Source organism: Camponotus floridanus, unplaced genomic scaffold (genome assembly GCF_003227725.1).
Source record: "Camponotus floridanus strain SB8 unplaced genomic scaffold, Cflo_v7.5 scaffold162, whole genome shotgun sequence".
Taxonomy (NCBI): Eukaryota; Metazoa; Arthropoda; class Insecta; order Hymenoptera; family Formicidae; genus Camponotus; species Camponotus floridanus.
In genome coordinates this window covers 269,599-341,687 of record NW_020229284.1, presented here as the reverse complement: position 1 = coordinate 341,687, position 72,089 = coordinate 269,599, and the positions used below count along the sequence as shown (strand labels likewise).

At 37.4% G+C, this 72,089-nt stretch overlaps 2 protein-coding genes and 2 long non-coding RNA genes across 4 annotated transcripts; 1 reads left to right on the top strand and 3 right to left on the bottom strand.

Annotated features, from left to right (window-relative positions):
- Positions 1–19,212: 19,212 nt before the first annotated feature.
- Positions 19,213–19,747, bottom strand: LOC112637418. The gene is made up of 3 exons (XM_025407145.1): positions 19,715–19,747; positions 19,404–19,629; positions 19,213–19,322 (listed from the first exon to the last, which is right to left on the bottom strand). Exons 1-3 carry the CDS (start codon positions 19,745–19,747, stop codon positions 19,213–19,215), a joined length of 369 nt encoding a protein of 122 aa, XP_025262930.1.
- A 17,662-nt stretch (positions 19,748–37,409) lies between these two features.
- Positions 37,410–51,063, bottom strand: LOC112637417. The gene is made up of 3 exons (XM_025407144.1): positions 50,624–51,063; positions 49,329–49,538; positions 37,410–37,473 (listed from the first exon to the last, which is right to left on the bottom strand). Exons 1-3 carry the CDS (start codon positions 51,061–51,063, stop codon positions 37,410–37,412), a joined length of 714 nt encoding a protein of 237 aa, XP_025262929.1.
- Positions 51,064–57,799: 6,736 nt separating this feature from the next.
- On the top strand, positions 57,800–59,453 carry LOC105253329. The gene is made up of 3 exons (XR_003122539.1): positions 57,800–57,880; positions 58,061–58,374; positions 58,461–59,453. It is a non-coding gene; the product is annotated as an uncharacterized LOC105253329 (long non-coding RNA).
- Positions 59,454–62,849: 3,396 nt separating this feature from the next.
- On the bottom strand, positions 62,850–63,440 carry LOC112637411. Its single transcript, XR_003122541.1, has 3 exons — positions 63,246–63,440; positions 63,009–63,168; positions 62,850–62,893 (listed from the first exon to the last, which is right to left on the bottom strand). It is a non-coding gene; the product is annotated as an uncharacterized LOC112637411 (long non-coding RNA).
- Positions 63,441–72,089: the final 8,649 nt, after the last annotated feature.

Below are 72,089 nucleotides of genomic sequence, written 5' to 3'. Positions count from 1 at the left end.
TTGACGACGTCAGTATCAGCTTCCGGTTGCGCTACGCGTTGAATCTTGCGCGATCTTGCGTCAAAGCCGGTAGTAGTTTGGCAGAGAGCGTTATCGCGAACGTAATTTCTCAATAATCCATTCCATTCATAGTACAAATTGTTCGACGTTCCCAGCGATAATCCGAATTTATTAATCGACATTTCGGTACCGAGAACATTGACCGAATGACACGTATCGCCGACGCATAGTTTAATTTATAATAATGCCGGCCTCGCGAAGTTCTTCGATAATCGACAAGATTTCATTGTCGTGAGCATTGTTGCCGGCTCGACGCGAGGCGTCCAGCAATCGCAAACGATCCACCAATTCATTGGGATCGTTCCAATGCACGTAATCGATCATGTTGTCGCTTAACGTCATGGTGCGCGGCGCGTCAATACCTCTTCCCATCTTTCTATCGGGGAATAATGGTGCAATTATATATTTGTACTTGTACCCTTTATTAGTTTTAATAGGATTATTAACTTTGTTGTCGCGCTTATGCGCATTTGTTATATTTAATATACTTTGATATTTATGCAAATCGTCTCGAGTATATTTTTTATGATTGGGAAATTTTTTAAAAATCAAACCGTAGATTCCTTCAGTTCCCTTATATTTTATTCCATCGATAATTATATTATCTTCCTTGTCCACATCGAAACATTTATCACCGAGCATCATTCCTTCGTTGGTAAATTTAACACCGTAGACGTAATCCATGCTCTTATTTTTATCAACACTCATAATATCTCCTATATATTTTTGCGCCAGTGGACCTAAATGCTCTCGGAACGTTTTCTGACCTTCGGACGTTTCTAATTCGTGTCGGACCGATGTTACAAAAGAATCGGGTGTGGTCTCGTAAATTTCTTCGACGGATGTGGATGGTATTGTTTGACGCGGTTGTACTTTTATCGGAGTAGAAACAGTAGCCATATTAGAAAATTGCTTCCGTCGCTTTGATCGATTCGGTGTCGAATATCGGTGAATCGTTCCTCGGCATATTTATCCGTGCTCGCTTTAGTCCTTGCTTGGACTGTTTTATTTTTTCCTCGTGCTTCTGTTCAAACGTCAAACTCAACGGTTCGATTTTCGACGCATCAGATTCCACAGTATTTTCGACAAGCTGTTTTAAAGGCTCGATATTCGGTTTAAATTGCCTTTCCAATATGATATCTTCCTCCATTTTACCAGTTTTCAAAGCGCGATATTTTTTGCGAATCGATTCGCTCGTTTTTGCAATCTCTGTCGCAATCTTTTCACGATCGCCGTTCATGATACTCGATCGATGTGTCGATGATGACTGATCGCTTTACGGTATCGCGAAATCATTAAATCCCCTTCTATATCGTCCATTGATCAACGTACTATCTTTATCAATGACTACGAAACCATATTTACGCTGCCAACATTTCTGACACAATGCACGGAAATCGTCGTAAGACATATCGGTATTCACGTGATCGTTGTACACATGTTTCAAATTTGTGCCGTCTTGTTTAAACAGGATCAGCAGGTTCGCGTTGTCGTGTATAAGATGCTTAGGTATCTTGGCGTACGTCTGACAAAGATAGAAACAGTCAACGCTCGAGTGTCGACCCATTGCAAAGTACTCTCTTATCGTATCCTGCTTGTCGCATGCCACGTCATCAAAGATAAAGATGGAATTCGGAAGCGCCTCGCTCGGTGGAATGACATCGCTGTTATTAGAGAATGTAAAGTAGCCGATTTCATCTATAGGTGCTAGTAAATTTTCCAAGTATTTGTATTTCGGCTGTTGAAGCGATTTCGAGTATACGTACACGTTCTCGAAACGTACACCGTGCGGACTTTCTATCAAACTAATCAACACGTTTGTCTTACCGTAGTTTGAAGGGCCGCAAACGATACCGCGTATAGTAGTCGGCAGCATGTTTCCATGCTTGCGTACTTTTTTCTCCGATATTAGTCTATCGTCGAAATTTGATACTTTGATTACCCGCGCTTGTCGCACGAACCGCATGTTTTCTCTTTCGAATCAATTTTGCGAATGATCGCGAGGGGGAGATCTATTTATAGAAGTGTCTCGACTCGAAACCGCTCAGTATCAAAAATGTTTCTCCTTCTGTCGGATGAGAAAGACTTTCTCGGGCTTACCGCCAAACAACTGCAGTATATCCCAAAGATTTTATTACTTCAAAATTTTGGTGATTACGTGGAACAATTGTGGGACAAGCTTCCAGAATATATGAAGGCTGATTCGGAGGTTCGACAATATCGTTCGTGCATGCGACATTACAACCAGCCGTGGCAACGAACACACATTGACGGTCCGTCTCCATTGATAAAAGATTGCGACGTATGTCAGCGAGAATTGTAAAAGGCAGCGGCCTCTTAAATCGTGCGATAAACGCGCTTCCCATCGAATTACATATTCCCGGTTATCAGTTTTGCGGGCCGGGAACTTGATTAGAGAAACGATTGGCTAGAGGCGATCGAGGTATTAATCCATTGGACGCGGCGTGTCGCGAACACGACATTGCTTACGCGCGAAGCAAAGACCTCGACCAACGTCACATCGCTGATCGCGTACTAGCTGCAAGAGCGCGAGAACGCATTACCGCGAGGGATTCGACTTTCGGTGAAAGAGCAGCCGCTACGACTGTTTGGGCGGCAATGAAGGCAAAGACAAAACTCGGCATGGGGATGAAAAAGCCATCGACGACAAAAAGGAGGAAGAAACGAATACTTCCAGTAGTGAAACGTGGTGGTATTTTACCACTTTTACCGTTGTTGGGAGTTGTCGGTTCTTTGGCTGGCGGTGCAGCGGGAATCGCAAAGGCGGTAAACGATAGCAAGGCTGCGCAACGTCAGCTGGAAGAGATGCAGCGTCACAATCGCGCTATGGAAGGTCGCGGACTTTATCTCGCTCCGTACAAGCGCGGACAGGAATTCTCAACAAAGTCTAAGAGAAAAAAAAAACGTCGAAAAAACATTAAAAATGCCTACGGGTGCGACAACTAACGTGCAATTGGAACAATTTGCGAAACGTATGCGTATATCTTTCTTTAGAGGTGTTTTCATGCGCAATAATTTACCGATAAGCGATGTACGACGAAACGAGAGCGGTATCGTCAATATGGATGACGTTGATGGTCCCGGTACTCATTGGGTAGCGTACGCAAAGAGGGGTGATCGTGTCGTATATTTCGACAGTTTTGGAAATCTTCGACCGCCCAAGGAACTTGTGCGATATTTCGGACGAGTGAAAATTGAATACAATTACACATCGTATCAAAGTTATAATCAGAGTATCTGTGGACAGTTGTGTTTAAAATTTCTTCAAACGATCAATTTAAAGCCTGACAATCCATCGTCATGACTCAGTATTCGATCGACATGTCACTGACACTTACGTTGACTGGCAGAAGCAGCGTTCTCGCTGTAAGCTATTTCCCTGCTATAGATTTGACCGATGCCGATTACGAGCTCGGATTAACGGATTTTGAAACTTATCACACGATTCCGAACGTAAATTTTTCGAATAATAAACTTTATTTTGACAACGACGACAAGGAAATTACGATTCCCGAAGGATCATACGAATTGCACGCCATAAATGACTATCTCAAACGCGCAATTTTGCGAGATGAACACCTTTCCAGAGATGTTGAAAACGATTATGATGAAGAATATCCAATAGTGCTCCGCGCCAATCACAGTACGCTAAAGAGCGAAATCAAATGCGCCTACAGAATAAACTTTACCAAACCCGACAATGTAGGATCCTTGGATTCTCGTCGAATCGTATATTGCAACCTCGCAAGTGGTATGAATCGGACGAACGTGTTAATATTATAAACATAAATATTATTCGTATAGAATGCAACGTGACTACTGGTGCGTACAGCAACGGCATGCGCGTACACACGATACATGAATTTCACCGAGCGTACCGCCAGGATATAAGATATCAGAAACGCCGGCACAGATCATTCATCTACCGTTCGTCGTACGGAGCATTACGGATTTAACAATACGTATTGTGGATCAAAGAGGTCGATTGCTCGATTTTCGAGGAGAGGAAATTACCGTAAGATTGCATATACGGCGGCGACAAACATAGTATGCTTGTACTGAACGAAACGGGGCACGCGAGAGACAATACTTTTACGCGGGACAATACTATTGCAGTAAGGCGAGCGGTATCGGGTGACAATAATAAGATTACCGTTAAAAGAAGCTAAGCGCGTTGAATCGTGAATTTTTGAAATCATTGGGATTCATCGTACGAAAAGAATGATTGATGTTTCGAATATCGGAGGTGAGCCAGTCTTTGATGATCGCATCGTCAAGATTGAGACTCATACGTACAATCCGTACGCCAATACGACGCTTGATACAGCGACGAGATACGAATACCTATACAACATCAGGATTTATACACGTTACCGTGCGAAAGCTTTCTTTACATCGAGGGAAGATTTAATGTGCGTAAAGCGAATGATGAAATGAAGGTTGTATTGGGGAAACAATTGCGTCGCATTCATGTTTGATGAGCTTCGATACGAACTCGACGGAGTAGAGATTGATCGCAACAGAAATGTTGGAATACATCGACGCTCAAAAATTATGTCTCTCTAACGCACCAGAAAAGTATAAATTTGAAGAACGCTGCGTGGGATTTGACGTATAACGTGACAAAAATTATTTCAACTTTTGCGTGCCGCTCAACATGTTGCTGGGATTTTGCGAAGATTATAAACGCGTTGTGATTAACGCTCGTCACGAATTGATTTTTGATACGTTCGCGCAACGATAATAATTGTCTATTCGGACATCCGTCGTCGGAAGCTGAGATGAATTTACTCAAGATACAGTGGCGTATGCCTCATGTAATATTGAACGAGATTAATAAATTATCAATGTTGCGAATGTTGGAAAGCGGACGATATTTGAACATGAGTTTCCGATCTTGGGATCTATACGAATTTCCTCTGTTACACAGCACGACCAAACATTCGTGGACCGTGAAAGCCGCCTCCCAGCTAGAAACCGCGATACGTGATCTTTGGCACTGTAACTGATAAAAAGAATTCGGTGTCACAAGATGTTACATTGTTCGATAACTGCAAATTTGACCAACATTAAACTCTGTTTAAACTCGGAATTTTATCCCTACGATGATTTAAATTTAGATTTTGAAAAAAATAGATTCGCCGTCCTATTCGACATGTACTTTCGTTTTCGCAAATCTTATTACGGATGCGATAATAGCGCGCGCTATTAACCATTCCAAAATTTCTACATTGCGGTCCTCAGCGGTCATTGATTGCTCGCGACAAAACGAGTCTGTCAAAACTGCTACGTGGACGTGAGAATAGATTTGAGTGCAGGAAATATACCGCGAATACTACCGCCTATTTNTCCTTCCTTCCCCCTTTTGGTGCTTCCGTGCCGCTGTGGGCCCCGTTTTCCCGCCTCTCTCCCGGCTGCTCCGGCGGTTCGCCCCTCTCGTTCGTTGCTGCGCCCTCCCGCCGTGGCCGCGCCCGTCCCCTCGCCGGTCCGCCTCCCCTGCTCCCCGCTTGCGCCGTCTGTCCGCGGCGCCTTGTCCCCGGCCGCGGCTCTTCCTCGTGCGCTCCCCGCCGCTTCCCCTCGCCCTTCCCTCTTCCGTTCCTCCCGTTTGCGGGCCTGGGCACTTCGCTTCGAGCCCAGCTTGGCTCGCGGTGCCGCGGCCTCCTCCCTTGGCCGCGGCGTGTCCGCGCCCCGCCCCTTGGCTTCCGCGCGCCGCCAGCCTCGCCCCCCCGTCCCCCTCGATGCTCGCACTCTCTCGCTGCCCGCGCGCGCGCACGCCTTCCCCCCGCGCGGGCTTCGCCTCTCGGGTGCCCGCGCCGCCGCTGTTTGCGCCGGCCCTGCCCGCCCCGCCCTCGGCCTGGGGCTGCCGCCCTCGCCGCCCCCGCGGCGGCCGCCCCGCCATCCTTCCCGTCCGCGCCCCGTGGTGGTCTTTTCCCCCTTCTTCCCCGTTGGTTGGGCGTTGGCGGTCCTTGGCCGGCGGTTGGCGGCGGGAGCCTCGCCCCGGCGGTCCGACGCTGCCCGGCTGCGCCCGTCGCTGGCCGCGCCTGCCGCGTCCCCCCTACGCGCTCTGGACGGTCGCCGGCCTTTCTCTCCCTCCGGTCTCCCGGCGCGCGGCCGGGCTTCTCACCCGTCTCCGCCGCCCCCCGTCGCCCCCTTCCCCTGCCTCCGGGGTGGCCCCTCACGTGCCCCTTGCCCCCCTTTGCGCCCCGTTGCGTCTCCCTTTCTTTCGCGGTGTTTTTCCCTGCGCCCTCCTTTCCCGCTCCGGCGGTCGTCCCTCGCCGCCCCGCGCCGCGTACTCGTCCCTTCGGCTGCCGTTGCTGGTCCCGGTCCTCCTTGGGTCGCGTACGCCCCGCGCGCCGGCTCGTGTCGTCTCTTTCGCCCTTTTTGGCCATCTTCGACCCCCCGCGGCCCTTGTGCGCTCTTTCGGCACGCGTGGACCTTGCTTCCCCTTCCCCCTCTTCTCCCCGTTCTCCTCCGCGTCTCTGTGGCCGTTGTGTTTCCCTTTCTTCCCCCGCTCCCTTTCCCGCCTGCCCTCCCCTCGTCCTGCCCCGTTCTTCCGTTCGCCCTGTCCCTGCCCCTTTCGTTGCCTGGCCGCCCGCAGCGTTCTCGCTGTAAGCTATTTCCCCCGCTTAGATTTGACCGCTGCGATTCCGAGCTCGAGTTAACGGATCTTTGACCCTTACTCACACCGACCGACCGTAACTTTTTCGAACTACAGTATTTTAACTTTTGACACCCGTGCGTACCTTACCGATCTTCCCGCGGACGTCGAATGCACGCCTAACCTGACCTATCTCAACCGCGCTTTTGCGAGTGACACCCTTTCCGAGACTGTTGAAACCCGATTTTGTGACGGACCCTTCCATACGTGCTCCGCGCCATCACCGTTACGCTACCGGTGAACCCTCAAACCTGCGCCTCACCGAATACCCTTTCCAACCCACAATGTGGACTCCTTGACTTGGCTTTCGTCGAACATTACTCCTCTTGCACCGCCAGTGGTATTGAATCGGACAAACCCTGTTATACTTACTAACGTAAATTATTCGTACTAGAATGCCCGTGACTCCTGGTGCACTCACGTCCGGCCCTGCGCGTACACCCGAACATCTGAATCTTTCACCGGCGCGTACCCGCCCGACTCTCCTACTCGGGGACCCGCCGGACTCTTTATCTGCCGCTGGTTGTACGCGGCGCACTTACGGCTTTCCGCTACGTATTGTGGATCAAGCGCTCGCTTGCTCGTCTTTTCGGGAGACCGGACCTTTCTGTACGACTTGCACTATCCGGCGGCGCAACCCTCGTATGCTTGTACTGTCTGAAACCCGGACGCCACCGCGACGCATCTTTTACGCGGTCTCCTACTTGCAGTAGGCGCGGTACTCGGGTGAGCCATCCTACGATTGCCATTAAACCCGACGCTTGGCGCGTTGTCCTCGTACTTTTTGTCTCCTTGGGATTCATCGTACGAAACCCATGCTTGATATTTTGCTACTCGGCGGTGGCCGTCTTTGCCGACTCGCATCGTCACCGACTTGCGACCTCACTACCGTACTCCGTCCGCCACTCGACGCTTGGCTCACGCGCCGACGCTCGACTACCTTACAACACTCACGGCTTTACTCACCCGTCCTCTGCGACGCTTTTCTTTCACTCGATGGAGACTTTATGTGCGTACCCGCGAACCTGGACTGAACGCCTTTGACTGCATGCGAAGTTGTATTGGGACCCTTGGCGTCGCTCTTCTCTGTTTGTTGGCTCGATACGACTCGACCGGACGTACGCGCTTGTCGCCACGAACCTGTTGGAACCTACACTCGCGCGTTCAACATTACTGTCTTCTCACGCCTCGACGTTACTCTGAAACCGCCGCTCGTGGAATTTGACGTACACCGGTGCCCAAAAATTATTTCACCTTTTGCGTGCCGCTCAAACCTGTTGCTTGGATTTTGCGACCGCTATTACCGCGTTGTGCTTCCGCTCTGTCACACCTTGATTTTGATACGTTTCGCAGCCGACTACTATTGTCTCTTTCGGCCTCCGTCGTCGACCGCTCGTTGCTTACCAGCTACGTGGCGTACTGCCTCACTGTAACTTATGACCGCGCTTATACCTTTATGTTGCGAACCTGTTTGGACCGCGGCCGATCCTTTGCATGACGTTTCCGACTTTTGGGCTATCCCGACTTTCCTCTGTTCCTTCGCCGCCAACCTTCGTGGCCGCTGCCGCCTCCCACGCTAGACGCGCCCCGGCGTCCGTGATCTTTGCACTGCCAAACTGGGTAAACGAATTCGGTTGTCCCAATATGTGTTACCTTGGTCGATACCTGCAACTGCCCGTTACCTCTTTTAACCCTCGGAATTTTTCCCTACGACTGATAATTTAATCCTTTTGAAACACATACGCTTCGCTCGTCCTATTCGCAATGTACTTCTCGTTTTTCCCATCTTACTTCGGACTGCGCTAACTAACACCCGCGCTTTACCACTTCCAAACTTTCTCTTGCGGTTCTCTCGCGTCACTTGATTGCTCGCGCAACCCGGAGTTGTCAACCTGCTCCGGTGGACTGTGAACGCTAGGTTTGACGTGCAGGGAAGCTTACGCTGCGAATACTCCGCTCTTGTTCTCTCGTGCCCGCTCGGGTAGTCGACTATAATCCTTGGACTAACTGTCGTCCGCAACTTCCTACGTGTACCGCAACACTCCCCCTCCACTTGCAACTGAGACACCTATAAACGACTTGAGATGTTTGACGATTGACATCCGTCTGCGCCGGATCTTATCTCCATGGACTGCGCCACCGTTTTACTGGACTCTGCAGGCTTTTCGTTGGGAAACCTTTTGTCGTGACAGGACACGCTGACGGTTTTGGAGATCCGGACTCCGTACTTTCTCTCACTTACCATTTTTCACCTGCCCGGTACCACTGGTCCTGCCTCACAACTCTGAGAGATGTCAGGTTTTTTGGTTGACTAAACCCCTCTGGTTACTCGTGGGAACCGATGGACCACCGTTTCATATTGAACCTTCGAAACCGTTTACTCCGCGGCGGTGACTGGGTGCAACCGGACGGAGGTGACTGCGTCACCCTCTAGTGTCCGTTACGGCCCAAAGCCGCGCAACTGTTAGTGCCGACATACTCTGGACCGATGTGCGGAAACGCTGTGTTTCGAAACCTTTGGTATGCACGCCTACTGACGGCTGTGCTTCTTTAATACGTTACGATGTGAACCTACCTATGCGTTGTGAATTCATTGTAAAAACTTGCGCTTTCTTTTCCGAAACTTTTATTAACATATTACTTGTGGTTGACATCCCTCTGACTGTGTTCTTCGAACTCCCTTTTATCCTAAATTGACTACTGCGCATATACTTTTTCTAACGTTCGTTTCTTCTATTCTCTCCTTTTTTTCTCATCCTCTATCTTGGCAGTGCGCCTATCGTGTTTCCTTAACCGTGACACGCTGCCCACTACTCTTGTATTTCGATTCTCATTGTAACTACACCTTGACTATTTCGAACTCCTGAAATCTACTTTTCGTGATGTTTCCGTTCACGGGTGTTCGTTTCCGTTCGTGGCTGATTCCTCAACGTTTTCCTGTTCTCGTTCGCGGCTTCGACCCCCGGCGCCGTTCGCTGCACCGTTCGTTCCCGTTTCGACTGACCGTTATCGCATTCCGTTCGGAGACCCGTTCGAACTTCGAGCGTTCTTTCCGTTCGATGACCGTTCGAACGCGTTCGGGCGCGCGTTCACTCCGTCTTTCCCGTTTGCTGCCGTTCTTACCCGTTCTTTCCGTTTGACTCCGTTGCGCATTACATTTATCGTGCTATTTGCTTGGGCCATGCACTACCTTTTGTCTTCGATGCGTTTTTGGGTAAAGCGATGATGTACGTCTCTATTCTACGTTTCGTCCGAGAAGTTGTTCTTCTCCACGTCATGATTGGATTTGATTGATTTGATCTTATTTATACCGCGCTGAGTTGCATGGGACCGGATGTTCTTTTGTCTTACGACGCGTTTTTGGCATGGTGATAATGCGGCACTCTCTTCTCCCGTGCCGGGCCCCGTTGCCGCTTCATAAGTTCTAACCAGGTGTGTGAGCATATAGTTAAACACTGGTTATATTGTATTATTTATCCAAGAATGGACAGCTTCTTGGCGTATTAACAATAATGTTGCATTAAACATATTTTTTACTGGAATATAGTATCATTTTCATGAAAATTTGTTAAAAAATTGTGAAAAAAAAGTGTGTATAATAATATTTTTTATAGTCCCAGGATGAAATTGAAATCCCGGGCTTTATGTCCGGTTGCCGGCAGTGGGTGCGACGATACGCCGGGCAAGGAGGAGCCACCTTCTCTTACATGTGGGCGACACCCCGGAGAGTCGCCAGGTTGAAGATATTTTTGACCTGCGGTGGCTCTTCGGGAGGAAGGGGGAGCTGGGGAACGTGAAGAGAAAATTGGGAAATGGCCGAGAGGAAAGATTGGGAAATGGCTGAGGGAGGAAATTGGGATGGCGTGAGTGGGTTGGGAGGAGGGGAATGGCAGGTGCCTTCTTCGAGGTTTTTGGTATGTATCCCTGTTTTTATTTTTTTTATTATAATTTTGTTAACTTGTGTGTTCTTTTTTTCTGTTTTCGAAGCGGCCTCTTTTTAGCCTGGCATCCCCCCCCAATTTTTATTTTATTTTTTTTTTATTAATTTGTTTTTTTTTTTATTTTTTATTATTTTTTTTTTTTTTTATTTTTATTTTTATTTTATTTTTTTATCTTATTTTAGTACATACACACACACACACACACACAATTGTAAATACACACATACACATTTTTAATAAATTTTATATATTTTATATCCGTAAAAAAAATCTAATTATTTACACACCTCTTCATGCGTTCCCATCCCTATGTCTCTTTTGCGCTAGTTTTAAGTATTGTTATCTCTCATGCGTTAATCTCAACATTATCGTTCTCTCTTGCATGCGTCGTCTTCGCGCTATCGTTCTCTCTCGCACGCGCTAGTTGTAAGTCCTTCGCGCTATCGTTCTCTCTTTCGCGCGCGCTAATTGTAAGTCTTGCAGTATTATCGTTCTCTCTCGCACGCGTTGTTATTCTCGATATTATCGTTCTCTCTCTTTCGCTTAGAATATACTCGTTGTTCACTTACCTTTGCGTCGTCCTTCTCCCACCTATACATCGTCCTTGCCCCCGTTAATGCCATCCTTGTCGCACTCGTAGCACTGTCCTCTTCACACTTTGCACTGTCCTTTTCCCATACGTAGCGCTGTCTTTCTCACACCACCGTCCATCGGTCGCGCCGCGGATCCCCCTTCACCGCGCGGACCCCCTCGTCCATCGTTCGCGCTGCGGATCCCCCTTCACTGCGCGGACCCCCTCGTCAATCGCTCGCGCCGCGGATCCCCCTTCACCTCGCGGACCCCCTCGCCCATCGCTCGCGCCGCGGATCCCTTCACTGCGCGGACCCCTCGCCCATCGCTCGCGCCGCGGATCCCCCTTCACTGCGCGGACCCCTTCGCCCATCGCTCGCGCCACGGATCTCCCTTCACTGCGCGGACCCCCTCGTCCATCGCTCGCGCCGCGGATCCCCCTTCACTTCGCGGACCCCCTCGTCCATCGATCGCGCCGCGGATCCCCCTTCCCCGCGGGTGACGTTACTCATCGCGCGCCGCGGTTCCTCCTTTCCCGCGCGTGACGTCACTCCCCCCGCACCGCGGTTCCCCTCGCGCCTCACCCCCCTGAGAGGACCTGAGTTAAAACCCGCCTAGTCTCACTACTATAAAGTATTTTTTCATTGAGTACTTTTCGAGTTATGAGGCTTGAAATAATTTTTCAATTTTACATAAACCATAAAATATCTAGTAAAATATTCATTTTTTTATTATTTTACCTTAATACTTTCATGTACAAAATAATGAGAGTATCCCCTTTTACGTATCCCCACAAAAAAAATTTAGTGGCGTACAACCAACAACTATTGATAACATGAAAATTCGTATCAGAAACGCATTCTCCTGATGAATTACTGAGAAATTACTCCTAATGTATTGCTAAAAGTCCAAGAAAGTTTTCGATTACGTTTAATGAAGTGTGCCGCTGTGAATGGAAATTTGTTTGAGCATTTGCGCTAAGTAGATGTTATAGGAGAGTTCTAACCCAGGTTCTCTCAGGGGAGGTGAGGCGCCAGGGGAACCGCGGTCCGTGAGGAGTGACGTCACGCACGGGGAAGGAGGAATTGCGGCGATGGGTGACGTCACCCGCGGCGAAGGGGGATCCGCGGCGCGAGCGATGGACGAGGGGGTCCGCGCAGTGAAGGGGGATCCGCGGCGCGACCAATGGACGAGGAGGTCCGCGCGGTGAAGGAGGATCCGCGGAAAGAAGAAGGTGATGTGAGAAGGATAACGCTACGTATGGGAAAAGGATAGCGCTAAGTATGTGTATGTGTGTGAAGAGGACAGTGCGACAAGGATGTCATCAACGTGCGACAAGGATGGCGTTAACGTGGGACAAGGACGACGCCTAGATGAGAGAAGAACGACGCAAAGGTAAGTGAGCAACGAGTATATGAAAGAGAGAGAACGATAATATTGTGAACAACACGTGCGAGAGAAAACGATAGCGTGAAGACAACGCGTGCGAGAGAGAACGATAATATGGAGAATAACGCATGCAAAAGAGAGAACGATAACGTACGAAAGAAACTTACAATTAGCGCAATGAAGACATCGCGATACTTATAACTAGCGCAAGAGAGACGCAAGGATGGGAGCGCTTCGCGCGCGGAAAAGCGCGCAAATAATCACTTTTTTTTTTAAATTGACTAGAACACAACATTGCGAGCGCTTCGCGCGCGCCATTTATTTCCTTCTACTCTATCATATAATTAAAAAATGTATATATAATTATATATATTTATATATACAATAATTTATATATATATGTATATATATATATATATATATATATATATATATATTATATATTGTGACGTTGCCGTCCTTTAGAGCGTCCATCCGCCCCGAGATTTTACGGGACGCAGGCCGAGCGGCCGCGCCAGAATCAACCTCGAGAGAGCGTTATCTAAAAAATCCCCGGAGAGACGAGCGATATCGTATTTTGTAAGAATTTTTATTAATTATATCGATATGTTTCTTTGTTTGTAATAAACAACAACGGGCACCTCGCCAGAGAAGATCCGGAAGACCGGAAGTGCATCCAGGAAGATTGCCGCAAGACGCTTGTCGACAGCTAACGGAGGAGTTAATAGCGCTAGATAGGACGATACCGGGGGAATTCGCCCGCGTCCCAGGGTGGAAGGACGGAAGTCCGATCAACGCTACCCTCCGAGGAGGACAACGACAGCGAAGCCTCCAACGGGCCCTTGTACGGGGGCCGCGGCAGCCACTACATAATTCAAATCGAATTAATTACGCGCGAAGCGCTAAAAGCGCCGCGGATCTCGCGAGGCGCTAGGACCTCTCGCGTGCCGTATCCTGATTGGCGCGCGGGGCTGCGCACCCACTAAGCGGTCATTGACGCCGCTATCGACCCCGGGCCGCGAGATCCCAGGATCATTCTGGTGCGGACGCTCGTGACTGATAGTCAAAGTCGTATTTTGTTGTGCCAAATTTCTTTGTGTTCATCGCCGCAGTAGAGAGACCGAGAGGACGAGGCCGAGGACCATCCCCGCGGGAGAAAAGCGTTATCGGTGAGGTTGCCCATCATTTGTGTAAGCCACGTACGCGATTTCGTCCGCGTGCGACCGTTCTGCCGCCGTCGCCATCTTTTTCAGTTTTCCGACCGGCCGCTGCCGAGACGCTCGTTGTTTTCGCTGAGACGTGTGTTGATTAACGCGTGATTCGGTTGGGCGCGAACGGGAGCAAGCGACCGTAGGAAGCGACGCTGAAAGTGCCGTAGCGTAGGCGTTAAAGTTGTATACAGAACGTTCGTCTCTCTCTTGAGTTTGGGTTGTTCTTTACGCGAAGATCGACCGGTGAATCACGTGCGCACGCGTGCAAGCGAAGATGTGAAGCATGACGCCGCCGGGTTGGTCACGCTGTGTCGCCGCGTAGAATATCCCGTATCTCAGGGCGATTTTTGGATGTCTGATTGCGTGTATGTCGTCGTTAATTGTAAGAGTGCGTGTGAGTGTATTTGATATTTCATTGTAGAGTGAGCGTGAACGTATTTGCGTCATTGTCGTGCTTATTACGCCGCCGAAAAGAGCATAACAAAGGGTAACAGAATATTGTCGTCTTTGTCGCGCTTATTACGCTGTCGAATGGCGCGTAATAAATGAGATGTAGCGTCTGCCGAATTCATCGGGTGTGGTGCGAGATAATCGCCAGAGGATTGAGAGTAAAATTGAGCGATTTGGGCGTAAGAAAGAGGCGAGATATCGGCGGAGAAAATTCTCCGTCTGCCGTCGGCTATAGAAGTTTGAGAATATCGTTCGCCTATCGCATACATTATCTGTCTTCGCAAAATTATTCAGTATTTTCGGTTACTTATGTTGTCGAAGTAGTAAGCTGTCGATTTGTTTCGCGAACTAGGAAATTGCGGGGAAAATTCCGTTGCGATAAGTTGGAGATCTGGCTACCGAAATTACGCTATCGTTTGAATAATCTCCGCGAATATTTTCGTGCCGAAAATCTTTGATATTCCGTGAAGTCTTGCTCTGTCCCGCAAACTCCGGCCATAAAAACGGGCTCGGATGAATAATCGAATTGTCTTAACGCTCTCGTTTTCGTTGTCGAATGTGAGCAGGTACTTGTTCAGAATACCGTCGCGACTTTCGTGCCAGGATTAATTGTATTGTATTTTTCGCTCCCGTATTTCGTATGAATTTGTCGTGAAGCGTCGTTCTTTTTGTTATTTGTATGATTCGTTCTCGTTTTCTTTCGGAAAGTTAATAGCGAACTAATATCTTTGTAAGGAATTGTTAATCTCAGTTCAATTATCGCTTATTATTGTTTGCTGAGTCATTGTTCAAAACCGGTCCAATTCTTATTATTGATTTGTTAATTATTCACTCGTAGTGTTACTTTATTTTTCTAGTAATAAACTTGTTATCTTTTTTTGTTCAAATCGCGTAATTTATTTAAGTGTTCGTCTCGCTTGGTTGTCGATTGTCGTGTTGTCTGTCGTCCGTTAATTCCGCGAAGACTCGCATAATCAATTAACTTTCTCTAATAACCCCTCCCCTCTACCGTTAGGCGAGTTAGTCGGCCCGTGGCGAAGCAGGATATCGTTTTCTTTTATTGTCTTTCGGCTTTTCGCGAAAACTGATGCGTGGAAGACCGCATCTGGCGCCCAGCTTTTCGATATATCGATACGGTCTCCGCTCCGCCGCAGCTCGCGCGAGAACGTCCTCCATCCCTGTTCCTCCGAGCGCGGGTATAATCATTTCGTTATTGTTTTTGACGGCGTTTTCGCTCCCCCGCGCACGCTCCCATCCAACATCCCGGGGAGTGTCGCAATTCATTTTGAATTTCAATTGAAGAAACGTCGCAATATATATATATAATTCTAATGTTACATTATTTATATATACATATGATTATAATTACATTATATTTACATCTTAATATGCAAGTAAATTCATATAAGATATATTTTTATTTAAACAACATTTATTTCAATTTATACTGTTTTAAGAAAGCAACTTTACTATCTTATAACTTCAAAATCGTTCGAAAATTCGGACACATATTTATTAACATTTTCCACTTGGTTTCATGTCCTAAAGCCAAAAATGTTAATAAACATATGTGTCCGAATGGTTTTGTAGTTTCAAAGTAATAAAGTTGCTTTCTTCTAATAAATTGAAATAAATGTTGTTTAATATTTGTGGCGTCCCTGACGCTCGCCACATCGAGCGCGATCTCAGGAAGCGCCGACCTGACGCTCGCCACATCGAGCACGTTCTCGGGAAGCGCTGACTAGAATCATGAAGTTGGCGCAACATCAGTTTTAATTAATGCCGCTGAAAGGCGCGGCAGATTAAGATAATTTTCTCGCTATCGGAAAACATTGAAAAGTGTACATAAGAAGATGCGGTCAACGACTTATCAATCACTTGTAACCTCGCAACAAATAGCTTATAGCTATTCAGCGAATTCTCTTTTGACTCTTGTGATTATTCTCTCCTCCGAGACCTTCGAGATTCTCCGAGACCTTCCAGATCTACGAGATCCACGAGATCTCCAGATCTTCCAGAACCTCGAGTCATCCAGATCTTCGAGAACCTCGAGTCCTCCAGATCTTCGAGAACCTCGAGTCCTCCAGATCCTCCAGATCTTCGAGAACCTCGAGTCATCCAGATCCTCCAGATCTTCGAGAACCTCGAGTCCTCCAGATCCTCCAGATCTTCGAGATCCTCGAGTCCTCAAGATCCTCTAGACCTTCAAGAACCTCGAGTCTCCCAGATCCTTCAGACTCTCAAGTCTTCAAGATCCTCCAGACCTTCTAGATCCTCGAGACGTCCAGATTCTGCCTAATCTTCCAGACCATCAATACCTCCGAGACCTACTAGATCTTCAAGATCTCCAAGATCTTCCAGATCTACTAGACCATCCAGATCTTCGGAGATCTTCCTCTATGGCCACTGACCCTCGGAAAGTTATCCAGTTTCTTCCCTGGAAACTTATACCAATAGACCTGGTCGAAAGAAGATTCTCTCGAAGATTTTCTCCCATCCCGGTGACTCCTAGAGCATCTCCACCAAGGACTCCTCGTTCCTCCAACAGAAAATCTAGGGGAATTCAAACCGAAGCAAGAAATAGTCGAGGAGAAAAACTAGCGAAGATTAGGATAACTAAGACCTCGCCAAGAATAACTTGGCAACCAAAAATCATTGAAATAAATAATAATGTAAATAAATAATAAATAAATATTAATGTAAAAAAAGTCCACAATATTATTTCAGAATTTTTAATCATCTTTGGTAAAGTTTAAACAAAATAAATAACATTAAATAACATTTGTTTCAATTTATATTGTCCTAAGAAAAAAATTTTATTACATTATAACTTCCAAACCGTTCAAAACTGGACATATGTTTATTAACATTTTCGACTGGTTTTTATATCCTAAAATTGCTATATCAATTTTGGCATTGAGTTCAGAGACATCTTGTAGTTCTATTAACTCTCTATAACATATATAGTTTTTAAATAAAAAATACACTTAAAAAAATTAAATTTGTTTACCACATTTTATTCTTATCTCTCTCTTTCTCTCTCTCTCTCTCTCTCTCTCTCTCTCTCTCTCTGCCCCTCTTTTTTTCTTATTTTATTACCTTTCCATTCTCCTCAAACATTTCATTATTTTTCTGTCAATCTCTCTATACCATTCACATTCTGTCATTTATATCCTCTCTTTCTCTTTCTCTGTCTGTCTATTTCTCTTTTTCTCTCACACTCTCTCTGTCTGTCTGCCTCTTTCTCTCTCAATGTGATTCTAATACATACATACATTTATATACAATTATATACACACATACATACATACAAATATAAACATACAGTATAGTACACGTTAATGATTCGTTCCGTTTTTTCCTAGCGTAGGTTTGTAATATAAAAGTAAAAACATTTACAATATCTTTTTTTCCTTTTTTTTCTCTCTCTTTCTCTCTTCTTTTTCTTTTTTTTTATTTAGGCTTCCTTTACTTTAAATAAAATGTAAACCCGTATTATTTAATAAAAATATTTAATATTCAACTTCTTCAACTATAACTAAAAAGCAACAACATTAAAAATGCATTTTCAATATTGTTTTTATTATTAACATGTACTGTACATATATGTATCCAAACATATAAATACGCACATTCCTCTTTGTTTCTCTTTCTTCGTTTTGTCTTCTGTGATTTTCTCTCACTTTCTCTTTCTTAACCTACCTTTTTCAATCTTCTTTCATGAATCTTTTCTTCTTTCTTCTTTTTCTTTCTCTTTTTCTCTTCTTTTTCTTTTCTTTTTATTTAGGCTTCTTTAACTCTAAATAAAAAGTATACACATAATATTTAATAACAATATTTAATATTCAACTTCTTCAACTATAATAAATAAAAATAATAAATAAAAAGCAATAACATTAAAAATGTATTTTCAATATTTTTTTATATTTAATTCTTTTCTTTCTTTTTTTCAATCTCTCAATTTCTCCTTCTCTCCTTTTTTATTATCTTATTTTCTATCTCTCTCTCTCTCCTCTCTCTCTTTCTCTCTGTCTGTTTCTGTCTTTCAATGAATCTTATACATATATTTATAAAAATTATATATACACATACTATATATATATATATATATATATATATATATTCAGAATGTTTAGTTTTTATTCATTTATTTTTTGTTTTTGTATAATATGTCTAAAAAGAAAGACTGAAAAGAAAGACTAAGATTTATGTTTGTTTCTTGTTCTAATAAAACGTTACTTTTATTTTAAAATACAATGTTTTATTTACTGTTCATTTTTCTTAAATATACAATATTTAAATAAATATTTTTGCAAAAATTTCATCTCTTCTTGAATATTTTTCACCTATACCACTTACTCCTGCTGCATCTATCATATCTTCATTATTGTTGACGTTATCATCAATGTCAATTTCGTCTTCATTATTCACACAAATGTTATGTAACACAGCAGCAGCTATAATACATTTTACTATTAACGACAAATCATTATTTTCGAAAAATTTGAGCCTTCTGATCCTTCCTTTCAATAATCCGAAAGCATTTTCGATTATAATTCTTGTTGCAGAATGACGATAATTAAATATTTTTTGATTTGGCGTTAAGTTACCATTATCTTTAAATGGACAAATCAACCAATCTAAACAGGGATATGCCGAATCTCCCAATAAAAATTTTTTTCCCAAAAATCCATTTAAACCCTTTCTATGCAAAGAAGATTTTTTTAAAAGGCGACTGTCATGAATAGATCCTGGTTCACCACAGAGAAAATTAATAAATTTTTTTTGATAATCACAAACTCCTTGTACAAGAAGACTATAATCTCCTTTTCTATTATAATATACGTAATGGTATTTGGAGATTTGCTTTTTAATTTTTATGTGGCTCCCATCTATAACTCCAACTACCCCATCAATTCTCTGTATTGGAAAGATACCACAGGGTCATTAAAAATGCTTCTCGTGCACATATCTTCTCTCTTCCAATATTATGTTGTAAAACATCTTCAGTTTCAATCATATCTAACATTTATGCAAGTTAAATTTATTTATCAGTTTAGTTTAGTTCAGTTCATTTATATATCAGTGGATTATCATATTTACCTATTATTAGATCAACAGTTGAACGATTTAGTCGAAAATGCTCTTTAAATTCTTTATCATCGTATTCTTCCACAGTTTGCATAAAAGTAGTTATTCGATGTAACTTCCTTCTGGGAGGATCTGATGAGTCGGAGCAATCCGAGGATGACGATTCAGAAGAGAAAAAAATTTTTGATTCATTCGAATCTGTACTAGTCCAATCCGATTCTGAATCGTCTTTTGAAATCTAATGGTATATGATGTATATTTAAGCAATAGCATAATATTTATTGTATATTTAAGTGATAAACGATTAGTATCTATTAACTTACCTTCATAATAATATTGGGAATAAAAGTAGTCATCTTTAGTTTAAAACCAACTCACAATAATTAGGACGTTTAAAATACTTTGAGGTTATTCAGAATAATCTCACTTGTTGCGATGTGTTTTCACGGTTTTCACGATTGGAGATCTAACGAAAAGCAATATTGCCAACATAAAAAACAAATTTATGCAATATCGATATACTATAATACATCTAATGATATTATCTTGCTTACGAAAATAAATTACGTGATCAAAGCTAGCACATGGAATTATTACGCGATGCTTGTAGTTGTAGTTACACGTTATGGCTCGTTCCTTTTACGTATTGAACGATGACATCATTATCTGAGTATAACATACTCACATAATTTTAGACTCAGTATCACTTGTGTGAAAATGGAAAGCAACTATTATCAATGTCACCTAACATCATTCAAAAAACATCGTTTATTTATGCAAGCGATTGAGCAATTGCATTGATTTTTATGGACAACACTTTAAATATCTCTTGCAATAAATTTCATGAAAATAATATTAAGTTAAGGACGTTAACAAACATTAGGAATTACTATGTACATTATAGGAAATTGCTTCCTCAGATATATTTTCTAAATCTACTATATTAAATATCTCGTTATACAGAGTGTATCTTATAAAAAGTTGACTACATTTTTCTCGAAAACCAAAGCTTTGATCGAAAAATGTTTCCTACAAAAGTTTTATGACTTCGAGGGGGACATAAGATAGTGCCATTGGTTTAAGTGTGGTGCTTAGGTGTAGGTGCCAAGGTTATATAAAGGCTAACCTAGTTTTTTTAAATGAATTTGACATAATTTTACATAAACTATAAAATATCTCGTAAAATATTCATTTTTCAATTATTTTACCTCAATACTTTTATGCACAGAATAATGAGAAGAATCAATTGATATAAAGAAAACAATGTTTTAAAAAAATATAAATTTGCAACGAGCACTTACATATTTCTTTAAAACAATACCAATTGATTCCTCTCATAATCGAAAAATGAATATTTTATGAAATGTTTCATTCTTTTATAACTTTTTACACAAAATATTACGAGGAATTTATTGATATAAAAAATTAGTTACGAAGAATTGATTGATATAAAAAATTAGAGTAGTTCCATTAAAAAAACTAAGTTGGCTTTTACAAAATTTTAGAATCTACACCCAAGGTCAAATTAATAGCACCATCTTATATTCCCATCGAAGTCACAAAACTTATGTACGAAACATTTTTCGATGAGTCTTGATATTCGAGAAAAATTTGATGAACTTTATCAGATGCACTCCGTATATTTAAAAAATGATTTACAGGGTATTTTATTTTAATCTTATCAGGCAAATATCTCAAAAAATATAGAAGACATGGAAAAATGTTTCAAATAAAAGTTTTATGACTCGGAAAGGGACATAAGATGATGCCATTTGTTTAACTTTGAATAGTCGTTTAAAGAGCATGTAAAGATTACCTTCAATTTCTTAAATGAAAATCCCCATTTTCTTGTAGCTTCCTCGAGAGCTTTTCAAAACACTATAATAAAGTTTTTTTTAAAGTACTTTTTAAGTTTTAAGGCTTGAAAGTTACAGTACCGTTGACATTAACATTACTCAAAGTATACCACGTGTAGGTTACATGGTCGAATTTACACTTTTGATGTGTTTCTGTGTATATGCATGTATGCACAAATACATAGAAATGTAAATTTGATCGTGCAACCTCCATGCGTTACCTTGAGTAATGTTAATGCCGATGGTACTGTAAATTTTAAGCCTTATAACTCGAAAAGTACTTAATGAAAAAATACTTTATATATTGTTTTGAAAAGGTTTGAAGGTAAGCTACAAGAAAATGCAATAAAAAATGGGGTTTTTCATTTAAGAAATTGGTGATCTTTACGTGCTCTTTAAATGACTATCCAAGGTCAAACAAATAGCACCATCTTATGTACTTCTCGAAGTCATAAGACTTTTATCTGAAACATTTTCCCGTATTTCTCATATTTTTCAGGATATTTGCCTGATAAGATTAAAATAAAACACCCTGTTTAAAACATATCGTTGAACTTGAAATTCTCTTTTGACATAATAAAAAATATATATCTTAATAAATAAATCTTTTTAAATTGAAAGGAATTAGGCTCTATATGTATTTAAACAACACGACAAGAAACTAGCGAATAAGAGCTATCGCGGATGGTAATGCGTAAATTTTAATTGTTCGCGATAATTTAAACGAGTACGAGACATATGCATATGTTTCACTTGGCGCATTTACCAAGATATAGATTCTCATTTTTGAGAATTCTATAAACCTTCTTTACCCCCCTGAAGAGATGTAAACGAGAAAAATATCGGAGCGAAGTCGCTGAATCGGGAATAGAACCCGAGTCTTTCGCTTGCCGGCTGCTCTTACCACTGAGCTATTCAGCCCCACAGCAAACCCGAGCCTTTCGCTTTCGGCAAGCAAAAGACTCGGGTTCGATTTCCGATTTAGCGACTTCGCCCCGATATTTTTCTCGTCTACATCTCTTCAGGGAGGTAAAGAGGATTTATAGAATTCTCAAAAATGAGAATCTATATCTTGGTAAATGCACCAAGTGAAACATATGCATATGTCTCGTACTCGTTTAAATTATCGCGAACAATTAAAATTTACGCATTACCATCCGCGGTGGCTCTTATTCGCTAGTTTCTTGTCGTGTTGTTTAAATACATATAGAGCCTAATTCCTTTCAATTTATTTAATTCACGCGGAGCTGAAAAGATCGCGTTTCATTATTTTCATAGATATAAATAAATAGACGAGGGGGATATCGGTGTGGGGCTGAATAGCTCAGTTGTAAGAGAACTCGCCCGGCAAGCGAAAGACTCGGGTTCCCGATTCGGCGACTTCGCCCTGATATTTTTCTCGTCTACATCTCTTCAGAGGGGTAAAGAGGGTTTATAGAATTCTCAAAAAGAGAGAATCTGAGAATTTATATCTTGGTAAATGCACTAACAGCGTAAGTGAAACATATGCATATGTCTCGTACTCGTTTAAATTATCGCGAACAATTAAAATTTACGCATTACCATCCGCGGTGGCTCTTATTCGCTAGTTTCTTGTCGTGTTGATTAAATCTTTTTACATCGTTAAGTTATCTATGTAGAAATCAGTACTAAATTTTATTTATCAAATAATTTATTGCAAGCAATTTATCGCATTTAAAGGTATCCATTTCTCTTATAAATGATATTAATGTGAAACGAAGTTTTAATTTTTTGCTCAGAATTAGCTCCAGAATTGACAGCATCAAGAATTAGCGGCTTTTCAAGCGGATACAGGTAAGTTAATTATTTTTATCACAAAGGTTGCTGTGCGCCGATACAGAACTGCTGTGCGCCTGTAAAATATGGCTGCTGTGCGCCCATACAGAGCTGCTGTGCGCCTGTAAAAACCGGCTGTTGTGCGCCGATACAGAGCTGCTGTGCGCTTGTAAAAACCGGCTGCTGTGCGTCAGTACAGAGCTGCTGTGCGCCTGTAAAAAACGGCTACTGTGAGCCGATACAGAGCTGCTGTGCGCTTGTAAAATATATACAGGGTGTCCCATTTTAAGTGTCCACCCCAAATATGTCTCATTTTTGATTTTAGAGAAAAATGGTTCAGACATGGTTTGTATGGTTTTGAGGGGGCCATAAGATGATACCATTGATTTGACCTTGAAGAGTCATTTGAAGGTCACGTGAAGGTTACCTCAATTTTTTTAAATGGCACCCCTTATTTTTTATTACACATTCTTGTAGCTGACCTCGAGAGCTTTCCAAAACACTATAATAAAATGTTTTTTTGAAGTACTTTTCGAGTTATAAAGCTCCAAATTCACAAAATTTTGATAAAAATACAAAATATTTCGTAAAACATTCACTTTTCGATAGTCTTACATGACCCAGCCAGTCAAGGCAAGATCCGAGCATGATCCAGCCAGTCAAGGCGAGATCCTGTATTGCCTGAATCAATGAACTGTAACAATTGTGAAACTGTAATTGTTAATTCTTTTAATGAAACAAATATCAAGAGGCTTGTTTCAAATTTCTTACTTGGGCAACTTTCGGTATTTTGGCGAAGTCTCAGACAGACACATATTATTATTCCTTGACTTTTTTTGATAAGACAGGAATTTTTGGTATTTTGGCGCTTTTTTTCTTTATAATTATGGCTGCTTATCCACCAAATGAAATTGTGGACATGATTCGCATTTTGGGTGAGGCTAGGAATAATTACTCGGCAGCAAAAAGGCTTTATGCTGAAAGATTTCCAGACAGACGCCATCCTGATAGGAAAGTAATAAAAAGACTCTGCGACAGAGCTGAACAGGGTTTTCTTAGAAGAAACCGGCGAAAATCGGGCCCTGATGAAGTCAGATCATTGACTGTTATAGGTGCCGCTGTTTTGAATCCTCAAATCTCCACGAGACAAATTGAGAGGCAACATGGTATATCTAAATCAACAGCCAATCGTGTGCTCAAGCTCAACAAGTTTCACCCATATCACATTCATCTAACTCAGCAATTGGAAGAGAGGGACCAACGCCATGTATGTTTTTATAACTGGGTTCGACATCAAATCCAACAAAATCCCCGGTTCATTGCTGATACGCTTTTTTCTGATGAAGCCACGTTTTGTAATAGAGGAGGCGTTAATAAACATAACTGCCATTATTATTCAGATGCTAATCCACATTAGAGAAGCCAAGAGTTCCAACGGCAGTGATCCATTAACATTTAGGCAGGCATCCTGGGAGATGTTATTGTTGATCCATATTTTTTTGAAGAAAATCTCAATGCGGCAATCTATCTAAGATTTCTTTAAGATGACCTGCCCAACCTCTTGAGACATGTCGACAATGATTTACTCAGACGAATGTGATTCCAACAAGATGGAGCACCGGCTCATAGATCTCGAGCTGTTAGACAATATTTAAACAATAGATTCCCAAATAGGTGGATTGGTATGGGCAGCTGAGTTCAAGAATGGCCCCCAAGATCACCCGACTTGACGCCCCTAGATTTTTATTTCTGGGGTTACATTAGAGATATAGTTTATTCGCAAAAGCCTACAACCATTGAAAATATGAAAAACCGGATCAGACAGGCTTGCAGAAATATTAATGTAGGTGTTCTTGAAAAAGAGACGACTTTCACCATAGACTAGAGCTGTGCATACAAGTAAATGGCCAAGTTTTTGAACACTTAAAGTAATTGTACACAAAAGATCTTGCCTTGACTGGTTGAATCATGCTCCAATCTCGCATTGACTGGCTAGATCATGCTCGGATCTTGCCTTGACTGGCTGGATCATGCTCGGATCTTGCCTTGACTGGCTGGATCATGTAAGATAAGGTTATCAGAAAGTGAATGTTTTACGAAATATTTTGTATTTTTATCAAAATTTTGTAAATTTTGAGCTTTATAACTCGAAAAGTACTTCACGGAATAACATTTGATTATAGTGTTTTGGAAAGCTGTCGAGGTCAGCTACAAGAATATGTAATAAAATATAAGGGATGCCATTTTAAAAAATTGAGCTAATCTTCACGTAACCTTCAAATGACTCTTCAAGGTCAAATCAATGGTATCGTCTTATGGCCCCCTTGAAACCATACAAAACATGTTTGAACCATTTTTTTCTAAAATAAAAAATGAGAGAGATATTTGGGGTGGACACTTAAAATTGGACACCTGTATAATTATAAATTATACAAATATATTTCTCAAAATGGTAACTGTCTATTCTCTTTATTAATATAATATGTCAAAATATAATCTAATCTAAAAATGAGAAAAATTTCACAATCACAGTCCACTTGGCGGTTGTTAAGTGTCACAAATCTGGGTTTTTTTTTATTAATCAATGCACTCGGCGTCGCGACGCTACTGCGTCGCTTGATAATAACTTTTATTAATATATCACTTCTCTTCTGTCTTTTTAAACAAGTAACCTTAACGTGTCACTTCTATTCCTTGTTACACTATTCCGAACTATACTTTAATAAATTTATCTTTCATACGTACGTACACATACATATTACATTATTCCGCACTATACTTTAATAAATTTATCTTTCATATGTACGTACACATACATATACATATCACACGTATGTGCGCACATGCACACATATGATTTTGTCACTTAAAGCATTGTACATATCGAAGCAATAATCGTATACGCAGCGATATGAACGCCGCTTGAGGGACAAATTTGCGTGTGTGGGTGCGAGCATATGTGCGTGAGATACTGGAAATGAAGGAAAACGAAAAATGTCACAATTCTGACATTCGATCATCATTTCTCAGGATTGACTGCACCGATTTTGTTCAAACAGGTCGCAATCATTATAGGTCGAAAGCATATATTCACATTTTATAATAAAAGTGTCGTTAGATTTTTGATTACGGCTTTAGTTTATTAAATATCTTAAGGGAATGCCGGACCTTCCTTTTTTACCGACAAAATTTTGTGCACGCTATACTCTTTATTAGTTGCACAGAATAATAAATGCTTTTCCACAATTAAATTACACATAGCAACAAAGATGAGAATGAACCATTTTTTGTTCAAAATGAAAAAAAAATAAAAAATTACAGTTTCCTTATCGGCTTCTGACATCAACTTGTGACAATATTAGCTGAATATAAAAGTTTTGCAGTTTGTACGTACAAAATAAGAGCACTCTCACCTCAGAATTTCCTGAAGGAATATACATGAACAGTCAGAAATGCGTCTAGAAACGTAGTAAAAATAATTAGTGTGCACAAAAATTTCGTGCATATGTGTGTGTGCGAAATCGAGGCATGTGAATAAAACAGTCCTGTAAATTAATTGCTTGCTAGCGCGACAGACGGCACTATAATCGGTTTGTGTGACAAGGAGAGTCAATCTCGTACCATCCTTCTCTTTCATCTTGCGTATAATAGGATATGTTAGTATACATGTACGCGCCCACTAAAGCATTAAATTCTTGCGTTTTCTTTCTCAAATTCCGCGTAGAGTAGATACTTGTTGTCACACAACGACGTAACAAGCTGCGAAAAAACAGCGTTACGACGTGTTACGTAAAAAATATTCTGTGTAAGTTATACATATATACAATATACAGGGTGACCCATTTTAACTTAGGCAGCCAAATAACTCGAAAAATAAGCACACTACGAAAAAATGGTTACAATCAAAATTTCGTCATTTCGAGGGGGACGTACAATGACGTTAAAATCAGTCCCTCCACCCCTCCTCCTGGGCGGTGAGTGGGGGCAAGTTTGAAATCTTAAATAGAACCCCCTATTTTTCATTGCATATTCTTGTAGCTTATCTCGAGAGCTTTCCAAAACACTATAATTAAGTACCTTTTTATTAAGTACTTTTTGAGTTATAAGGCTTGAAATAATTTCTTAATTTTACATAAACCATAAAATATCTAGTAAACCATTCATTTTTCGATTATCTTACCTTCATACTTTTATGTACAAAATAATGAGAGGAATCAATTGGTGTAAAGAAAACATACAGTTGTTTTCAAGAAAAAATATGGAATTGTTAATTGCAAATTACATATTTTTTCTTAGAAACAACTATGTGTTTTCTTTACACCAATTGATTCCTCTCATTATTTTGTACATAAAAGTATGAAGGTAAGATAATCGAAAAATGAATGGTTTACTAGATATTTTATGGTTTATGTAAAATTAAGAAATTATTTCAAGCCTTATAACTCAAAAAGTACTTAATAAAAAGGTACTTAATTATAGTGTTTTGGAAAGCTCTCGAGATAAGCTACAAGAATATGCAATGAAAAATAGGGGGTTCTATTTAAGATTTCAAACTTGCCCCCACTCACCGCCCAGGAGGAGGGGTGGAGGGACTGATTTTAACGTCATTGTACGTCCCCCTCGAAATGACGAAATTTTGATTGTAACCATTTTTTCGTAGTGTACTTATTTTTCGAGTTATTTGGCTGCCTAAGTTAAAATGGGTCACCCTGTATATATATATATATATATATATATATATATATATATATATATATATACAGGGTCTACCAAAAGTGTGGAAACCCCTAAATATCTCGGAAAATATACGTTTTACAGAAAAGTGTTTCCAACAAAAGTTGTAGGGTTTAAGAAGATCTATATACTGATTCTATCAGTTTGACCTTGGATGGCGTCGTCAAGGTCAGGTCAAGGTCACATTGACTTTTTTAAATGACACCCCCTACATTTGATTGCATATTCTTATAGCTTAATTCAAGAGCTTTCCAAAACACTATAATAATGTTCATTTTTATTAAGTACTTTGCGAGTTATGAGGGTTGAAATAATTTCTTAATTTTACATAAACCATAAAATATCTAGTAAACCATTCATTTTTCGATTATCTTACCTTCATACTTTTATGTACAAATTAATGAGAGGAATCAATTGGTGTAAAGAAAACACATAGTTGTTTCTAAGAAAAAATATGTAATTTGCAATTAACAATTCCATATTTTTTCTTAAAAACAACTGTATGTTTTCTTTACACCAATTGATTCCTTTCATTATTTTGTACATAAAAGTATGAAGGTAAGATAATCGAAAAATGAATGGTTTACTAGATATTTTATGGTTTATGTAAAATTAAGAAATTATTTCAACCCTCATAACTCGCAAAGTACTTAATAAAAATGAACATTATTATAGTGTTTTGGAAAGCTCTTGAATTAAGCTATAAGAATATGCAATCAAATGTAGGGGGTGTCATTTAAAAAAGTCAATGTGACCTTGACCTGACCTTGACGACGCCATCCAAGGTCAAACTGATAGAATCAGTATATAGATCTTCTTAAACCTTACAACTTTTGTTGGAAACACTTTTCTGTAAAACGTATATTTTCCGAGATATTTAGGGGTTTCCACACTTTTGGTAGACCCTGTATATATATATATATATATATATATATATATATATATGCGTACAGATTATATATTTTACCAGATTTTACTGGTTTGCATGTGCGCTCTAGTTATTAATTAAAAAATACTTTTTAAAAAATATTTATCCCAGAGGCGATTCATTCGTGGACTGGTAGTTTTTAGAAATATTTCATACCAGATGCAGTTTGCCTGTGCGCTCTGGTTATTAAAATATTTATTTCAGAGGCGATCTATTTGTCAGCTGATAATTAAAAAAATTCAGAGGCGATCTATTCGTGAGCTGAGAATTTTAAAAAATCCAGAGGCGATCTAATTCGTGTGCTGGTTTAAGAAAAACTCAGAGGTGATTTAATTCTGATGCTGGCTATTCGAAAAGTATTCCAGAGACGATTTAATTCGTGTGCTGGTTATTCAAAAAAATCTAGAATCGATTTAATTTGTATGTTGATTATTCAAAAAAAATTCGAGAAGCGATCTTAATTTGTGTGCTGATTACTGTTCAAAAATGGTTTATCAGTTACGATTTGCATGTGCATTCTGGAAGCGAAATTTAAACAAAATTTAATTCAGAGATTATAAAAACACTGCTTCAACTAAAAAGCATATTTGATAAGAATAAAAATCCAGATAAAATAAATCATTGAACCGATTTTTACATGTTATAAGAGGATTCTTATTTTGAAAATGTGCTATATATTGCGATAATTCTTATGTAATTGTAGCATGTCATATAGCGACAAAAGCTAACTAATTATTGGAGCAAATTACACTGATCGCTGACGACTTTTCTTGATAACACCAAGCTTCGAATGTATGATAGTCTACCCGGCTGTGTGGTATCTATTGGTGACTAAAAAAATTACTTTCATTGCCGTTGCCTACAAATAATATAATATTTGAAAAGCTTCAACTTGATAGCATATGCTGTGGCTTTCCTTACACTACTATAAACTATAGCCTTAGAAGGAAATCCTTGTAAGGAAAAATATTTCAATAATATGAAATGTACAAAGCAACATTTTTTTTAAATTATAGCAGAAAGTAAATTGCCTTTTCTAAAATGATAAATTATTCCTATATTTTACATTTGACATATATCTTACATTTATCATATCTGATCAAGATATTCCAATGAATATCGTTAGAAAAAGACGCCTCAGTACAAATATCTCATTTGCATATATCAGAGAGACGAAAAAAATATATTATGGTTGCGTCTGCAAATGGACGATGAAATCTATTATATTATCGATATAAATCTATTATTTCGATGCTTTTGAGACAAAGAATGTATTATGAAAATATTTATATTATTTATAAATTTTGCGACATTACATCAATTTGCATAAAACATTTTATATTGTTAACTTTTGATTATATCGATTTAACAAACGTCGTGCATAAATTATAATTTGTAGAAAGTTATATGCAAATATCTTTTTTATTGTATATACAGAATGTCGCAGAGTACTATACATATATAAGCGCTTGTAAAGAGCGCAATAAATTGAAGAAACAAGTCCCAGCATTTTACAATTTTCGCAATAATAGAAAGAAATAAAATAAATTAATTAATTATATAATAATATTAAATAAAATCGATTGAATGTGTGTGTGTGAGAGAGAGGGAGAGAGAGAGAGAGAAACGCTCGGCAGTTCGAGCTATTGCATGATTCAGTGTGTTAGGCATTTTGTCGGCGCGCGGCAAGGGGAGGGACAGCGCGGCGCAGCGATGACGTTGTAACGAATGACAACGGCTTGTCTCGCTGTTCTTCTCTTTGCCACGTGCCGACGACATGTCTAATACGCTGAATCAAGCAATAGCTCGAACGGCCGAGCGTTTCTCTCTCTCTCTCTCTTTCTCACACACACACACACACACACACACACACGCACGCACGCACGCAACACACACACACACACGCAACACACACACGCAACACACACACACACACACAACACACACACGCAACACACACACACCACACACGCGCGCGCGCGCAACACACACACACACCACGCGCGCGCGCGCGCGCGCGCAACACACACACACACACGCAACACACCACACACACACACACACACACACACACACACACACACACACGTAGATACATATTCATTCGATTTTATTTAATGTTATTATATAATTTATTTATTTTATAATGTCTATTATTGCGAAAATCGTAAAATGCTATGAGACTTTTTTCTTCAATTTACTGCGCTCCTCACAAGCAATTATATATGTATAGTACTCTGCAACATTTTGTATATACAATGAAAAGGATATTTGCATATAACTTTCTACAAATTACAATTTATGCACGACATTTGTTAAATCAATATAATCAAAAGCTAACAATATAAAATGTTTATGCAAATTGTTTGCTGTAATATCGTATTCGTAAAATTTACAAGTACATAATATTTATAAATGTTTTCACAATATATTTTTATTATATATATAAAGAGACATAGCTAAATGAGAGCAATGATATTAGAATTATGTTTAAATATGTACGCAGTAAAGACAGATCTATGCTCTAAATTGCTTGTGCGAGACGATAGAGTGAAAATGCAACATATTTTTTGTTTCAATAAATACAATTAACACAATATAAAGAAAAGTTTCCATATTGTTCTTTCCAAAATATGCATGTCTTTTTATATTAGATAAGATTGTCGGTAGCATAACTATAAGTGTTGGTAATGTAACGCCACTTTTAATTATGTTAAAATGAGGGCGCCTACCCGTCGGAGTTCGGCTGCGACTCCGGCATCCCCTTAACCGAAAGTTTACTTGACGCGAAATTCCGGATAAGGTACTTGGTAGCGCCGCGTCGAGAGCAGTGACTCTCAAGTCAATGCTTGGAATTCAATGCTTGAACTTGTTTTTTATGTACTTGGCGTCGCGACGCTACCGCGTCGCTTGATAACATAAATAATTCTTTTACTCGCAGACTTATCAATATTTATAGATTTCACTATGTTACTAATACTTTTTACATAATATATGTTGAATTTATCAGCTATGTTACATCCGTTAATATCGTCTACTATCTCAAAATCTATATTTATTATCTATACACGAGAAAAGAGCGATTAAGAGCCACCGCGGATGGTATTGCGTAAAATTTTATTAAAGATTAATTATTCGCGAAAATTAGAACGTGGACAAGGCATATGCATATATTTTACTTGGTGCATTTATAGAGATATAAATTTTCATTTTTCAGAATTCTATAAAAACCCCTCTTTACCCCCCTGAAGAGATGTAGACGAGAAAAATATCGGGGCGAAGTCGTTGAATCGGAAATCGAACCCGAGTCTTTCGCTTGCCATTTTTCTCGTCTACATCTCTTCAAAGCTGTAAAGAGGGGTTTTTATAGAATTCTGAAAAATGAGAATTTATATCTTGGTAAATGCACCAAAATATATGCATATGCCTTGCCTACGTTCTAATTTTCGCGAATAATTAATATTTAATAAAATTTTACGCACTACCATCCGCGGTGGCTCTTAGTCGCTCTTTTCTCGTATATCGTGTTGTTTAATACATAACAGAGCCTAATTCTTTATCAATTTATTAATTTGTTAAATTTACGCGGAGCTAATCGCGTTCTCATTATTTCAACAAATTGATGAGAGAAATATCGGTGTGGGGCTGAATAGCTCAGCTGGTAAGAGCAGTCGCCCGGCAAGCGTAAGACTCGGGTTCGATTCCCGATTCAGCGACTTCATCGCGATATTTTTCTCTCCTACATCTTTTTAGGGGGGTAAAGAGGAGTTTTCATAGAATTCTCAAAAATGAGAATCTACATCTTGGTAAATGCATCAAGTAAAATATATGCATATTCCTTGTCCATGTTCTAATTTTCGCGAAAAATTAATCTTTAATCAAATTTTACGCACTACTTTATTATATGCTTCATCCCTTTTATCTTCTTCTCTTATATCATCTGAAAACCATTACTTTCCTTCCCAAACTTTTGGAATTCTAAACTTTTTCTTATGTGCTATAATGTCCAGTGCCTCTACTATGCTATCAACAAATTTTTTCGCTCTCCTATTTACTTCGAAATATTGACCTTCTTCCAATCTATTTTTCTGTTACACCCAGGCCCAAGGGAGGATGGGCCGAAGAAAGGGCGTAACACTTGTATCCCGAGAACGGGTGCCTTAAGGGCAAGTGTTTCGGGTCGAGCGAGCCTGCGGGAGAGCCAAAGATAGGTCAACGACTACAAGGGTCGATTTTATGCTATTTCTGGTCCGAATGCCCGCTCGACGGTCCCCTTTTTGATAAAGGAATTTAATCCTTTTTTTCAGGGACGGGACCAAGTGCAATTCAGGAGCGTGGGTGATGAGGGGGAATCGATTGAGTTGAATGCGAAAGAATAATTTTAATTGAATTTATGTGTGTGCGTGCGTGCGTGCGTGCGGGCGTGCGTGCGTGCGTGCGTGCGTGCGTGCGGGCGTGCGTGCGTGCGTGCGTGCGTGCGTACGTGCGTGCGTGCGGGCGTGCGTGCGGGCGTGCGTGCGTGCGTGCGTGCGTGCGTGCGTGCGTGCGTGCGTGTGTGTGTGTGTGTGTTGGGATGCACGTTTAATTATAATTAGACTTTAATTAGATTGGTTCGGTTGCAGTATCGATGCTCGGGCGTTTTTTTATATACAGTTTCCTCGGCGGTCGAGTTTTGTGTATGTTGACGCGAGGTTTTTATAGCGACGGTCGGGCCGACAGCTGATCGTCGGATTTTAAACCGGCCCGTGCAGTAATCGGTTCGTTTTCTGTGACGCTTTTCGTTTTGTTCGTTAATGTTGTAAATAATTACTCGCACTCCTAGTATTCGTGAAATTCTGTTGTTAATTTAACGGTTCGTGAAGTGGTTGTATGTATTAATTATAATTAGGAAGTCTGTTGTTCTCGGGATTTAATAAGCATTGGACAAGAACGCTCGTCGGAGGCGGCTCTCTCTCCACCCCGGGATATTTAATAATGCTTATTGGTGGTGCGGGGGGATGACGACTGACAGGCCGAGAACACTCGGCGGAACTGGGGCTTCCTCCCGGTCCGATCGGCAATCTAAATGTGGATTCGGAATATACCTTAGAATCACCTAGGCGGAGTAGCCCTCTACTTTCGATCGTCTCCTCGGTATACACTGGATTTTGGAATGGGTCCGGATGTCTTCGCGCTATACCAGCGGAAGGGGATCTGGGATGATCGTTCTTGTGCGAAAACCCACGTGAGACGAAGTGTCTTAAGTCGACGACAGTCCCCTTTTATACGGGTTGTTTTATCTGCGTCGGCGCAGATAGCATAACCCTTCCGAGCGGTGGTGGGATTATCGCCGGAGTCGGATGCCGTCGGGATAATTCGTCGGTTTTCGACGATACCCGATCGGTGAAATTTTGACGTTTTTTCTTTTAATTGTGGGCGCACCGCGCCCCTGCCCTTGCTCGACGGATGGTCGTCGGGCGACAGCTTCCGATCGGTAGAGTGACCGGGAACGCTTAGGGTGATGCGTTTTGGATGCATCGTTACAAGTTTAGTTTATTGAAAAACATTAGTAAGAATTGTATATAGGTTATATTCAAAAAATATTTTTAAAAAAATATTCAAAATATGTTAAATATATTCAGTAAATTTTTATCACTAAAACAAACAATGTATGTTTTATAAATATTTCCTATATATAATTCTTTAGTTTTCAAAGGATCAAGGATTATTTTTAAAGTTTTACATATTATACTAATTATCTTGCACAAACAATAATAATCCAGAAAATGTATAATCACTTCTTTATACAAACTTTTTTTATTAGCAATTTTTTTTGCAATATTTAAATTAGATTAAGAATGTTGAACTCTATTTACATTATAGTAAATATGTTCTTAAATAATTATTGTTGTATATACATATATATATATATATATATATATATATATAAGATAAAGTATAATTAAAGATAATACATATATATTTATAAATAACTTAGCTAAAAATAGCAAGAATTATAGTAGAAAATATTTATGAAGTATTTATTATTTATTATGTTAATAAAAATTTAATGAACATAGTTATATATATGTAATTTTGTAAAGATACGTATAATTCTTGTTATTTTTTAATAAATCAATGTATTATACGATGTATTATCTTGCATACACATTAACTGATTAAGAAGTATATATATATAATAATGCAAGTAGAGAAATTAAAATTATTAATGTAATTTAACTATACATAAAAATAATATAATCTATATTATAATATATATATATATATATATATATATATATATAATTATATATATATATAATTATATATATATATATCTATATATATATATATATTTATTTATTTATATATAATGGAAGAATCTTCTATATATATATATATATATATATATATATATATATATATATACATAATTAAATACACTAGAATATAGCTTATATTCTATATACATTGTAAATATAATTGTAAATATAAACATGATACAAGTGGTATGATCTTTTCCCTACTTGGAGTTCAATCATAATTTTTTTTTCTAGCATGAACTCGTGAATAGTAAAAAATTTTATTGACACAAATATTGAATATAAGTTAACTTTTCCTAAGTTTACTTTGCAAGAAAAGATTTATGATTAAGATTTTATTAATATAATATTAATAATAAGATCTATAAAATTATTTATATTACATATTAATTACATATTAATATAATACAATTTAAATATACACACACACACACACACATATATATATATATATATATATATATATATATATATATAATATAATTTATATACAGAGTGAGTTTTTTTATCTTGAGACATCGAAATATCTCGTAAAGTCTAAAAGATACGAAAAAATGTTTCAAAAGTTATATGATTTTAAAGGGAACATAAGGTAGTGTTATTAGTTTGACCTTGAAGAGTCATCTGAAAGTTACGTGAAGGTCATATCCAACCTTTTAAATAAGACATCCTGTATGTTTTGCATATTTCCGTAGCTCATCTCGAGAGCTTTCCAAAACACTATGACTGAAAATTTTTTAATAAACTTTTAGTCTTTTTTTCTCAATCATGCCAAGACGGCATTTATCAGAACCCGAAGTCGCTCGGCTAGTGACTCTCGTCGAGGAAGGTTACCGTTTTCGCGAAGTAGGTAACATGATGGGTGTTAGTCAGTCCGTTGTGCATCGCGCCTACACGCGTTATCAAGAAACTGCGGCATACAGTCGTCGACCTGGACAAGGTCGACGTCGTGTGACTACCCCACGGGACGATCGACGAATTATTCGGCACGTTCGGAGAGAACCGTTTGCTCATGCAAATTCTATTGCTCGGCACTTTCCCAATCGACGTTATCAACAACAACAATGGCAACAACCAGGACAACAACAACAGCGTAACATTTCAGACCAAACGGTTAGAAATCGTCATCGTGAATCGGGACTGCAAGCAAGACATCCAAACCGTGTTCCCATGTTGAATGTAAGACATCGCCAAGCTCGCTTAGCTTACGCACGTCAACATTTGCCATGGAGTACACGGCGATGGAGTAATGTCTTGTTCACAGACGAGTCTAGGTTTTGCCTATTCGGTAACGATAGACGACCTCAAGTTTGGCGTCGTCGTGGGGAACGTTTTCAGCAGAACTTTGTTCAACCTATTGCCGCCTTCAATGGAGGATCGGTAATGGTTTGGGGTGGAGTTTCACGATGGAGGCGTACCCCGTTAGTAATAATCCGAGGGAATTTGAATGCTAGGCGATACATCGATCAAATTCTCGAACCCATCGTCTTGCCTCTCCGAGAACGTTCAAGAGGATTTATACTCATGCAGGATAATGCTCGCCCTTACACGGCTAACATCACAAGACAGTTTTTAGCAGATAATCAAATCACAGTCTTGGGGCATCCAGCAATGAGTCCTGATTTAAATCCAATTGAACATGTCTGGGATATGATGGGACGCCGATTGAGACGGGAGTATCCGGGTTTGCAGACTATAGCTGTATTGGAACGAGCACTTCAGCGCATCTGGCGGACTATTCCAATGGCAGCGATAAGACGATGCATCAATATGGCAGAGCGATTGAGAACAGTGATTCGTGCAAGAGGTGGCAACACCCGATATTAACATCACACGCACGAACACACATCTTAGGGATTGAGTTTGGAGTCATTAAATACCGCGGAACTGACGAGCCGTGGGGTCTCACATCCTTAAGAATCGCAAACACACACACACACACACAAGAAACGTAAATCCAACCTCCACGTGGTACGCTTTGGGTAATGCTAATGATGACGGTCAAATTTGATAAAGAAATGAGAAAAAAAAATTTTGAAAAATTTTTTAGAAATTTTTTTTTCCAAATTTCACAAGTGACGAATGTGAAATCATAGAGGAAAAACAGGAAAAAAAATGTTTTTTCCATGTCGATAATCATTAATTGATGTTTTAGGGTGATAAACGTGTTTCTTTAATTTTTTTCATAAGTTTGATCATTCGGGAAAGAAAAACGAATGAACCGATCGCATTGAAATTTTACAGGACTATTGGGGATACATTAAGCTTAAAAAAAACTTGAAAACATTAGCCTTTTTGTGATTATTTGCAAAAGTGCAGTAGCTTCACTGAAAAAGCAAAAAAAGTCACTTTTTTGTACTTTCTTCAAACCAATGTGAGAGGTGAAAAAAATTTTTTTTCTTCAAACGCAATGAACAGTGCTTTTAGAGAATTTATTCAAGTTTTCAGAACCGTCCTTAGATTTCCTGTAGCGTTATTGGTTCATGAGATATCAGAGATTAAAGACAAAATGGTCACTTTTCACTCAATCGTCGATATCATCGGAACAAATGGTCATACAGAGTTCGTTCAAAAAGCGAATTAAAGCTAAATGATCAGGCTTTCTGATCTTGGTATTGAAAAAGTCCCAAAAAATTTTTTCAAGTCCGTGGATGCATTTAAAGTTGAAAAGAAATTTCAAAAATTTTTGTTTCGACATATTTCTTTTGTTTGCTCTTCGACGGAAGCTCCAAAAAAATTTTTCAATGTAAGGCTTGTAAACTAGAGATTTCAAGCTTCGAAATGCTTTTTTTTTCGTTTCTGTACGATCATTTGTCTAGAAGTAGCGCTTCAAAAATGACCCAAAAAATTTTTAAAATTTTTTGTTCCTTTAATTTTTTTGAGTAGTGTATTTGCTCAGTCTTATCAAATGATGGGTGAAGAATTAGAAAAGCAACGACGTTTAGAAATGGAATCTGGTGAATTATATTACCGAAGTTACAATTAGTATTTACTTCAAGACCAGGTATGGATCGACGTCGATATAATACTCAAAGAACCAATGAAGTTGCTGCTGTATTCTCTACAACAGCTGATGGAGAAATTCCAGAATCATATGTTACAATACGTAATAAAAATACTATAAAAGTTAGTATTATGGATCCAAATGTAGAACCATAGATATATCCATTATTTTATCCATATGGTCAAGGATAGCATCGTGATTTTAAAAAATTAAATAGTGATAGACGAATAACTAGAGGACAGTATATTAAATATCGTATAGCTATTCGTGATGAATTTAATGTTTTTTTATTAGGACGTCGCTTATTTTAACAGGCTTGTAGACAGCTATGTAAAAATGGAAAAAGATAGAATTGGTTATTGTAAAAATCATCAAAAAGAATTACGTAGTGAAACATATCAAGGTTTAAGAGATTATTTACAAACTACGACTAATAATTTAAATGGGCGTATTGGGAAAATGGTTGTACTTCCTTCCACATTTACTGGATCGCCACGCAATATGTTACAAAATTATCAAGATGCAATGGCAATAGTTAGTAAATTTGAGTAAACCAAATCTTTTCATTACTATGACTTGTAATCCAAAATGGCGTGAAATTGAAGAAAATCTTTTACCTGGTTAACAAGGCTCGGATAGACCTGATATTTGTGCTCGTGTTTTTAATATTAAAAAAGATTATTTAATTGATTTAATCCTTAAACAAAAATTTTTTGGTGAAGTAGCAGCATTTGTATACGTTATTGAATTTCAAAAACGCGGTTTGCAACATGTTCATATGTTAATTACTTCAAAATACAATTATAAAATACAATTACAAAATCACAACTCCGCAAATTGTTGATAAATATATTTCTGCTGAAATTCCTAATCCATGTGAGAATCGTATTCCACATGATGTAGTCATGAAACATATGATTCATGGACCTTGTAGTGATTGGTGTTTGGTAGATGGACGTTGTTCAAAACATTATCCGAAACCTTTTCTCAAAGAAACTAAAATGGATGAAGATGCTTATCCTTATTATCGCCGACGAAATAATGAAACAAATTTTGAACATTCTGATGGATATATAGTTGATAATCGTTATGTTGTTCCATATTGTCCTACTTTATCAATTATATTTAATAGTCATATAAATGTTGAAGTAGTTTCAAGTATTAAATCAGTTAAATATCTATATAAATATATTTATAAAGGACATGATGTTGCTGCTATAACTATTGAACCAATAACAGAAAGTGTTGTTATTGTCATGATGAGATACATAATTATATCGAAGCTCGTTATGTTGGACCTGTTGAAGCTAGCTGGCGTATTCTAAGTAAAAAACTACAAGATAAAAGTCACGCTATAACACGTTTACCAGTCCATCTTCCTAATGAGCAAAATATTATAATTGAAAATGAAAACATTGACGATGTAATGACTTCTGCTTTCAAGTTACTATGTTAATAGATTATTTTTCATTAAACTTACGCGATGAAGAAGCAAAACAGTATTTGTATATAGAAATTCCAAGTTATTATGCATTTAAAAAAGAGAAAGTTAACGGTAAAAATGTATCACGTTGGGTCAAACGTAAAAGTCATTATAATTGTATAGGACGAATATATTCCGTTAGTCCAACACAAATAGAATTATTTCATTTACGATTATTGTTACTAAAAGCAAAAGGGCCCACAAGTTTTAACGATTTAAGAACTGTAAATGGAGAATTTTGTCAATCATTTTCAGCCGCATGTTTAGCTTTAGGTTTGATCGAAGATGATGATGAATGGAAAAAAGCTATGAATGAAGCTGTTGGATGGATGATGCCACGACAACTTCGTAGATTATTTATACGTATATTATTACATTGTCAAACATTACATCCTGAAGAATTGTGGGAAAACTTTAAAGTAGCAATGTCTAAGGATTATATTCAACATTTTGGTATATTACAAGGACAAAATAAAGCATATATACAAATTAATAGTATGCTTCGTGCTGAAGGTAAAAGTTTTGTAGATTTTCCACAAATAATTAACAGAAATAATTAACAGAAAATGACGAAGAAGAGAATTGCATGATATTTGAAGAAGCTATGGAAATAGGCACCAAACAATATAAACAATTAAATAATAAGCAGAAAGAGATCGTCGATCTTATATTAAATGAATTAAACAATAATATTACCTCAAATTGCACGTGAGGCATTCGCCATTGTATCTTGAATATGTTGAGCTCAGGCTTCTGCGCCGAATTTCCAAGCAGACAATTGTCGTCGTTGCGCGATCGTATCAAGATCAATTCGTGACGAGCGTTAATCACCACGCGTCTGTAATCCTCGCAAAATCCCAGCAACATGTAGAGCGGTACGCAAAAATTGAAATGTCCATTCGCTTTGATCGACGGTTCCCAGCCGGCGTTTTTCATAATCACGCTTCTATCGGATGATACCGTTACATAGTTTTTGAGCGTAGTAGTTATTCCTACGTTTCTATTGCGATCAATCTCAACGCCGTCGAGTTCGTATCGAATCTCGTCGAACATGAATGCGACGCAATTATTATTTCCCAGTACCAATTCACTTTCTCCTTTAGCTGCTGGTCTGTGTTTCGTTAGTCGTCCCTCGATGTATAGGAAACTCTCGTGCGGCAGCGTATACAGATCCTGTTGTTGTATGGGTATTCTTATCTCGTCATTGTGTCCGAACGTTGTATTGGCGAACGGGTTGTACGTGTGAGTCTCGACCTTGACGATACGATCGTCAAAGATAGGTTCGTCACCGATGTTGAGAATGTCAGTCATCGTTCAGCTGTTTCGCACCGCGAATCCCAAAGATTGCAAGAACGCAACGTTCGATGCACTGAGTTTCTTTTTCTCGGATGATTGGATATTAGCGAACGTCGACGTTGATGTTGTTGGTGTCGCTGATTTCGTAAAGATTGCGTTATCTCTCGCGTCTTTCGATCCGTTCAACACGAGCATCTCATACGTCGCATACGTACGTACGTTATCGCCGCAGCCGCCGTATGTGCAATCTTACGATGATCTCTTTTCCTCGAAAATCGAGCAATCGTCCGTTCTGGTCGACAACGCGTAACGTTAAATCCGTAATGCTCCGCGCGATGATCGGAAGGTAAATGATCTGCGCCGGCGTTTCCGATATCTTATATCCCGGCGGTATCCTCGGTGAAAATTCGTGTATCGTATGAACGAGTTTGCCGTTGTTGTACGCGCCCGCGGTCACATTACATTCTACGCGGATAATATTAACGTTGATAATGTTAATCGGTATGTTCGATTCGTACCATTTTCCCGGCTCGAGAATACGATTCGAGAATCCTAGCAGCGATCCAATGTTGTCGGGTTTGCTAAAGTTTAATCTGTATGCGCATTTGATCTCGCTTCTCATCGTATTGTAATTAGCGCGGAGCACTATCGGATATTCGCCATCTTCGTAGTCATCGCCGTCAATGTGTTTCTTATCGCGATGTTTCCGTGAAATTGCACGTTTCAAAAATTCATGTATATCTCGCAACTCGTACGATCTCTCGGGAATCGTAATTTCCGCGTCGTCTTTGCCAAAGTAAAATTTATTATTCGAGGAATTCACCTTCGGTATCGTGTGATAAGTCTCAAAATCCGTTAGACCGAGTTCGTATTCATCGTCGCTCAAGTCTACAGTGGGAAAGAAATTTGCCGCGAGAACGCTACTCTTCCCAGTCAACTTGAATGTCATAGACATGTCGACAAAACTGTTGAACGAATACTGAGTTAAATAGCGCGATATCCGTCTTTAAATTCGCACGCATCGACCGTTCGAAGAAATTGCAAGCACAATTGTCCTCAGATGCTCTGATCGTAAGTTTGAACAGGCGTGTGAGTGTACTGTATCTTCGTTACGTTTCGTCCGAAATATCGCACAAGTTCCTTGGGAGGTCGAAGATTGCCGAAACTGTCGAAATATACGACGCGATTCCCCCTCTTTGCGTACGCTACCCAATGAGTACTCGGTCCTTCGACGCTATCTAAATTTACGATGCCGTTCTCGTTTTGATAAATACCGCCGATCGGTAAAGAGTCGCGCATGAAAACGCCTCTAAAATACGGAATGCGCATACGTTTCGCCAGTTGTAGCAATTGTACGTTGGTAGTTGTGCCCTGCGGCATTTTTAACGTCTCTTTGACGTTTTTTTTTCTTCTTCTCGTTGAGACTCCTCGTCCGTGTTTGTAAGGAGCGAGATATAATCCGCGACCTTCCATGGCGCGATTGTGACGTAGCATCTCTTGCATCTGACGTTGCGCGGCTTTTCCGTCGTTCACCACCTTCGCTACACCCGCCGCTCCGCCAATCAGGGATCCGAGCGCACCCAGCATTGGTAGAATCGGCAATACCGCCGCATTTCGCTACCGGAAGTATCCGTTTCTTCGCAGTTTTCTTCTTTGTCTTCGTCCTCTTCAGGCCCACACCGAGCTTCGTCTTGGCTTTCATCGCCGCCCAGACAGCTGTGGCGGCGGCTCTCTCAGCGAGAGTCGAATCTCTCGCACCGATACGATTTCGCGCTTTCTCGGCGAATATCCTATCCGCCGCGTGTCTCTCGGTGAGATCGTTGCACCGAGAATACGCTATATCGTGTTCGCGACACGCCACGTCCAATAAATTTATACCTCGATCGCCTCTGGCTAATCGCTTCCGCAACCGCGTGCCTGGGCCGCAAAACTGATAGCCGGGAATATGGAATTCGATGAGAAGCGCGTTTATCGCACGATTTAAGAGACCGCTGCCTCTTACGATTCTCGCTGACATACGTAGCAATCTTTTATCAACGGAGGCGGACCGTCAATGTGCGTTCGCTGCCACGGCTAATTGTAATGTCGCATGCACGAACGATATTGTCGAACCTCCGGATCAGCCTTTATATATTCTGGAAGCTTGTCCCACAATCGTTCCATGTAATCACCGAAATTTTCCAGTAAAAGAATCTTCGGAATATACTGCAGCTGTTTGGCGAGAATGTCTCTCTCGTCCGAGAGAAGGAGAAACATTTTTGATACTGAGCGGTTTCGAGTCGCGACACCTCTCTAAATAGACCTCCCCCTCGCGATCATTCGCAAAATTGGTTCGAAACAGAAAACATGCGGTTCGTACGACAACCTTTGACGATACGCGTGACGAATTGCGACGACAGATTACGCTCGATGGGGGACAACGCGGAGATGCGCAGACACGGTACGATGCTACCGACTATACGCGCGATCGTTTGCGATCCCTCGAATTGTGGTAAAACCAACGTTTTGATAAGTCTACTGGAAAGTCCACACGATGTATGTTTCGAGAACGTGTACGTGTACTCAAAGTCGCTGCAACAGCCGAAATATCGATATCTGGAGAATTTATTGAGGCCGATCGATGAAATCGGCTATTTTACGTTCTCGAATAACAGTGACGTCATTCCACCGAGCGAGGCTCGTCCAAACTCGATTTTTGTCTTCGATGACGTGGCGTGCGACAAGCAAGATACGATAAGAGAGTACTTCTCAATGGGTCGTCACTCGAACGTTGACTGCTTCTATCTTTGTCAGACGCGAGAATACCGAAACATCTTATACACGACAACGCGAACCTGCTGATCTTGTTTAAACAGGACGGTACAAATTTGAAACACGTGTACAACGATCACGTGAATACCGATATGTCGTACGAGGATTTCAGTGAATTATGTCGTACTTGTTGGCAACAAAAGTATGGATTCCTAGTGATTGATAAGGACAGCGCGCTTATGAACGGGCGATACAGAAAAGGATTTAACGTGTTCGCGATACCACGAAACGATTAGTCGCTGTCGACATTCCGTCGAAAAGGGTGAAACGCTCGACGTTCCGTCAACATGGCTGGAAACGATAATATTCGCGAGCGTGAAAAGATTGACCGGTAAGATCGACGAAGATATCGCGGTCACGACTCATTTTAGACCTATTATCGAGCCGCTGCAAAAGATCGTCGACAACTCTAGCGCAATCGCGGTGAAAAAAGAGCCGGAGAGTAACGCTATAATTAAAACGTTACCCATCAAGCGATATAAGGAAGAGAAGGAGGAGGAGGAGGAGGAGGATGCGACACCGAAAAAGAGGAAACGATCGGTGAAAGCGAAACGTTTATCGATGTCGCGTATATCCGATCTATCGGAGACTTTATCGGATGAACTGCCGATAACCTCTACACCGTTCGCGCCGAGAATCGCGCAACCTGCGATACCCGAATCACTCGCGATCGAAGATGTTTTCGAAACTACGGGCAATCCGCCCGAAACATCCGTTCGAAACATGTTACAAACGTCGGAAGGTCAAGAAGTGTTACGAGAGAACTTGGGACCACTGGGGCAAAAATACATGGGCGCCCTTCTTAGCGATGACGAAAGAAAAAAAACGCGATCGATCACGTGTACGGCGTCTATTTCAACGAGAATGGAATGCGTCTCGGTAACAAACGATTCGGCATTGACAAAGATGACTCTATAATCATAGACAATGTGAGATACATCGGTACACCGGGATTATACGAGTTGATCTTCATAAGAATTCCCAATGACGCCATATACACTGAGGACGATGCGCAAGAATATAAGAGCATATTGATGGCGACGAATGCGCATAAACGTCGATATAATGCGCAAGGTCAATTAAAGAGCAACAAGGGATACAAGTATAAACAAATAATCGCGCCGTTGATGTCGTTCGAATCGAAAAAGAAAAAAACGGGAACGGGAGTATTCACGCCTCGTGCGATGACGCTAACCGACAATAAGATCGATTACGTGCACTGGGACAATCCCAACGAGCTAGTGGATCGCCTGCGATTGCTCGATGCTTCGCGTCGAGCTGGCCACAACGCTTACGACAACGAGATCTTGTCGATCATAGAGGAACTCCGCGAAGCATTATTATAAATTAAACGGCGCCTCGACGAAACTAATCAGTCGATCGACGTCACTCGCATCGAAAAACAATGCCTATCAACAAATTTGGATTATTCGAACGGAGAAACGAAGAAATCAGCACGAGCGATCATTGGGGTAAATTGGTGACGAGTTACTTGGGTCAAAACGCTCTGTGTCGCGTCGCAACGGACTATGACGCGAGGTCGCGCAAGATTCGCCGTGTAGCGCAACCTGAGGTTGATACCGATGCGGTCAACAAACTGTACGTGGAAGAATGCGTTAAAACGTTGAAGAATCAACGGAAAGAATCAGACGAGAAGCTGACTGCGTTCGAGAAGGACCTGCGAGCTTTGCAGGCTGCGATAAATGAGCTTCGTCGTACGATTAACGCTAATTCAGAAATGGCTATCAACCTGTAATGTGCTGTAGTGAACGGCTTAGGAGCGGCTATTGTACACTTATGAAACATCTAGAAAGGTTTATCGAACGGCTACGAACGATTATCCAACGGTTATCGAGCTATAATGAGTGGCAGTGATCGAAGAGGAAACGGTCTCGAACGAGGCTACGAACGATTCAAGAACAGCTGCGAACGAGGCTACGAGCATCTCCAGGACGGCTGCGAACAAGGCTATGAACACGTCAGGAACGGCTACATACGAGGCGGCATACAAGTCTACAACGGCTACGAACGAGTCAAAAACGATTGTCAACGAGGCTACGAACGGATCAGAAACGACTGTGAACGAGGCTACGGACTGCTTAAAAACGACCATCAACAGGGTCAATCGCGCCAACAAAGGGATCAAGAACGGCAGTGAACGGCAATTGAACGGCAGTGAATGACTAAGAAACGGCTATTGAACGGCAATTGAACGGCTAATTCGATCGACGAATCGAAACAACGATGGGCCGACGATCGGGAATAACCGGGGAAGCGAAGAAACAACATAGTTTAGAGAAACGGCAGTTGGTGAACGAACTGCACGCACCGACGAGAAAAAATTTCCCCCGAAGACACGTAATAGTGCGGGGATACGATGATCTGTGGCAAGCCGACATTGTCGAGATGCGTCCGTACTCTCGTTTCAACAGAGGTTACAACTACATACTCACAGTCATCGATGCGTTGAGCAAGCATGCGTGGGCCGTACCGCTCAAGAGTAAAGGCGGAAGCGAGACAGCTGACGCTATCGCCGAGATAATTCGAGATAGCGAGAAGTGTCCGAAAAACATACAGACATGAGGAAGGAATTTTATAACGCCGACGTGCAACGGCTCATGCGAAAACACGGCATAAATCATTATTCTACGTATTCGGTATTGAAGGCATCGATCGTCGAGCGATTCAATCGCACGCTAAAAGACGACATGTGGAAGATGTTTACGCTGAACGGATCTTACAAGTGGGTCAAGGCGTTGCCGGGACTCGTATCGGATTACAACGCGCGCAAGCATCGAACGATCGGTATGCGACCCGTCGACGTTACCCCCGCGATCGCCGAAAGACTCTTGGCTACTGTATACAACCGTAAATATCGCGGGTCCGGCGAAATTCAAAGTAGGTGACTTGGTACGCGTTAGCAAGTACAAGACAGTTTTCGAGAAGGGTTACACGCCAAATTGGACAACCGAGGTGTTTAAAATTGTAAAAGTGCAGCATACTAATCCCGTGAGTTATCTACTCGAGGATTATCGCAAAAACCTATCGCTGGAGCGTTCTACGAGCAGCATCGCGCGAATTATCCCGACGTGTATCTCGTGGAAAAAGTACTGCGCAGGAGAGGTGACGAGGTTTACGTGAAATGGCTGGGATTTGACAATTCGCACAACTCTTGGATACATAAGGACAATATGATTTAATTTATACAGTGTTTATTAATATTTCTTTCAATAATACTATATATATTCTTAATATAAGTATGTAAGATATGCGCTACATAAAATATATGAAATATAAATGTGCAAGATGTGTATTATATAAAACTATATGAAGTACAAAATATATACAGTAATAAATAAAATATATACATGTATTTACAAAGGTATCCTATAATGTCCCCATGGTAACATGTCAGTCGAATCAGGTACGATATATCGCTTGTCATCGTACGGACTCAGAGCAATTTTTGTCTCGCGGACGGTATACACTTGGTGCAGTTTAGATCTTATACACGACTGCTGTCGCGTCATTTCGATCTCTTCGTTTAAACACCGCGTGTAATCTTCGAAGGTTATCGTTCTCGCGACAACGTTGCTCTTGATGCCTTTAACTTTCTTCGTCTTTCTTTCCGTCCACTCGTCACGCGTACATCTTTGCTCTGAGCCCGACGAATTCGGTCATTATGGCACCGTTGTTTTCGTCCTTCATCAGACCCGGTACCTTTTTATTTACAAGCGGTATATCGTACGCATTGTCCACCGCATAATCGCTCGTGTCGAATCTAACAATGTCGCGCTTCATGTTGTCGTACACATCCGCGCATTCGATGTGATATATGAGACTATCCGTATCGGTGTACATTACCCGGCATTTGTCGCGATACAGAGGATAATGTACTCGTGATGAAATTCGTACAGACACGTCTTGGATATGTCGAGTATGCACATACCCATGTAAATCGGTTTGTAAAATTTCACCTCGAGTTTACGCAATTCTACCGCAATCAGATTTTCCGAAAAGACGCTTCTGCTATGGAAATTCGGTTTCGCGATCATCGCTTCCGCGCCGAACCGACCGTCCCATTTTGTTAATAATTTTACATCGACCCGATTACGCACATTTTCCATCGTTTTGCCAAATACCGCGTTGTTCATTAATTTATATAAATTTTTCTCGAAATAGTTTTTCGCGAGTGTTCTGAAACGTGTATTTAATTCTATGTAATTTCGAAGCCATGGAGATTGAGAAAACTGTAAAATTCTATATATTTTTGTTATACGAAGGCCGTGACGTGTACACTGTTGTAGGTTACGGTAGTGTATCACGTAACGCTTCTTATCGTATAACGTTGCGAGGAGCTTGTCTTGCCACTTGCCGGGCGGCTTGTCGCGTGTCGGACAAAACGGTAGGTCGGTGTGCGTATCGTGAAGATGTTGCGGGTACTCGAGATCGACTTCGAGGATATACCCCGTGGGCGAATCTAACGCTATAGATGATACGTCAAAATTCGACGCGTCGTCGACCCATCGAAATCGGCGTAAGGCAACGGTTGGCACATTGCCCATCCGTATAAATTATTAACGTCAAAATACATCAAGTAAGACGATGGTTTCGATGGATCGTACGATTGTCGCATATACTTGTTATTAGCGCGCGTGTATCTGTTGGAACATTGGCTCAGACCACCGCGTATACCGCGTTCTATAAACATGACCATGTCGATATCTGTAAGCAACTCGAACGTGATCTTTGTATGCTTTAACATGGCGTCCCACGTGTATCCGGACAGAGTATAATAATACGCGGGGTCGATTCCGTAACTTTTTATGCAGCTATCGCGAAAATTTTCGAAAATATCTGCTAATAACAAGACGTCGATTTTGAGATACATGTCGCTATATTCGCCCAGCGTCCGAATGGAGAATCGCGTCCAGATGTTCTTGGCGTGCGCGTAATCGCTCTCGGATATAGTTTCACCAGTCAAGGAACTATAAAACGATTCGCGCGGTGGTAAACGCGTATCTCGCAACCTATCTACCGAGTCGACGTATTCGTACGGAAAGACGCCTTTCCGTGTTAATAAACTGAAATTTTCCGCGGATAAATTTTGAAATTTCGATTTTAACATTTTGAGCTTATCTTTGTCTAGATAAGATGCCAATTTGTCGAAACTCGATGTAAAAAATTTGTACGAATCGATGAAGCGTAATTTTACATTATTTTTCCAATCGCCTTCCTTAAGGTCGACATTTTTCGTAAATGAAATATATTTCTCTTTCGTTATCGGAAGTAACTCGACTCTCCCTTCGAATGCTGTGACTATTTCCTCGATAATAAAGTGCGAATCATAACCGGATAAATTGTGGAAAACTATCGGAATACAAAAAGATTCTTTGTAATTTAAATTGCAATTTGAATGCGCGGGACCTCTGTACCGCCCGGTCAGATGACAATGATCGCGAACGCGTGTATCGTCTTGCGCGAACGGCTTTTCGCATATATGGCATTGAGTGGCGTTGTGAAATTTTTCACACTCTTCGGATGTTAAATAAACCATGGGGACATTGGTCGTTAAAATATTCTTAACGCGAATCGCTAAATTTTTAATATCTTCGACGAACCACGCTATACAATCGACGCTACGACGCGAATGATACGCCGATAAAGATTCATCGTACGAACAATGCATATAATACGCTATACTAAATACCCGATGATGCTGGTACAATTTTTGTTGTTGTTCTTCCTCCGTTTTGGTTAGAACGCATTCCAGGTCGGTGTACACGACGAATGGAAGCCGCTCTTTCCTGTTGTAATTGTTGAACTCGAGCCATTTGTCCTTGTCGCTCGGCAACTGGATAGCGCAGTCGTTCATCTCCCCGCAGTCGACCGTATGCGACTGCAACTTGTCATCTGAACTAAAATAATGCAGGCATCTGTAAAAGAAAAATGTTTTAATTAAAATTAGAACAATTTGTTATATAAATTATAATTATTTTATATTAATATATATATATATATATATATATATATATATACAGGGTGAGGAAAAAGTACCGGGACACCTAAATAACTTCTGAACGGTTTGAGATATCGGATTGAAATTTACAAGGTTACAATGATATCACACAATCTATCACAAAACACCAAAAACGCCCATTTTGACACCCCCGGGGGGCGGGGGGGATGGAGGGTGAGAAAATTTTAAATAGAATGTGGGGTCGAGTGAGGGTTCGTTTGAAAGAGCTTTTCGAGATGAGAACAACTGTCGCCGAGGTCTCTACGATTTTTTTTCGCAGAGTTATGATCATTTAAACATTGAGATTTCGCAGTAGCGGAGAACCCACGACGAGGACGTAAGAAAGACTTTCCGCGGACACGTGTGGATAAAATTGCATATAGGAAGGCATGTGGAGTGTGCCGTTTCATCTTTTTATCATCGGACAGCCTGTTGTCAAACAGTTGACGGTGCACATTTTGAACAATTGATATAAACCTTCCTATACTTGCCTTAGTTAATTACATACTACATCCTCGGTCTTGCACACACACACACACACATACACACACACGCACACGCACACAGCAGAGGTGGTTTGGAGTCGTTAATTACTGCGCAAGCACGCACACTCCACATGCCTTCCTACATGCAATTTTATCCACACGTGTCCGCGGAAAGTCTTTCTCACGTCTTCGTCGTGGGCCCTCCGCTTCTGCGAAATCTCAATGTTTAAATGATCATAACTCTGCGAAAAAAAATCGTAGAGACCTCGGCGACATCGCGTTGTTCTCATCTCAAAAAGCTCTTTCAAACGAACCCTCACTCGACCCCACATTCCATTTAAAATTTTCTCGCCCTCCCTCCCCCCCGCCCCCCGGGGGTGTCAAAATGGGCGTTTTTGGTGTTATCTGATAGATTGTGTGATATCATTGTAACCTTGTAAATTTCAATCCGATATCTCAAACCGTTCAGAAGTTATTAGGTGTCCCGGTACTTTTTCCTCACCCTGTATATACATACCGATCGCAGATATATCTTTGACCGTTGTGTTTGCTCAGTTGCGAGCTCACGAGCCGAGATAAATTTTTTATCCACGCGAAATGTCCTACGTTGTTACCGTCTTCCACGTATAGCAGATTCACGTGCTTATCTCGCTTCTGCTCTGTCAGTCGTAGTGGAACAATGTTCTCGCTTTCGATGCCGTACACGTTGATCGAGATACTGTTTGCGAGTTCAAATTTTTTAATTTGATTTAAAGTTACTGGAAACTCAATGTCCCGGAGATTCAGCACTGTCGCGTAAGGTGGATACGATGATTCTCGTTCCACCTTTCTTTCTGCGGGATATAGATCGGCGACCACTACCCACGCGAAACACGCATTGTCTTTAGACTGTACGTTAACCACCGCTCTTTTCATCATAATCTTCCGCGACAATTTAATGTGGCATTCCGCGCGCATTGGATTATATTTATTTACATTAACAGTCAAATTCTGTATTCGCGACAATGCCCAGCCGCTATAGCGTTCTTGAAACTCTTCCAGAGACGCTAATGGGCTCGATAACGCGGCGCTCGAACCACTTGTGTAAATCCGATGTGCGAAAGAGTTCACAGTTTCTCGTATTCACACTTTTATTCGCGCGCTTATCACCCGACACAAATTCACCATTAAACACAGTGTTCACTTTTACACTGTTATGTCTTTTTAGAACGTCTTGCACTTGCTCGAGCACGATGTCTTCGGCATCCTCAAGAAATTGACGAGGTTCGATATAGTTTGCGTTAATCACGGCACCGGTCAGAATACGACTCTCGAACGTCGTATCGATTTCGCGCTAAACGAGTCTTTCAGCGTTATTATCACCGCTGTAATCACCACCACTGGGAATAAACCGTCTCTGCAATCGAGTCTTTGCACCTTCTAGTCGCGCGATTTTAGCCACCAGAGATTGTCTATTTCCGATCGAGGGCCGCGGACGCTTGACACGACTGCGTTCTTCGAGCACTTGGATCAATTCCTCGCAACGCTGCAGCCACGCGAAATACTCGCCCAAAGTGACAATTTGGCGAGATCCCTCCATCAGATCGCGTTCGGTCTGCTCGATGTTTTCCATTTTCCTGTTTTTTTTCACACTTTTAAAGCACTACGTCACAGTTTTCTACGGATGACTTTTGCACACGATAAACAATACCGTTCTCTATCTTGAACGTGAAATCGCGCAAAAATCTTTCTAACGGAACACCGCTATACTTTTTTACAACCGACGTGTCGATGGGCGTTCAAATCACATACTATGATGATTTGATGCACTTCAGTCCTTCTTATATATGAAGGAGGAAACAAAGGTACAAAGCAGCCGAACATCGGCGCTCATACGCGTTGCAATTCTTCCGAGAAAAAATTACGGAGGACGATTCTGGGAGGTGTCATTTGTTTATATTGTTTATAAATTCTCATGCTGCGTAATTCAATGAGAGAGAGATAAGCATACGTCAAACGGGAAAAAAATCTAGAATTACTTATATCGGGGGTGAGGATGTACCGCGAAAGCGCAAAGCAGCCGAACATCGGCGCTGATATACGAGTGGTGGAAGCAAGGGTGCAAAGCTACCGAACATCGGTGCTGATGTACATTGCATTCCTTCCGAGAAAAACATGCGAGATGATTCTAAGGTGTTTATATTGTTTATCAACCGGGCACGTAATTCAATATCGCTTATACTTTCGATAAACATATGGGACCGCGCATACTTTTTTTTACGAGGTGTTTACGGCAATATGGCGATAATGTCGCATCTCTATTATACGATCTCGTACCGAGATCTCGCTGCCTTGTCAGAAAGAGTTTGGCAGTGCGCGAGTCAAGAAATCGAAAGTGAAGAAGTGAATATTTTTTTCATCGTTCTTGTGTATTTTATAAAATGGCCGAAGAAAATATCATTATCATTAATGATGACGATGATGATGATGTTATGATCATCGATGATGACGATGTGATGATCATCGAAAATAATAATGTGAGGATCATTGAAAATAATAATGTAATGAATGTTGATGAAGATGACGAAGATGACGAAGATGACGCTGACATCGAAGTAGAACCTTTGGCGGACAGCGATTACGAGAGTGTCAATAGTGATGATGAACTATTACAAATCAGAGAACGAAATTTAGACTTACCGGAAATATTGACGATGAACGATACCATAAAAATATGTTGCATATCGTTCTATTATGTGGAAAGTGGACGGAAATATTGTGCGGAATGCTTCCTAAGACTATCGTTTTTATTTCTGGAAGCTAGTGCTGTACGGGAACATCGCTGCACAAATTATCAATATTTAACCAATATATCCTGCAAAGAGTGCAGGAAATCACTGATTCAAATATTACCGTGCGACATGTGCCCCATGTGCACACATTAAAACATTGTAAGTACTATTTTTTTAAATCTTAACTCTCTCTAACTACACTTGTATTAATTCAATATCTTTTTTCTGTTACAGGAGCCACCTCCCCCTGAACCGGCGCACCTCCCCCCCCAATTAATTTTATATATTTTTTTTATAATTATATTTTATTATATCGTTATATTTTATATTTTTATAAAAGAGGTAGTTAAAAACGATCAGCACTGGCAATATTTATTGAGTTAAAAAATCACAATCACGACGTTTCGACCATAGGTTTTGGTCCTTTTCGAGTGAACTACAAAAAAAAAAAATTATTTCCAATAATACAACAACAAAAAAAATTAATGATACCAAATTACATAGATGTTCGAGTAAGATTTGAGCAACAAGTTATATATACATACAGTAATTAAATTAACAGTTCTATCGTGAGAAATAAGAAATCACTTCGTCAAGATTATCATGCCACTGTCTCCATTAACACACAGAGAAAGACTAGACAACCTTTATTATTCTATCATAAATATCGTTTAAATTTTCAGTGTCCTTTTGTAAGTTAATCGTGTTGTCAAACTTTTTTATATAAAACATTTCGGCAATTTCTCTCTTTCTCACGTGTTTCTCATTGTGTAAAATAGTCGGTGATGACCAATCGAAGTCATGGTTAAATTCCACTCTATGCTTGCTAATAACGGAAAAATTACTTTCGTGCACTGCCGAAATGTTTTATATAAAAAAGTTTGACAACACGATTAACTTACAAAAGGACACTGAAAATTTAAACGATATTTATGATAGAATAATAAAGGTTGTCTAGTCTTTCTCTGTGTGTTAATGGAGACAGTGACATGATAATCTTGACGAAGTGATTTCTTATTTCTCACGATAGAACTGTTAATTTAATTACTGTATGTATATATAACTTGTTGCTCAAATCTTACTCGAACATCTATGTAATTTGGTATCATTAATTTTTCTTGTTGTTGTATTATTGGAAATAATTTTTTTTTTGTAGTTCACTCGAAAAGGACCAAAACCTATGGTCGAAACGTCGTGATTGTGATTTTTTAACTCAATAAATATTGCCAGTGCTGATTGTTTTTAACTACCTCTTTTATTTATTTACTGGCGATCTTCAAGATAATTTAAATTTATTTACGCTCCTGGATCTAATTATGGAGTCTTTGCAATCTGATATGTTTTTTCAAATGATTACTAATCGGTTTGGCAAAAGTTACACTACCTTGTTGAAGTCATGGATTAACACTAAAAGGAAAATCTGCACGGCCAAACAACAACTCATTTTCTTACTTCGATGCAGGAGATACGATCTAATTTCGTCACACATCAATAATTTAAAAACTAATATCACGTTTCATAGTAGGAGTGTTAATCGCACTTTTGAAAAAACCATGTTGAAATACCGTGGTATATTATTGAATCTTGAAATCAAGGATCTTAATTTTAATCTAAATTATTTGCGCGCTAATATTGAAAGGATTGAGCGACGGCTTACTGAACGTCTACCATGTGATTTATTAAAAAAGTTTTTTGATCTTAATGAACGTAAGTTTGTAAAAATCAACTGTATAATAAAATTTAAGTTAATTAAAAAATTTAAGAATTTGACTGTTGAGTATGACACCGCTTTGAATCCTTTTAACAATATTGACAAAACTGAATGGTTGATTAACATTAGTAACAAGAGTATCCCTGATCGGGTTTCTGAGCTTCTGAGTCTTGGTGACAATTTCGGATTACCGTTACTTCAGTCTCACGCGAAAGACCGTATCAACGTTGTTCTCGAGACCTTGAAGAACTTTGAGATCAATTATAACCGTATTCCTGACACTGCTAACGCAATGACCAGAAATTCTGTCGCTAATTCCCTCCATAGATTCCTTCGCGCGAAGAGACATGTCAACTTTATAGACAAATATGTTCTAGACAGTCTCTCTCTCTGTAAACAATTCCTACGTAATAATGACGATTTGTTTGTCACCAGGACTGATAAGGGGCAGGTCACTGTTGTCATGAATAAAACTGATTACGTGGAGAAAATGGAGGCACTTTTGAACGACCAATCCACCTATAAAAAAGTGAACAAAGACCCGATCAGAAAATTAACAAATAAAATCAATACTCTTGTTAAATCTTGGCGCAGCAATGAGTTAATTAATGAATCCACTTACAAAAAATTGAACTCAACTAATGGCAATTTACCACGTTGTTACGGTTTACCGAAAATACATAAGTCGGGTTACCCACTGCGTATCATTGTGTCATCCATAGGTAATCCGTTATATAATGTCGCGCAATACATTCACGATATATTAAAGATTTCGATCTTGCAACCTAAATCGCATATCAAGGATAGCTGGACGTTTGCTAATCTTTTGAAAGACAAGACTATCAGGGATGACGAAGTAATGATTTCTCTTGACGTCACTGCATTGTTTACGAATATCCCTAAAGATTTGATTGTAATTGCTGTCACTAAACGTTGGAGTCACATTGCTCCTAACACGAAATTGAATTTAGCCCAGTTTTTATACGCGATTGAAACGGTTTTGGACTCCACCAGTTTTTCTTTTAATGGAAATTTTTACGAACAGATTTTTGGTAGTCCTATGGGTTCCCCTCTGTCACCTATCTTGGCAGATATCGTGATGGATGATTTGGAAATGCATTGTTTGAGTCTGCTGAGTTTCGATGTTCCGATCTATTATAGGTACGTCGATGACATTTTCACTATTGTTTCACGATCAAAGATTGAAGAGATTAAATCGACTTTTAATAATTTTCATCGACGCCTAACCTTTACACATGAAACCGAGGTTGACTCTTCTATCAGTTTCTTGAACACGATGGTTATCCGATCTAATGGTCGTCTTCTGACTGATTGGTACAAGAAACCCACCTGCTCCAACAGATATATTAATTTTCACTCCAAGCATCCGTTGAAATACAAATTGAATACCATTTACAATCTGGTTGACCACGCTATTTTGTTAGCGGACACTCGGTTTCATGCTAAGAATATCGACGCTGTTAGGCGGATTCTTTCGAATAATTGCTTTCCGAATCAAATCATCAACCGTCATGTGCAAAAAAGATTGTATTTTTTGAAACATCGTGATAGCACTGATACTGACAATGAATTTGACAATGCAGCTACGCCTTCGTACATTTCCTTGCCGTTTGTTGACGGCTGGAGTGACGATGTTGATCGCTTTTTTAAAAAAATAGGCTTTAAAGTCGTTTATAATGTTCCTAAAAAACTCAACTCATTAATTAAACGTGGTAAAGATAGGTTGCCTATTAATAACAGAACGGAAGTCGTTTACAAACTAGACTGCAAAAATTGTAACGTATCATATATCGGCCAAACAAAAAGACATGTAAGCACTCGCATAAAAGAACATTGCAACAACATCAAAGTGCACGAAAGTAATTTTTCCGTTATTAGCAAGCATAGAGTGGAATTTAACCATGACTTCGATTGGTCATCACCGACTATTTTACACAATGAGAAACACGTGAGAAAGAGAGAAATTGCCGAAATGTTTTATATAAAAAAGTTTGACAACATGATTAACTTACAAAAGGACACTGAAAATTTAAACGATATTTATGATAGAATAATAAAGGTTGTCTAGTCTTTCTCTGTGTGTTAATGGAGACAGTGACATGATAATCTTGACGAAGTGATTTCTTATTTCTCACGATAGAACTGTTAATTTAATTACTGTATGTATATATAACTTGTTGCTCAAATCTTACTCGAACATCTATGTAATTTGGTATCATTAATTTTTTTTGTTGTTGTATTATTGGAAATAATTTTTTTTTTGTAGTTCACTCGAAAAGGACCAAAACCTATGGTCGAAACGTCGTGATTGTGATTTTTTAACTCAATAAATATTGCCAGTGCTGATCGTTTTTAACTACCTCTTTTATTTATTTACTGGCGATCTTCAAGATAATTTAAATTTATATTTTTATATTTTTATATTTTACATTTTATTTTAATTTTAATTTTAAATACACATACACACACACATAAATATGTATAATATACACACACATTTTAAAATAAATTTTATATATATTTTACTTTAAAAAAAATCTACTTATTTTGCATGCCTCTCCTTTCGTTCCCATCCCTGCGCTAGTTATAAGTATCGTTATCTTCCATGCGTTAATCTAAGTCTCGCGCTAGTTATAAGTCTCTCTCTCGCACGCGTTGTTCTCGCGCCATCGCCCCCTCTCCCTCGCACGCGTTGCCATTCGAAGAAATGCTGCTGTTTATATTATTTATAAACCGAACATGTTCGTACGCAATATTGTTTATCAATCGGGCATGTAATACAATATTGCGATAAAACATCTAACACGCGCCGCTGCCGAAATCCTCTCCGTCCCGCGTGACGTCATTCCCCCGCGCGCCTCACCCCCCCTGAGAGGACCTGGGTTAGAACTCTCCCTATATCACTACTACAGATGTTTGATAGAATTGGATTAGATCTTCACAAAGATGTTTTTAATCATGGACAACTTTATGTTGCTTTTTCGCGAGTTCGTTCTTGGCAAGCATAAAGCTGGAAGCACATAAAATTGCAGAAGCCATAGGCAGAATGCAGAAAGCATAGCGCATGCGCTATAGTATCTGCATTCTGTCCATGGCTTCTGAATAGCGCATGCGCTATGGCTTCTGCATTCTGCCCATGGCTTCTGAATTTCCAATCTACATAAAAATACATAATACATAGTCACAAGCATAAGAACTTATTGTAACCGATCGTAATAAAAGTTTTTAAGAAGAAAATAAGAACAAAAAACGAATTTATATTGATTAACACGTAAGTTTTTTCATTATTATATTACATTATCAATGTAATACAAATATAAACTGACAATGACAGTATATAATTATTCGTGTAAATTCTCAGTTTCATAAACAGTATTTTGAGGTTAATTTTACTTTGTATGCACATTTCTGAAATTATATTTTACAAGTTTCACATTTCAACGTTTCACAGAAATGATTTCGATTTCTTGTTAATTACTTTGGCCAATATGGGAGCACTTTTGTGCAACGTCGTAGAGACAGGATCAACCGTGAACGTCGTCGCCGTCGACGTGTCTGGGTACGAGCAATTAACACAAGAAGAAGACAGCAAGGAGCTTTTTACAATCTTTTTCAGGAAATAAAAACAGATCAGGAAATGTTCTATAAGTATACACATATGACACTGCCAACATTCCAGCATTTGATGGATATTGTTAATCCAAGCTTAATAAAACGAAGCCCACGAGCACTTGAACCAGAGCAACGAATTGCTTTGACATTGCGGTATATATCGGATCATTAATAGCTTAACAATACATATATGTAAAAACAATTTGGTAATTAATATCATAATATTAATAATGTTACAGATTTCTGATTGGAGACAAAGTTCCAGCAATTGCTTTTGCCTATCGTGTTGATCTGTCAACTGTACATAAAATAATTAAAGAGACGTCTGATGTATTTGGAAGACTTCTTGGTTCAATCTATCTACAAGCTCCTTCGAGAGAAGAATATTTACAAATTGCTGAGGGTTTTTGGAAATTATGGAATTTTCCACATTGCTTGGGGGGCAATTGATGGAAAACGTCGATGCTCAATGCCCTCCGAATTCTGGTTCGCTGTACTTTAATTATCACAAACGATACAGCATCGTACTTATGGCTGTTTGTGATCACAATTATAAATATACTTTGGTCGATATTGGATCTATGGGGAAGAACTGTGATGCGGGAATTTTTGGAAACAGCGCCTTGAATATGTAGAATGGGGGATATTCCAGAAGGAACCAGTTGCTTAAGCGGAACCGATATACAAGTGCCTTATTTTTTTATTGGGGATGAAGCATTTCCCCTTGGAAAGCATTTAATGCGACCATATTCTGGACGGTATTTGGGGGAACGCAAAAACATATTCAATTATAGGCTTTCGCGAGCCCGGCGTATAATAGAAAATACTTTTGGAATTATGGCAAAAAAGTGGGGTATTTATAACAGACCGATCGCTGCGATTCCTGAAAATATTAATAAATATATTTTAGCAAGTGTATGTTTGCACAATTTCTTAAGAAACGAGAAAGGTAATATTATACAATTTGAAAACAATGATGAAATAACTGAAAATAACGAAAATGATGCAGCATATGTGACACATATTAGGGACAGTCTTTGCAATTATTTTGACTCCGAATGGAATGGTCGATTGGCAGCATGATTATGTAACGAGAGGACAAAATCAAGACTTCATCTAAATAAAAAGAAATTTTATCAATGATTATATGTATACGTGTGTCATATATTGTAAAATTTAATGCTGATATGTACTAATTGTCTATACAGGGTGACCCATTTTAACTTAGGCAGCCAAATAACTCGAAAAATAAGCACACTACGAAAAAATGGTTAGAATCAAAATTTCGTCATTTCGAGGGGGACGTACAATGACGTTAAAATCAGCCCCTCCACCCCTCCCCCTGGGCGGTGAGGGGGGGCAAGTTTGAAATCTTAAATGGGAACCCCTATTTTTCATTGCATATTCTTGTAGCTTATCTCGAGAGCTTTCCAAAACACTATAATTAAGTACCTTTTTATTAAGTACTTTTTGAGTTATAAGGCTTGGAATAATTTCTTAATTTTACATAAACCATAAAATATCTAGTAAACCATTCATTTTTCGATTATCTTACCTTCATACTTTTATGTACAAAATAATGAGAGGAATCAATTGGTGTAAAGAAAACATACAGTTGTTTTTAAGAAAAAATATGGAATTGTTAATTGCAAATTACATATTTTTTCTTAGAAACAACTATGTGTTTTCTTTACACCAATTGATTCCTCTCATTATTTTGTACATAAAAGTATGAAGGTAAGATAATCGAAAAATGAATGGTTTACTAGATATTTTATGGTTTATGTAAAATTAAGAAATTATTTCAAGCCTTATAACTCAAAAAGTACTTAATAAAAAGGTACTTAATTATAGTGTTTTGGAAAGCTCTCGAGATAAGCTACAAGAATATGCAATGAAAAATAGGGGTTCCCATTTAAGATTTCAAACTTGCCCCCCCTCACCGCCCAGGGGGAGGGTGGAGGGCTGATTTTAACGTCATTGTACGTCCCCCTCGAAATGACAAAATTTTGATTCTAACCATTTTTTCGTAGTGTGCTTATTTTTCGAGTTATTTGGCTGCCTAAGTTAAAATGGGTCACCCTGTATATTAATCTACATTTGTGTATATATATATATGTATATGTATATGTATATGTATATGAATTTATATAAAATAAATAGTACAAGATTTTTTAAATATTCTTTATTATTATTATTATATACCAGTATCCATATATATTTAATTATTTATTTTATAATATATTTTATAATATATTTTTTATATTATATTATTAAAGCTATATTTCAATATATATTTTATCATTATAAAACTTAACTAAAGTCTTAGTATTTTTAAAGCACAGTATTCTTAAAGCATATTATCAAACAGCACAAATGTTCGAAAGACGTTCCGAGGATAGTCACAGGATGTTAAACATTTATTAGATGTCCTCTGAATATGTTTCGAATATTTTTGCTATTCATTATACGTATGAATATAAATTATATTATCACAAATTTTCCTTTCTCCACAAAATTTGCATGATATCTTGTTTTTTTATCTGTTTTATATTATCATCTAATTGCTTCAATTCCGCCATAATCAGATTACAAAATGAAGTATCTGGATCATTCTGCACTTGTACATCATATTTTTTAGACTTTAAATACTCTACGACTGCTTTATTCAACTTAACAAAAGATTCTTCGAAATCATCATTTTCAGATTCTTTTTTTTTACCGTCTTTTTCAGTTGATATATTTAGATTAAATTTGCCCTTCATATATGATGGCTTTTTAAAAGTGCAGGTAGATCTTATGCTTGCTGTTGGAGAAAAACGTGAAGAGTTAATCGTGATGAGTGATGACCGAGCTGACAATGATTCATGTACGAAATCGTTTGTATTGCTTTCTGATGAAGTCAATGAAAAAGATGCGCATGACGCATCGTCAAAATTACTGGTAGTGGATAATGTTTCCGGCATTGAAACTTTTTTTAATGGAGAAAATATATTTGTATCAATTTCTTCCAATGCAGTTCTTTCTTTTTCCAAAGTCTGTTTGCCTTGCTGTATCCAATTCGCAATTTCTTTATTTACACTCTTGTCTTTCGAACAATCAGAAGTAGGAGACACTTTTTGGAATTTGATGTTAGTCATCGAACTGAAACCATATATTTCATTAAATTTGTGGAAATTTAAAAGAATGTGATAAAATGTTAATAATTTGTTAATATTATTATTTATGGTCTTCATCTTAATTTCTTAAAAATTATAACATTCTACTGTATAATAGGGTGATTGGCTATATTACTGGCAGTGTACATATTAGTCAGTTAATATTTAATTTTTTAAAATCTAACTATAAATGTTACATTATTTTAAAAAATGTTTTGAAATGTTTTAAAACATGTTTTAAAAATTTGTAAACATTTTTTAAATAATGTAACATTTATAGTTAGATTTAAAAAATCATTTAAATATTTACTGACAGTAATATGTACACTGCCAGTAATATGGCCATTCACCCTATCTCGCTTATAAGAATACAAAATCAAAATGGATTCTTACTTTCTAGTTTTGATAAATTTCAGTGTCAATAAATTTCATTGACTCGAAATAAACAAATCCTCTTTTAGAGGCTCCACTTCCACTTTTTGTTTCATTTTGTCTTTTTTTCTTTTTTTTAGAGAAAGATTCTCTCAGACGAGTCCATCGATTGCAGCAAACATCTGCTAAAATATGTTAAATAAACAAATTTAATAATCGACTAATTGATTTAATACAGATTAAGTACAAATGCATGTTAATGAATTGAATAACTCATTACCCAAGCAGCACAGTTACGTTTAATAAATGTTTTAAAAACGTTTAGCCGAAACGTTTTTGTGATGTATAAAAATACATTTATTAACCAGTCAAAATGTCTCGTATGAAAACGGTTTTTTAAACTAGTAAAAAAGACGTTAAAAAAACGTTGTAAAGTAAACGTTGTTTAAAAATATATCTAGGGCGGTATTCGTCAGATCTTATGTTTAAGATTGTCTTAAGATCTCACCCAACCAATGAAATAACACTAATACTGCTATTTCATTGTCTGCGAATGAGATTTTAAGACGATCATAAATATAAGATCTTACTATAAATACTGACCTAGAAACCTCTTTAATACAAATTAAATGTACACTTAAATATTGTTTATATTGGAGTTGGAAAAATATTAATTTTTTAATGAAATGTTATTTTATTTAAAATAATTGTTTACTGAATTACATATGATAATAAAACATATTATAATGAATACATATTATAATGAAAAGTAGAATGTATTGACAAGTAAATGTATTAAATTTTGCAGAAACAGGAGTTATACACAAGTTATTACAGAAAGTTATGTATTCGCATAAATAATAATCACAAAATAAAAGATATTTTTAAAGTAAAGACTAGCATATAAAATAAAAATGTATGTGTAATATATATCTTTGATTAATAACAAAATAAAAAAATATATGTGTAATATATATGTCTTTTACTAATAATAAAATAAAAATATATGTGTAATATATCTTTGGAAGAAATGATTAGGAATTATGCAACCTAACTCTCGTCTTGGCTTGTTTCAGCCAATCTTTAAATAGCTGATTCAATTTCTTGCGTTGACGCCGAAGGAAGTGCTTTACGTACAGAATCTATAAAGAAAAAGCAGCTAAATTAAGAGAATTAAAAAAATAAGATAAAATCATAAAACAAAGTTCTTTCAAAAGTGCATTCTAAAACAGATCAAAAGTGCATTCTAAAACATACCAAGAAGCAAATGCATTGATTTAAGTTCTTTAAAAGGCCTCTTTGGAACCCTTCCTCCCCAATTAAAATTAATCGCAAACTTAGACGTTATAAGATTTTTCATTATTTTTCTAGTAATCCCTGCAGCACCATTACCTCCAATATGACTAAATTTTGATATCTAAAAAAGTACACAATATTAAATTAATGAAAGTCTCCCACTAAATTCAAACCAGATGAAAAAAATGAAACACTTACCATGGTCTTATAATTTTCAGTAATAGAAATGTATTGCTCAAATTCATTAAGCTGTGTGTCATTGTCAATTGGCAGTGTTATTGGGACATTTGTTTCTTGAACTTCAAATCTTTCAGGTTTTACATAACTTAATACTTCTTGTATATCAAGTATAATAACATTATTTTGGATATAATCGAGTTTCCTAAGTTTTTTCAAAATTAACAAATGCAGTGATTCATCTGCAATAAAAAAAATAGAAGTTTTGCTTTAACTTGTAAGAACGATTGTGACTATATATAATTAAAGAGGAATACATTAAAAATAGACAAAGTTATTGTGTCAGTATATTATAACAATATTGTTATAATAAAAATAATATTTTAACCAATAATTTCTTTGTTATCTCTAATAATTTATTAAAACAATCATAATCTGTAAATAATTAATTCTGAATTTTGAATATTTAGTATTAGATTAATTAAGATTATCATTTTAATTTTTAAGGATTTTTATTCATCCTCTATCACTAATATTGTTAATTATATTAAATGATCTATAATAAATTACATTTAATTGCAAATATTTTTATAAAATATTAATGCACATTTAGCATGTGTTTGTTGCAAATTTTTAAATGTAATATTAAAAAAATTTTCTAAATTATAAAATTAGAGCTATTTCTATTCTTTTAACTTTTTTTGTTTATATATTTTAGTTTAAAAGCTAATGGTTAATATACTTATAGATAAAATTATAGATTTAATTTAAAACTGTCTTAAATAATATTTTAATACGGCTAATACAGTTCTATAGTTGATTTATCACATCTTTAAGAGTATATGTATATATTTAAAATGGTCTCAAATATGAAAATAAACTACAAATACAATCTAATTGATCAAAAGTGCATTCTAAACTTATAATTATGGCTAAATATTATTATTAATCAAATATTTTAATTAAAAAAAACCAACCTGCATTTCTGTTACTGGAAGTAGTAGGCATAATAAATGAACTGAAATTTTCATTTTCCATACAATTTCTTTCACGTGATACCTCTTGAAAGTTAGAATTTAGAGTTGAGTTTTTCCTGTTTGAAGTAGATTTATCAAATGATGTAATTGTAGGAGATCTTATTTTACTTCTACTTTTGTCTTGCTTTGAGTTCTTTAAAACAAAGCTGTCTTCACTTGACGAATAAATCTCCGACATTCTTCTTTTATCTCTATATTCATTATTATCGTTATTATTATGATCAGTCGTAGAAGAAGTAGTAGCTACAATGGAGGAACTCAAATTATCATTCACTTTGAATGTCCTTTCACGTGGTAACTCTGCTAGAGAGTTTACAAAGTTTTCCTTGTCTAAAGTACATTTATCAAATAAATTTATTGTAGGTGGGGACCTTATTTTACTTTTATTTTTGTATTGTTTTTTTTTCTTTAAAATAAGACTTTCTTCACTCGAAGAATAAATTTTCGATATTCTTTTTCTTTTAGATCTACATTCATTATCTTCTTCTGAATCTAAATGAGATGTATATACAGCTTTTGCTAAATGAGAGCGAGCTTTTTGATATGTATCTGCAATCAAGCATCAAAGTTCATCATGTGATATATTGTATTTCTATATTTATACTTTAAATAAGATGCTGGTTTTGTTTTTTAGTTAGAGCCAGAGATATCTGTAGGCATCTGTGAATTCAATATAAACCGATAAATATAGAAGTAAGCGGTAGGAGACAGTAGGAGGTATCAATTCTAGTTTTGTTTAGCCCCTCTAGAAAAAATTGATTTCTCGATCAACGATAGCAATGGTTTACGTTTAGACGAAACAGATCAATGAATGCTCAGTAATTCTTTTTATTATGATTTGTTTCTACACTTATAATTAGATCTAGTGATTCTCTATTTAAAGGCAAAAACCAATCATATAAATCACTGAACGCTCACTGATCTCTGTCTTCTGAACATGGGCAATGTCGATCATGAAATTGTATCATTCTTGAAATTTTTCAGTTTATTCTTAATTACATTCGAGTCAAATAGAAAAAAGTGTGTTTATTTAGCAAAATCATCTTTCATTATCTAGATATTATTGTCATTCATTACTTGTGTCTATTTATCGATAGCAATATAAAGTTTACCTTTCAGATTTAATTCTTGTAATTTGTTACATATAAATATATTTTCAAGTTAAAAAATTTTATGATTTCACATAAGTTAAATATATAATAAAAATTTATTCGTATTGTTGAAAAATAATATAAGAAATAAAAATAATAAAACAACAATTTGTAAAATAAGATGTGTGAAAATAATAAAATTTGTTACATAAATGTACTCACTATATTTATGTAATATTCTGGTATCATATTCGTCCCACTTTTCTGGATCAGGAATTTCAATTGATAAAATAGCTTTTTTAATTCGATCGGTACCTTTGTAATAAGGCCAATAGCATTTAGTACCTTCTTTGTTAATCCATTTTGTTGGTATAACTTCCGTTTCTGCAGTTTCAATAAATTCAGCCACACGATACATATTTCTAAAATAAATACTATATTATAATTATACAAATATATATATAAACAATTATTTTAAATATTTTATTAATTAAATTTAAAAAATAATTACTTTTAATATTTTTCTTGAAATTTAATAAATAAAACTTAATTAAAACAAGTTGATTCCGATACTTAATTCCGATATTTTAAACTTTCTTTATATTAATAATATTAAGAACTCATAATAAAGACTGCTAGTGAAAATTTTATACGCAACTCATTATTGCTCAACATATTTAATGCTCAACTAAACAATTTTATACATTTTGACATAATAATTCGATTACAAATATAAAACAAAAGTAATTATGTATAAATCCAACAAATGCAATTTTAAAAACTTTATTTATCAAGATGTAATAATGGAAATACAATATATGTATCAATTTCAGATTGATTATCTGGTAAAGCAACTAATTTTCTTTTCACGTTTTTTAAATCGTAAGTATGAATTGTTGGGTTTAAATTAGAAACTTTAAAAGTATGAAGATTAGATGAATTACATGGATAGTTGTAAAAGTTTTTTATCTCTTTATATTCATTGACAACTACATAATGTTTCGTATGGATTTTGTCAAATAAAATATTTTTAACTACAGCAATAGTCCCGTTATCTAATTCTATATGACTGTTATTGTGTGATATTGATAAAGTATACAATGGTGTAATTATTTTATGATATTGTTTTGTATATTTATATTCTCTCGGTATAGGACCGTTAATGTGAGAATGTACTACCCGCACACTATCTTTTTTAATAGATAATTTAAGCATATTCAACTCATTAATGCGTAAACAAATTTGTTGATGAAGTTTAGATGGACCTCGAATCAATTTTTTTAATTTGCCTAAAAAATTTTCAAAGGGAAAACAGGAAAAATCCCATAATAAACCAAACTTTCTAATATCATCACAAATATGAATGAGATTATGAAAATTATAAACTAGAATTTGATTTCCATAAATATGTTCTGCATGCAGGATAAAATTTTTTAAAAGTTCTTCAGCATAATCTATATGTCTAACGAGTTCAGCATTAGATAAAATAAATGCTGCACAATGTAAAAGCATAAAATGCTTATAAATTGCATTATCTAAAATGTCTTTTAAGACTACAGGTCCAACATATAAAAGAAAAAGCCTATATTCTGTGGCCTTCCATCTGCTTAATTCTGTTAAAGATCTTGTTTTTCTTGCAAAATCATTCGGAATAAATGATCTTAAAAACAACATTTTTCTTGTAAAGTTCTGAATTGAATGAAAGGAAAGTTTATAAGGTGGTTTTCCATTAACAACCCAGCGAAACAATAAAGTTTTCATTACTCCTAGACACAAAAGATGCATAGCATCCAAAAATTGAGTTACTGCATCAATATTGTAATTTACTAAAGGAGAAGTGTCTTTATGATGATCTTCATCAACTTGATTATAGAATGATTGATCAGTCCTTCGTAAAGCAAAAATATTTTTGTATATCATTCGATGTGAGATACTAATTCCTTCAACGGAGCACTTTTCACAACCATACCTGGCATTATGAGAAGTACAACATTTTAAATAGGCTCGAGCTGGCGCATCACATATAAAGGCATTTAATTTAATTTTTACTTGTTGTCCATTATAAAAAAAACCATTTGTTGCTAAAACATTTAACTCACATAAAAATTCTTGTAAATACAGATCCAAAGGTTTTGGTTTTCCAGTGCCTGTAAAAATGCCAACTACAAAAGGATTTTTATTTTTTATATCTATACATCTTACAAGAATAGGCCACAGACACACTCCACTACTTTTATAAATTGGAACACCATCAATATTTACATCAATCCTTAAAATTTGAATTACATTTTCATTTAAATCATTTAATATTTTTAAAAGACTCTTTGCGATACCAAAATGTGTGTATAAACCATTATCTAAACTCAATATATTTACTTGTCTGGGTGTATGAAGTATAGTTTTGCTCTTTAAGGGTAGACCATCTACAAATTCATTTAAGCGAAGTAATAAATTATCTAATGCTGAGTGAGTTATATTGTGTAATAAAGCCCATTCAGCCAAAGATTGTATTATTTTATTAGGAACTTTTACTTTTTTTGCTAATTTTATTTCTGAAACATCAGTTTCTAATGAATCAATCTCTAAAGATTTGTCAAAAGGTACGTTTTCTTTCCAATCAAAATTATTTACAATGCTACGTAAACTATCTGCTTGAAAATTCGAGGATATGCTTAAATTATCTGTCAGTATTACATGTTTAGTTGAGCATTCTATTGGTTTCGATACTGGAATGTTATTCCATTCGATATCAGAATCACTAAACTCATAAGTTTTTTTTCTACAACAAAGAGATTTTAATTGCTTAAATTCTTCATATGCTTGTCTAGCAAAATGCCGACTTCTTTGTCTCTTTGAAAGATTCATAATAAAATTATAGCACACAGCGTAACAACCTTTTTATATTTTATATTCTTGAAAATATTCACACAAGCACAAAAAGCCAAAGTTGGTTATGTTTACAATATCAATATGCGACCTTCCGTCACATACAGTTACCATTCCTTAAATTTAATACCAAATTGCACAGGTATTAATTGCACAGTATCAATGTCTATTGAATAGTTTAACTTTTTATTCTTTTTGCCACAATAATTCCTTCCACACCATGCTACCAATGTATATATATACATACTACTACGTTTCTGCCCGCGCGCCAACAGCTCTACGAACGACGCATGCGTATGTTATATATTGTTGCTTGATTGCGTTCCGTTTATGCGCGCATTTATCTACAGTGCACGTTATATGCACATATTATAGATTATGCGCGCATATGCGTGAAACGGAAGCAACCTATATATGATTTATTCATGTTTTAATAATACATTTCTTTTTATATTACGTCTTCAATATTTAGTTAATAGAAATATTTTTTTACTATCATATATATGTATATATATATACTTTTTTAAAATAAAAGAAAATATGTAAACTCTCTAAAGATTATTAACTTTTAAATATAATGAAATATCTTATTATTATACTTTTAACGCCTCAATTTATCATAATTACATAAATACATTTGAAAGATTACATGTCTAAAAAATTGTCTTATAAAACGTTTTTATAACGTTTATTAAATTAGTACAAAAATCGTTTCAAATTTTAAACGTTTATTTTTCAGTTTAAACGTATAAAAACAATTTTCAACGTTTATTAAACGTATTCTTAAACTAACTGTGTTGCTTGGGTAGTAATATTGTTAAATATTAAAAGATAAAACTTACCAGATGTGTTCAAAATTTTAGATATTTCTACCCAAGAGTTCTCTTTTTTTATCACATCACGATAATCTTTGCAACTAGTATCATATAAGTGTGGATAGCTTTTTACAATATTGATTAACAGATCATCAAAAGTTCTCTCTTCGTCATCTTGTAACGTCAATTCATCAGGATTCAGGTTTTCATTTCCTTCATTTTCAGACATCTGTATATTATGACAGTAATCCATGTGATCGAAGGCCATAAGGATCGATTCTATAAATTTTAAACATTAAACATAAAACGTACCAAAATTTGTAAGATGTGTTTATTTTGCAATAAATTACAATTTCAGAAATGTGCATACAAAGTAAAATTAACTTCAAAATACTGTTTATGAAATTGAGAATTTACACGAATAATTATATACTGTCATTGCCAGTTTATATTTGTATTACATTGATAATGTAATATAATAATGAAAAAACTTACGTGTTAATCAATATAAATTCGTTTTTTGTTCTTATTTTCTTCTTAAAAACTTTTATTACGACCGGTTACAATAAGTTCTTATGCTTGTGACTATGTATTATGTATTTTTATGTAGATTGGAAATTCAGAAGCCATGGGCAGAATGCAGAAGCCATAGCGCATGCGCTATTCAGAAGCCATGGACAGAATGCAGATACTATAGCGCATGCGCTATGCTTTCTGCATTCTACCTATGGCTTCTGCAATTTTATGTGCTTCCAGCTTTAAAAGTTTATCTTGGTAATCAACGAAATAACAAATTTGTTAAAAATTATGTATATAAAGAAATTTATATTTAATTTTTTGTTTTTTAAATGTGAAAAAACAATTTTGTTAAAGTAACAATAATAATAATAATAATTTGTTCAGCGAATATATAAAAATTTTTTACAAATATAAATTTTAATATTGGAAAATTTTACATTTTATTTAAAAGTTATAAATTTCTACTTATAAGAAATAAATATAACACATAATCAGCATCTGCTCAAAATCATTCAATTTTTTTATATGTAACTTTCATATAACATATAATTTTTTACAAATTAATAACTCAAGTATATAAATTAATAGATACCTCATGCTATATATTACATTACAATAAATAAAAATGGAAATCTAGACATTTCCATCTATTTTTTCTTAATAAATTAAATAATAAGAAAAGTATTATAATACTTTTACATTTGGTATGATGCAACAAAAATATTGATTACGCTGTATATATAATTGTTTAATATAATAATAATAATGAAATAACTATTAGTATGATTAAATAAGCACAATAGACACAAAAATAAAAAAACTATAAATACACTGTCGTATAAAATTATAATATATAACATAGATGTACAAAACAAAACATGATATTGTATTAGAAATTTATTATAATGAAAAAGTTGTAGAACACCAGACGAAAAATAAGTTCAATATTAATACATAAAAATAACGTCAAAAACTCAGCTGGTTTGTTTTTAATTTGAACCATTGAGAAAAATGTGAAGTAAATCGAAATGTATAGAGCTCTATTACTTCTATTTGAATAATTGAAATATATTTGTATCAGAACCTGTGAAAGATTTCAATTATATTTTTCATTATTTAATATAGTATTTATATACTTATTTTATATAATATAATTTACATATTATATAATTGCATATTCACTTTACACACGTTATACATATTTAAGTAAAACATTTGTTAATTAATAAAATCAAAATTAAATTTGTTTATTCTATAGAAATTAATATTGAATTATGTAAAGTCATATTATATAAACAAAATCGTAAGTATAATATCACAAAAAAATATTTTTGTCAATTTTTTGTTGAGAAGATAAAGTAAAATAACAATAACTATGACATTATGTGGAAGTTGGATTCCTCTTATTCTGATCCTGTAAAAAAATATATATATATATTAATTATATATATATATATATATATATATATGTATATATTTATATTTATTTATTAATATTTTTACAATTTTTAGTTATACCATCGTATTTAGTTATTAATAATATAGAAAATATAAAAAAAAATCGCAGGACACATGCCACTATTAACCTTAATAAATGGTACCAAAAATTTGAAAAGGAAAATAGATGAAGTACTTTCATGTAATCAGGTATAATTATTATAATTAATATTAAAACTATTAGTTTTTAATAAAACTTGTTGAAAAGAGTGGCGAAACTCTTAAAGTTTCACTCTAACTTTTTAGTCTTACAATTAATAATATCCGTAATTTTAAATTATTTTTTGATAAAAATTGTAATAAAAGGATTATAGTTTCTGAGGTAAAGTGGGAAAAAATTAGAAATAAATATCAATATATATATTTTTCACTATTTGAAAGAAAATGTTTAATCAAATATTCTTCTATTCTTGAGTAAACAATATTGTTAAAACCTTTATAAAATTGTATAAGTTAATATTTATAATGATGGTAATAAATCAGTTGTACAGACGTATCAAGGATGACTTTTTCTAAACTTCAATTAATTTAATCGTCAATTAATTGCTTTGTGATCAAACAGACATAAACACTTCGTATTGACAAAATATATATTTTTTTAGCGTAATCAATATTTTTGTTACATCATACCAAATGTAAAAGTAATATAATACTTTTTTCACAATTTCATTTATCAAGAAGAAATGTCTAGATTTCCATTTTCATTTATTGTAATGTGCTATATAGCATGAGATATCTATTAATTTATATACTTGAGTTATTAATGTGTAAAAAATTATATGCTATATGAAAAATTATTACATATAAAAAAATTGAATGATTTTGAGTAAATGCTAATTATGTATTATATTTATTTTTTATAAGTAAAAATTTATAACTTTTATAAGTAAAAGTTTTATATTTTAGAGATTTGAAGATTAAAAATTTCATTTTTTTTTAAATAAAACGTTTTAAGTAGATCTTACTTTTTTATATAAATTGATTTTGTAATATTTAAACAATTATAAGGATAAATAAATA

Excerpts from the sequence above, each read along its gene's own strand:
- LOC112637418 (XM_025407145.1), bottom strand. The coding sequence starts at position 19,747 with ATGACTACTTTTATTCCCAATATTATTATGAAG. Across the intron at positions 19,630-19,714 it reads TTCCCAATATTATTATGAAG|ATTTCAAAAGACGATTCAGA; the intron begins GTAAGTTAATAG and ends ATATACCATTAG. Across the intron at positions 19,323-19,403 it reads AACTGTTGATCTAATAATAG|ATATGATTGAAACTGAAGAT; the intron begins GTAAATATGATA and ends CATAAATGTTAG.
- LOC112637417 (XM_025407144.1), bottom strand. The coding sequence starts at position 51,063 with ATGCGCGCGGAATGCCACATTAAATTGTCGCGGAAGATTATGATGAAA. Across the intron at positions 49,539-50,623 it reads CAAAGATATATCTGCGATCG|ATGCCTGCATTATTTTAGTT; the intron begins GTATGTATATAC and ends TTTCTTTTACAG. Across the intron at positions 37,474-49,328 it reads GAAGAACAACAACAAAAATT|GAAATCTAAGGACGGTTCTG; the intron begins GTACCAGCATCA and ends ATAACGCTACAG.